Raw genomic sequence first — 72,089 nt, forward strand, 5'->3', positions numbered from 1 at the left:
CCAAATCCATGCTCTCCTATCACCAGAAACTCATCCAAAGAAGTAGAGCCTGTGTAATTGAATAAATGACTGTGTCCATAGAACAGATTCATCTCAGGCCAGGTCTCAAATTTAGAGTAACAGTTCTCCCCTGAGGTAGAGCAACAGCAAAGAAAATTCAGGGCTCCACTGATGAAGCAATTTTCGAAGAGAAGGAGAGCCACTATCACAATGAGTGAAGGCAGACTAGTTGTTAGATGTAATGTATATGGAGAAGGTAGTCTCATGATTTTTCTTTCTGGTTCTTTTCCATTTAACCCAAGGAAAAGTGTAGCAGACAACAGGCTGTTATATTTTTCTAGGTTTGATATGAAAATTGAAAAATTCTATTTTGAAAATAGAAAAATTCAGATTTCAGGAGTGGCAGAGGCATATCTTATTTTGGGACTTTCATGTGGGCTTGCTCCTTCCTATAGGGAACCCTGTTTGGCCCCATTTAGAGTTTCAAAGGCTCACTTTTCTTTTATGAAATTATTCTTCATTACAATGTTAAGGGACTTGCCATCTTCCATGTTTGGGAGGAGAACTGAGGGTAGTACTGCTGTGTGATCCAACCTGGGAAGTACTCTCTGCAACTGATGAAAGAAATAATTTTGTGACTGTGCAGCAGGACTATTGCCTTAGGCTGATCCAGGAATTGTTGGACGTGGGATAAGAGCAGTCACTGATTTCAGCAGGAGCAGTCACATGGTAACTCATATAATGGCTGCAGTGCTCACTGCTTAGTTCTTAACAGTAACAGAGTACATCTTAGTTGTTACTGCAAAGGAGGCCCTGGGTACAATTGCGCTGCTGCAAGCAGTTATTAAAAAAGAAAGTCCGAGAAGCAATGGATATGTTATCTCCTCAAGAAGCAGGGACATCTCCCCTTGCCTCTCCCATCCTGGGGTCTGACCTTCCTTCCTCAGACCTGTCTTTAATGTCACTTATTGAGAGTTACAAAGTGCAGCACTGCAGAGAAGGATCTGGATAGTGAAACCTGCCTCATCAAGGATGGGTCCTGAGAGCCTCCAAAGGACACCAACTTCCTCTCTAATCTTTTGAAAAAGATTACGTGAAGAGGAGACGGTGACTACGTCTATGTGTTCGGAGAGGGGAGAGGAGGAACACTTCCAAGAAAAGAATTCAGTAATTTTCTCTGTTAGTCTGATGCATCCCTGCCACTAGCTGACTGGTGAGCTGGGAAGATCCCTGCACACCCTGAAAGACACAATTTCCATTCTAATTCTCACAACCTCTCTGGGATATTGCAGATAACTTTCTTTCTCTTTTTTATTGTCTTGATATTTAGCAAAACTTGCAGAAAGACAGTTTGCCCCAGATGATGCTAAATTAAAGTTGTGAGAAAAAAAGATTAAAACCACTCTGAATACTTGGAGTTATTCCAGCAACTGTAAGTGTGCAGTCTTTGATCTCCTACATATTTCATGGTTTGCATCACTAACAGAAAATTATCTTTATGTTCAGATTTAAGCAGAGAGAAGTAAATTAAAGAAATACATCATCCTAGTTTTACCCTTAAGATGATCAGAGGTTCTGTCTGTCAGAGACAGCAGGTGGGGACAAATTAGGAGAAGATATGAATTTTTAAGTAAGGGAACAGTAACACGAGGAATTCTCCTGGCTCTTTTTATTGCTAAATCAGCAAGATTCATCTTACAAGCATAATTTGCTTTGAATGTCCCCTGCGCGATGGGAGGCCAGTGTTTTCTAGTGGACAGAGCATTGCTGGGTAGTCTATGAGAGGCAGAAGTTCTTACTGCCAGCATTGCTGTTTGTGACCTTTTACAAGCAGCTCCTTTCCATAGGTTCCTGCAGATGTCCTCCCTAAAATGGGGGAAAATAGCTTTTTATTAATTTTAAAAGCACTTTGAAACTTTAATATGGGGTAAGGGTTTTGCTCATAGACTTTTTTGATTTAGAAAAAAACATAAGGCAGAAGGCTGCTTTGTCCCTCAAATCCTTGCAGTTTTTGCCCTCTTTTCTGAGAATGCCAACAACTGAGACCAACTGTGACAATGCTTTTTGAAGTGAGAAACCTTGTGCCTGCCATATCAGCTGAGAATCCCAAACACTTAATATGCTTTGGACTCCTGAATAACCCAATGAAGCCAAGCACAACGTTGCTGTCATGGTAAGGCCAAGATTTTGCGCATGCTTTTTTCTTTAAATAGGACTGGAAAAACTGCATGAAGAGCCTTTTCTTCTTTTGTCTTCTTTTTCAGTTCCAGACCAAGCCAGAGTCAGACCCTCATGAAAGTCCGGACACTTTTTAAAAAGTAATTGTTTGATTCTCTGTATATCTTTGTGTGGGGGTTACGGTACATACAATTAATGTGACTCAGGCTCAGGGTTAAAAGTCTGAGTTGACTATGACTGGACTTCTAATTTCCTCCACACTAAGTCACCATCCTTTCTCTGAGTCATTCTTCAGCAGACAGCTTCAAGTTTAAAATTAGAAAGTAGAAACATATACCAAGAGAAATGACTGATGAGAATGCTGCAGGCACAGCTTTTTTAAGTTTCACGAGCTGATGTGGCAGCAGCTATCTCATGGAGGCCCTGTTCTAATGTCTACAACTGATGCCCTTTAAGTTAAGATATTCATAAATAATTCAGGCTGTAGAGCATCTGCAAACAACTATGGCACGAATGGATCACAAGCTGGTAAACATATCCATTGTTGGTGTCAAACAATCACTCTGTGCACTCTTGCTACGGATGTCTTTTGTAGAAAGAGTCTTCCACAGTGTACCCTGGCCATGCAAGGCCCTGGGAAGATGAGCAAGGGCTACCAAGCAACAGCAGTGGTATTTGTTATGCACACAGGCCTTTTCAGAGAGTATAGCAGCTCCCTTGCTAGAGGTCTTTGGCACTCACCAGCAGGTAAAGCTTGCAAATGAGACTCTCACCAGATGCATTTGAAACGAAAGCTGGAGACCTGAAGCGTACAGACGTAGTAGAATAAGTTACTCTGCTGACTCTCTCTAGTCCTTATAGTGGTACATTGAATACCTTTCAAAGACAGGTCTGTGAAGATATTTATCAAAAACTAGATCATTTATCAGACTAGCAAGCTACCTACTCCTCTTGGTTATTTAAAATCTATTCAATTAAAATACTGGCACTCAAAAGACAGGGCTGAATAAAGCTGAGATCACTGTGTACATGAATAAAAAGAGCACACGATCTATCATCAATGCATTTGGAAGGAGTTGAGAGAGTCTATTATGATTGCATCGATTTCTCCCTTGTGTAATTCCCTTTGCACTCCAGTCTGAAGTTCATGGTGTCCACACCCTGAACTCTAACTCTCTTAATGGCCAGCAGACTAATAAATGGTTTTTAATACTACTTAAGTTATTGTAGTGTATGAAAGACTAATAATAATAGAAAGGGACAAACAGATTGGATTGTAACATAGAAAGGAATAAGATGATTGTCCATTGAAGTTAATATGGAATCTCAGTCTGTATCTTCCACCTTTTTCGCTGATTAGGTCTTCAGTTTTAGGCAAAATCTTTAACTTAAACTAAGTTAAATATGAGTCTAGCAGTGGCATTCTTGGAATTCACTTTTACCATCCAACAAATACAGGGAAATTATTGTCAGGAGAAGAGGGATTCCTCTATGTGGAAGACATGGAACATAAAGTAATTGAAAAAAAACCAACAAAATAAAAACGCTTGAAGTGTTTATTAAGCTTTTAAGTGCTTAGCATTTAAAATTGAAGCTGTAGCCTCTCTATATCTCAATTTCCATCTCTGTAGAAAGGGATGACATTAGTGCCAATTCATGGAAACACTAATAATTGGTTACGAACCCCAAAGATGCTCATGTGTGATGGTAATAAATGCAAGAGAAGATCCGCAAATGTCCTATTGAAGTCGGCTGGTGTTTTGTGCTTAACTTCATGAAGACAGGATTTCTACTAGAGTGCAAGAGACCAATAGAAAGTGTTCTGTGTATGCTAAATATCACCATAAACGTTCCAGATATTAAGCTGAAGTAGCCAATGTACTCAGTAAGTGAAAAGAAGAATGGGGAATGCTTTCTGACCAGGCCAGGTAACAAACAGCTGCAGTTTCCATTTAAAGATAGCTTTCCCTCAATCAGTGTTATTAATGTGTCTGAAAATAGCTTGAGTTTTCCTGAGGAAGAGCGTATAAAAGCTATGAAGGAACTCCCCCAAAACCACCACTACATGTAGCTGTTTTCTGTAGGTGTCAGCATTGGGGTTTGCTCCTAGTAAGGATCTCAAATTGATGATGCTTTTCTGAACTCTTATATGACCTGTTTAAAATACCAGCATCTGAAAACCTGGTTTAGATAACTTGCGTTAGACCAGGAAAGGAGATAAATCCTAGATTAGGCTGAACCAGATTAAACTGATGAATTGATGCTTTTATGGAGGAATTGAGTTGTCCTGAAACAGATAGTCTGGTTGGTTTGTTTTTTTCCCCTACTCTGAAATGCAAACTAAAGGCGCTTCCATTCAGATTTCCTATTTCAGCAATGCTATTTAAACAGCTAAGTGCTATACAGAGTATTTTCCAATGACGCTAAACATCTTCTAACATACATGATTCCTTAGGAAAAAGTGTACAATTAAGAATGTACCTACCATATTTACTTTGAAAACTTGTATAGTTGTATTATAAAATTTCTGGAAGCATTTGGCAGCATGAGTTGTTTGTGAAAGAAGCAGCGCAATAGAATGTAATATGAAAGAATGAGATTGTACAACTTTCACACTTAAAAACAGTGGTTAGTTTATTCCTCATAAGGAGTATCAATGTTTTATGTTTCACTCAATGTCACTTACAGTTGCTCTTAGGTCAAATAGCCCATACAGCATATGCAATAAGAAAGCCAAAAATACTTTTACGCCTTTGCATCTGATTTTTTGCTGTATTTCTATGACAAACTAGACGGAATACTGGAGCCAAGGAAGAAATTCTCGAGCCCTAATATTTCATTAAAGTAATCATGATTTGGAAAAGCATTAGGGGCTATCCAGAATATCTTTCTGTCTCTTTCTGATAAAGATCTACTATTTATGTTTCATTGAGCAGAAAAAGCTTTTTAGGGAAAAGGAAAGGAAAAGATGACAAAGAAATGGAAGTATGCTTTTAAAACCCACAGCTTCTAAGGCATCTTGGGGACAATCTTAGTATAAAAGCCTGACTGAGCAGCCTTTCCAGTATGGGTAATTTTTTACTCATGGAAGTGTTTTTATAAGGTGCTTCCACTTAAGATTCTTGAAACAATATTTGCTGACTTCGTTGAAATGTCACAGGTTAACTTTCATGATTTTTTATATACAGCATAGTATACAGCAAGTTAAACGTGAATAATGTATGACCCACAACATTGTTTAAATAGCCTTGGGTAATATTTTCATTTTTCTTACAGGATTTTATTTAGTGACAGATGAACTATTAGCTGGATTACACTACGGATCTAGTTTGTCCTATTTCCTTTTGTTAGCCTTCATTTCACTGGGGGGAAGAATTTGTAAGCTAATGTGAAACAAAATTGTAGTGAAAAAAGGATTTATAATTTTATTTTCTTTTAATGCTAGTTGCCTGATAAAAAACTTCTCACTATTTGCACATTACCTGCTAATTTGTATTTTACAATTTCTACTATTCTGCTGCCAGTACTGTCAATGTGGGCCGTTATCAATGGTATTTCACATGCATCAGGTACTCAATCTAAATACTATAGGAACCTGAGGCTGCTACACTGGCGATAGTAAGACTCAAGATAAGTGTGAGGAAGACTTCCTTGCAGGAGTTTTTCTCATTGTTTTCTGAACTCTTGGAAAAATAGGCTTAATGTAAATATATATAAATATATAAATTATATGCGTGTGTTATTTGCTTGATTAGCAAATATTCATTTTGAATTGAAGAGATAGATGTACGTATTTCTTTTGCAAAGGGGAAAAAAAGGAGAACCCTTTCTGTAAAGGATTTTATGCTGCGGTTTCCAGCAGCACATCTAGGGATATTCTGAAGATAATTTTTATGTATGTTCTTTTGAAAAATGAATGAATATTCTGTGTCATATATATCTGTGCAACAAAACAAGAAAAGACAACTTCAGCGCCAAAATTCAGCATCAAAAAAAATGATTAGACGATGTGGCCAGTACAGTTTTGTGGCTTCTAGGCCATAGCGTTTCTTTCGGTTCATGCCATTCCAGTAACTCAATGCAAGTGCTGCCCATGCCCTGGATGGCTTTATTCAATTAAAGCTGCTTCACAAGGTCCCGGGTCCCTGCAGAGGAATCACGCAGTGCAGACGTGCTTCTGCTGAATTCAAGCCGTATTTGCTGCCAGCTCAGCAGCTTAAGGTCACTTCAGTACTTTCTAAGAGGAAGAAATCACTCTAAAGAATTATCTGCTGGCTTAGCTCCTTCAGATAGTAAAACTGCTAACTTTCTCAACGCCCATGCTTCTGCCAGCGCTTTTGTAAGCATTGCTTTCTTTTGTGTTTACAAGTTGCTTCCTACTGGGTACAAGCTACAACTTATATCTGCGTTCTGCCATCAGATCTTAAAATGGCAAGGCTCTAGGTTTGAGTGTCTCACCTCACCCGTATGAGAATGCAGTGAACGATAAACCCATGAAGTGATAGGTGCTTCTCACAAAGCAAGACAGCGTGTAAAAACACTGTTCTTCCCATATACATATTCGGGGAACTGAATATTACATTTCTGGCTTCCTATATAACACCAAAGGACACAAACTAAGATGATCAGGTAAGATTAAATAAAAGATCTGAAGGAGGCTGTGTCGGTAAAACTGATACAGTTACCTTCTTTTACAGAATAAGTAATCACACTTTGCTATAATTTGATTAAATCTTGGCCTAAAGCAACTTCAACCCTAAATGAAATAATCAGGCAGTTTAACATATTTTGAGTTCACACAGTTTTTAAGCTTTTGTTCTCTGGAGTGGTCCTATCTAGACATGAATAAAAACTTACACTCCAGTGCCCAGTAGTTCCTAAATAACTAATTTCGCCATGTGAGAATTCAGAGCAGAGCTAGTTAAGAACAATTGCATGGCCTTAGATCTTAGTAACACAATGAAAACCAGAATGACTGGTTGACCAACTATTTAACTGCATGCTACTCAAGCTTTGTATCTTGCAGACTTGGTGATAGAAAAGCGGATTTTCACTGGATCATCAAAAAACTTTTTTGACCTAGGGTCAAATTTTAACTCTCTTCCACTTCCTGCTGAGATGCTGAGCTGTTCAAAACAAGAAAGGTTGCCAACATTAAAAAAGCAGATTTATACACATGCTCTTTTGTCAACATTCTCAGAAATGGCTTAACTGTTTGTGGTCAAACGTAGCATAAACTGTTGTCTTAAGCAAAAACCAGGTGGAGAAAGCTGAATCCTAAAAAGATGATAAAACTGAGTAACTGGAAAAAGCACCCAACCCTTTGAAATGGAACTGTTCAGATAGTGTGATTTCTGCTTTATCCAAGGTAGCCTGTCTAAAGCCATACTTTTCTCTATTGCTCCAGCTAACAATAGTAATGGTGTCTACTCTGCTCATGGTGGGAGAGAGCTGGCACCACGCAGAGTAGTGGTGAGGCCAGCGGACTTAAAGCTGGGGCAAACAAAAATTAGTAGTCAGAGCTTAGTATCATACAGCAACGGTTAATCCAAACACCAACCCTGAGCAAGGGCTTGGCTGTGGCTTCACATCCAAATTGCTGCAAGGAGAGGAGAGATCTGAGTGTTGGTCTGCTGAAAGACTGTTTTGCTTCTGTCCTGTGGCAGGATGACTCTATTTTTCCAGCCTGTGATGTTTTAGTCTTTCTATTTAAGGTGAAGAACCTCAGAAACTGTATGTTTTCTTTAATGTCTCTTGGTGTCTTCAGTCTGAGAGCATGAAGTTATTATTTATATACACCAGCCCTTTGTTCTTGTTTAGGCTGCTAAAGCTTCTCTGAAATTACTCATTGGGTTCATATCCCTGAAATTGGAGTAAGCTTTGTGGCATGGTATCCATGCTACAACACATCCCCAGCTGGAGTTCACTCTGACGTAGTTACATTTCTGAAAACTTGAGGCTTCCTGAGGGAAAGAAGTTGTGATAGGAAAGATGCTGTAATCTTAATTATCCCTATCATGACCCAGACTCCTAGACAGGCACCCCAAGTATTGAAGTCTGCTTCTCCCCCAAGATCCACAGGGAAATGACTCGATGAAATGTGGGCGATTCTTGTCTTACACAACATGAATTCATCTGAGTAAAGCAAAGTAGTGTTACACAACTTTGTTACAGCACGTGGTGAGTGCTTTAAGAATCTGCTCTTTGGACACCAAGCAGGCATTGGTGGTAGGGTGCTATTACCAAAAGGGCGTTATAGATTTCCTGGTGGGGTTCTGCGAGGCTGGTGAAGCTCCCCGTGCTGTGCGCTAAAGGCAATTGCTTATGATGTCAGTTGCGGGAGCTGCGGGGAATGGCTAAGCCGAGTGGTAAAATATGGTGAGGCAGACTGGTTCATCTGAGTTGCCGGTTGCATGGAGCCTGTTTGAAGAAAACTCCTCCTGAGCGCAGCTGGGTGCATTTGGGACTGCTGGCTATTCTTGCAGGAGGGGAGATCGCCTCTCAGACAGCAGGACTCCAAAAATGTGAGGGGTCACAGTGGCATGAAGCGAGTCAACCTGAGCATTTGCATGGCTGACGGGGGAGGAATGGAGAGGCAGGGGTGATGGTGCCCCTTCCGCCCCCCCCGCCCCGCCACTTGCTGGGCCAGTGCTAGGCTGTTCACATTTGTTTTCACAAAGGATAGGGAAATTGGGAAAAAGGGACACAGACTTTGTGCAAAAGTGCTGGTGAAAATTCTTCAGAGTGAGAGATTAAAAATACTTGATTTCCCTGGCATAATAACAGGACCCTCTGGTTGTAATTGAGTTAAGGCTCATAACTACCTTAGTCAGGAAGGAATGACAAGATTCTTTAACCAACATGTCACAAGCTTTACAGAAACCAATCACTTGATGTTAAACATACCAGATAAACTCACCATTTAGAAATAAAGTTCCGGCTTTTAAAATGATGGTTGTGATTTTTCTCTGGTGTTCGGTACTAAATGGAGACATATCTTCTCCATATCTCTGTATTTTCTGGGGCATCTTTACCAAATGGGTCTGTTTCTACTACGGTTCTGTGGGGACTGTAGCAGCCTTGTCACTTCCAAATTTTTTATTAATGATTTGGAAAGAAGTGCCAATGTCTAGATAAAAACCTGTGTTGACACAATGGTTGTTGGAGTGACTGTTCCTGGAGCAGTCAGACCGAAAAGCTTAAAACCAAACTTTTTTCGAATAACTTTCATTGAACTCACTACAGGACTGAGCAAAACTCCCTGCCTTGTTTTATACAGGATGCAGACTGAATGACCTAACAGGGCTGATTGGCCTTAAAATAGAATTAGTCATATTGCTTGTGTGAGTAAAATAAACAGCAGCAGACACACCCGTGGGTATCTGCATAATTTATTTTAAATCACTTTAGGCAGCCAAAGAACAGGAGATTCAGGAGCACTTAAGTTTAGGGGATAGTTTTCCTTAGATTGTCAGCAGGAAGAAGCACATGCCTCCAGGAGGCACAGTAGAGCACCTAGGTGAGCTGGCTATAAATACAGTATTCTTCATTGTCTCCAGTGGTTACTTGAATCCAAGAAATATGGTTATACTACATATTGTATTTTAAACTACCAAAATAATAGTATTTTAATGTTTCTAGTGTTCTTGGCAGTGTACAAATGTCTCATTGAGAGTGTAATGGAAATCTCTGTTTTGATTTTCTCTTGATACTTTGAGTGAACATTGTAAGAATGGGAAACCTCACACCTGAGCTTTAATTTTGGCATGATTTTAAGGGATGGGGTGCTGTTATAGTCAGCAATAATTTGGTGTAAAATATTATGCTGCCAAGTCTTGGGAGTTACAAAATATTAAATGTCCAAGTCTCATGAAATTACAGATCGGAGTCAACTATAGAGCACAGAAATCCTATTTGTTTTTTTTTTTTAACACAAATACAAAACATCCATCTGAAACAGTATATTCTTCACACATTCTGTGTGTTGGGATGTCAGTATTAGCATAAACTCTCGCCAAAAGAGTAAATCCACAGCTAAAAAGGACAACATGAACATGCGATAGCAAACCAAGCTTGGAGAAATGCGTAAATATCAGACAGTATTGCTTCTTCCTAATCCGTTACTCACGGCCTTTCTGTTAAAAATGAGATATGTAAAGCACCGCCTTGTACTCTAGAACATAAGATTTTTATACCTTTCCTTGCCCAACAACAAGAGTTAGCGGTAATGACTCATGAAGTTATTCAGCCCTTCATAAGACCAACTTTAGTTTGACTGCATGACCTCCCTTACAAGCAAATTCCACAGGATGATTCCAGCATAGGCCCATAAAGTAGTTGTGTCAGAATTTATTGCCTTGTAATTCAGCCATAATCAACTTGTTCTTCTAGTGAGCAAAAAATAATGATGAGGAAGATGGACCAGTTTTTGCTTTTATTCTATAGACCTTATTTAAAGCTTATGAGCCAGGTCTTTTTCATGTAGATCTAATCTCTTGGATAACAAAGTGGTTATAATTCAGCTTAGCTTGCTACCTTAAAGCTTTCAAAGCTCTGAATATGAATTTTGTTCCAAAATGTGAATCAATATCCTTCCATAGAATCTATTTTTGTCTTTTGATCTTTATTTTATACCTTCATGAAAGAAGTGTAATTTCCCAGAGCCTTTCAGGGAGCAGCAGTATACACAGCGTTATAAGCAATAGGTTTGTAGCACATAAACTGCCTGGCTTTGAGCTAGAGCATGAGTTAGTGGCGAGGGCACTCACTTGAAAGCAGGAGGCATGACTCTGTCTCCAGTTTCTTCCACTGACTTGTTGTCTAACTGCTGCCAAGTCCTTCCATCTCTGCCTCTTTGTTTCTCCTCTCTCTGTTTTGTATTTTTGGTTGGATTTCAAATTATTTTCAGCTGGGGGATTAGTGAGAACTATGTTTGTGGAACGTCTAGCACAACTGAGCTTCAATGCTGACTGTAGTCTCTAGGCACTACCTTAACATAAATAAGAGGGAAGGCGAGAGTTTCATTCTTTCCAAGGTACTCTATTTTTGCTGCCTGCAGACCAAACACAAAATGCAAAATCACAGCCTTTGATTGCCAATGACCCACCACTTCCTTGGTGTCTTCACCTATTTGCTACCATGACATCTGTTTTGTATTGGTTGATTTTTTGATCACGTCAGTTTTCCAGATCCTACTGAAAAGATTTGAGTAAGCTGGTCAGGTATTTCAGGCAAAGATACGGTATGAGTAGATGTACAGTGTAGGACATGTCGAGTCTGCGCCGTCCAGTATGGTGTTGAGATCTATACAGCAAAGTCTAGACCCGCACAGGGACAGTGAAGTAATAAACCTCTACAGTTTGTAAGTCAGCACTAGCTCTGCAGCCTTTGCAGGCCGCTGGGTACATGCACCTTTACTGTCCCTGGAATAACATGGGCACTCCAGGGGTGCTAAAACCCCTGTACTTTCATGACGGAGAGTTTATACCATTTAGTTTGTTTTGCCCAGATCTGCTACTCTGTAGCAATTTTAATGCCAGCTGGCTGCCTTTCAAATTCTGCTGTGTCTGTCTAGTTTGCAAAACTCTGTGAGATTTTGTTCTCTATTCTCGGCTAATCCAATAGAAAGTCTCTGGCTTTTTGTTAATTATCTGTTGTACTGATACAAATGGATTTTTTTTTTTACTCTCAACTGGCGACTCACTTGAGCCTCCTGCTGTATTAGAACTGAGATTTTGTGAGAAAAGAATGGATATTATATACTTACTCACTTGTATAAATGCAGTCGTTATGCTATACTGGAAAACTGTCCTCCATACATAGGACTTAAGTATTTCTGGTCTGTCCTACATGGTGCAGTGTTGCTTGGAGTTGCCACAACAGTTGATATTGCTGCCCTATGGTCCCTTCTCCATGACCGTTATTGTGAGCCCTGGAGCTTCACTGCCTTTTGTCTTGCTTGTGCTGTGAGACTGACTTTGGGACAACTTTCTTTATGGCCTTTCACCTGACACAAAGGGTTTGGGGCACTTACCTTTTGTAGATGAATTATATTTACCGTAAATATCTTCTGTTTTCTCAGGACCAATGTCCTTCTGCAGAATTCAACAAAATAAACAGACTTTGTCTAAAAGACAAAGCCCTGGACAGTTCTGGAGGAAGTCGAGCCTGTGGCACAACCCAGTCACAAAACCAAGGGAACAGTCATCCTTTGCCTTTATTTATTTATCCTCTGTTTAGTTACCAGAGTTTAACAAGGGAGTGATTTTGGCTGGAATATGAAAGCATCTGAGCTCCACTGTACTAATTGTGCTGGCTTTGAGGTTGGTGGAAGATTTGGTCCACCCTGAATAGCAGTTTTCCCCAATTTGTACTGTCCTGCTTACTCCACAGGAACACAATGGGGAGCTGCGCACTGTTTATCCTGAGCTCTTTGAAATGCGAATCACTCCAGGACAGCCTCTCCCAGGCTAGACTAGGAAAGCTTATTATCACTGATTTACAAGCCTTTAGAGATCAAAATGGGCCAAACCAACATTTCCTCCCTTCTCCTTTAAAACCACAACAGAGTGTCTGTCTGCTTTTGAAAGTAAAAATTCTTTCCATAGTGATTTTATTCTTTTGCATTTCTACTGACAAATAATTTACTAATTTTTCCCTATTGTTTCAAGACAGCTTGCAATTAATGGGGGTTGGTGTTTAGTTTTAAAATCATTAATTTTTTGTTCTTTGTACAGCAGCATCCATACTGACTTCAACTGAGCTCTGGCAGTAACAGACCTAATTCTCTGGCTGTACTGAAACATGTGTGTGTGCTGAAGACAAATGAGCACTGAGAAGCCACTGAGAACGCCACTGAGAAGCACCAGAGCTTCATAACATGGGCCACTTCAATGGCCTTGCAGTGGTAAGTGTCGTATTCTGTCTAATTTTAGAACATGTTCCCTTCCTTCTTATTAGGTTAGGTGTTCATGTACAGAAAGTAATCTGCTGTTTCATGGCTTAGTTTATTAATAGAAAGATTGTGAAAGTGCACATAAGCAGGTTACTGAGCTGGTAGGATTGCTGGGTTGTGGTAATTGTAAAATAGATTACCTCTCTCAACTGCTAATGGAAATGTGTTATGGTACAGAGCTGGAATCTCACAGGTTTTCTAGGGACATGTGGTGTGACAGATGCCAGCACTGGCCAATGGCAAGGGGGATGTGGGGGCTCAGCACAGACCTCTCTGCTGTACGCTGCTTGGTACTTGCAGCGCAAGTCCCTTCACCTGGGAGCCCTGGATGCAACAGAAGCTCTTGCTCTTTGTGAAACTCCTTGGCCTGAAAATCCTGCACTCTTAAAACATAACCATTACTGATGACACAATCCCAGTGTAAAGAAGGGTTAGTCAGCCAAATACTGACTTTCTGAACTGTGGGTGCCACACTAAAAAAAGTATATAGAAGCATAGAAATCAGTGTAGAAGAAGACAAAATGAGGGAGCTCTTTTGGATTAGGGAAGGAATCCTTCCCTGTTTTGGTGGCAACCTGCATATAAATCCTTAGTCTGCTGTTTCTTTAACTTACTGGAGCTGCCAAACAACTTTCTGAGACCGCAGTGGCACTCCTTCACTATAGGTAAGTCAGGTTGGGATTCATGTTACCGTTACTGTATATGTATTGGGGCAATTTCACAGTTAGAGCTTCCTCTGTGAGCCAGTTCAGGGAACAGCCTCGGTTATTAGCTGACCTAAATGACACACCCACTCTCAGTAGCATATGCAGTGGTTGCAGGTAGTGTAATGCAAGACAGGGATCTTGACTAGACCTGCAAGTAAAAACAAGACCTCAGGGCTGTCAGAAACCATGCGACTATCTGCTCTAAATGAAAGGCATCATTCTTTGTCACCTTGTGCAATGCAACCATAAAGACAGGCATACATGTCTCCTAAGGGGAAGGTGATAGAAGAAGCGTATGGCAAGTGTCAGTTGTGTTGCTTGGTACACTGGTAATGACGAGAAGAAGAACCTGCAGATAATAGGAAACAGTATCTATATCAGAAGGCTAGGATTTGGGCTTCAGGCTGTGGAAAGTGGTTGAACTTAATAATTTAGTTCAACCTGTAACCTGGATCAGAATGGCACCTCTGTGGTTCAGTTATAAACCTGTGTACACAGTACACTGTACTAAGCCGCATATCCACAACACGTGTATGAAAAAACTACATTCTGGCTTGTTGTACAGTTTTTCTGAAGAATCAAAGAGTTCATTCTGGCACACACAGCCTTTTTTTCCCCCTCCTGACCACATCAAGAGCATTCCTAGCATTTTCCCTAGGAGGTTACAATCATTTCAATCATAACTTGAATAAAAAATGTTGGCATTTGTCAACACATTTATAAAATCTTCACCTGGAATCTCTCTTTTCTGGCTAATCAAAACCACCTGACTGCAGAAAAGCATTAATTGCAATAAAAGTGCTGGCAATGCAGCATACAAACAGCAGATTTGATCTTGAAAACTGTGCCCCTACCACAGCTTTACTACTTTGGCCTTTGTATGCTAAATAGCTAAACACAGTTGACTCCATGAGGTTGCCCTTTCTGCTGGAGAGCTGCGAGGAGACAGGGTGTGAAGGGGGCTGCCAACATTCTCCGTCCCTCTGTGGGAGTAAAGGAGAAGGAGCAGGGAATGAAAATGGGAAAAAATGAGCTGGAAGGGAAAAAAGATGATGTGTGGAAGTTGCCCCAACACACAGTGGGAGATAATGGCATTCGTTTGAAGAGTGCCACTCCACACCTGCTAAGAACAGGAAGCTTCTGCTTGTTCTGTATTCCAAGAAATACAAACATATTGAATCAGGCACTGATAACGGTGATGTCGGTGTGTATAATTGTGTTACCCTATTCTATCATCCTAAGAGCAACTGCTGAAAGTTGTCACAGAGTATTTTTTTTTGGAAACAGAATCACCTTTGGAGAGACTTTCATACATTTCCAGTGCCAAATGCCAAAGATACGTTGCCCCTCTTCATGTAAACGCACAGATCACACCTCAGCGAATTCTGAATTAAGCCCTTTTGCTAATTGCTAATTTATCAGCTGTGACACCTTAATTTCTGAAGAAGCAGAATAGGAATCCTTGGGTGGGGGCTTGTTATTGCAGCAACGTTCAGAGGAGATGTTAATGGAGAGGTGCAGAGATGTTTTATTAACTCATAGTAACAGCTGCACCAGGAAGGTTTCACTAACTTCCTTCAACCACAGAAAACCACAAAAACATTTCAAGTTGAGACGGCTAAAGTCAGTGAAGAGATTTAGGCCTATCATCAAAGCTAACAGCTGGAAGCCCTCAGATACAGTCAGTTTCTAATGCGTTGGTGAGATATGATAAGGCAGGAGGAACTCAGGAGGAGTTTTCTGCTGTCATTTAAACTAAAAACACAGGAAAAATCCAGGCAGCAGAATGTGATTTGGGACAATAGTTACTTCCTGAGACGTGTGCTGTGTGGAGCCCCTGCCCATAGTGACCTGACCTGCTCTTCCTGAACTGGTAAGTGCCTGAGAAGGGCTACAGAAGCGAGGCCGTGTTTCAAAAGGATTTGTGGTAGCAAGCACAAGTTTTGTGCCCACCTAATCCCACCCAAAGTGAACTGCACTTCAGAGGTAACTTCCGAGCAGTGGAAAAGTGTCAGATTGTCCAGCACTCATGGTCACGCAGGGAAATATGAAAGGGGCTCTGAATACAGCACTGGGTCTTTTAGGGGGGATTGCAATGCCAGTGGACCATGAGATTTGCAGTGCAGAACATGCCCAGCCCCGTTCCATTCTCTCACCTTCCATCCTGCATGGAAGAAAAAAACAACATCATATCAGTCCACCTGTATCTGGCAACACATAACCCAAACACCTGCATGCCAGGCACAGCTGGATCTTTGCTACTATTGACCCAGCACAGTGCAAACTGTGTACTGATTCTTTGATCAAGGTGGTTTGGGAGAAGGGAGCACTGGAGAATAAATTGCTGCAAAATTCAGAAGCTGTGTTTTCCCTGGCTGCCTTCATTTCCCCCCTCTCTTTAAAATTCTCCTTACTTTTTAACAATGCTTGCTTTGGGCATGTGCTTATGGTGAACCTGGTGAATTTGTTTTGTTTGTTAAAAGAAGACGTGTACCCGCCAGCCAGATTTTCTTCTGATGGAATAAAATCAGATCAATCTCTTCTAGATAAAGAAGAGTCTTTGGAAGTGGAGTGTGATTAAGAGTAACAGGAATATATTCCTGCACTGACAAACAAGTCATACATAGTGAAATCTGAGGGAACTGGAGAAAGGCAACAGAGCAGTGAAAGCGTGCAAAGGAAGAGGGTCCATCAGTGGAGCCTCAGAGGTGAGAATATAGATGAAAAAGTAGCTGGACACAGGAAAAGGCAAAAAAATCAGTGAAATGGGATGTGACTATCAGTGCAGTAAAGATATGGATGAAGAGTGATAGGCCATAATGCAGGGCTTCTGAAGGAAAGAAAATGACAATAACGAAAAGAGAAAAGTACACAGAGGCTTGTAAACTAAAGCCTATCATGACATGGCATGAAAAGGATATTCTGAGGAAGCAGTCAGACTAACGACCTTCCGAGGTCCCTCCGCCTTAAATGGCTCTGTGGAAGCAAGCAAGCCTACAAGCAATTAATACATTAGTGGATTATTACCATAATATTTGTGCTTTGGTAACACTTGGAAGCTTCATGGCATCAAGCACAACTGTTGCAGGGTGCAGCATATGCAGATATGCTTATGCCCTGTGCAGAACATATACCTATGTAATTCTTCTTACCGCTTTTTTTTTTCTTCTACTTTCTCTCACCAAGTTTGAAAGATATTAATATCTTTGGTTGTTTGTGATACTGTAGTGGAAGAAACAGACAATGACCAAAATAGTAGAAAGTGTGTTCCTAAACCAAAGTAATCCTAAAGCAAAGTAATCAACTTTCCCTTAAGTAAGAAATTCAGTGGGCAGTTTTCCAGAGTGTCAGGGACAAAATTGTCCCAGTCAGCGGAAAAAATTTCAAATTTCAGCAAGGTGTCACATAAATAGAGTAGCTAGATGTTTAAGCGTGAACCTACCTAGCCATTTCATTTAGCTATTTAAACAAGAAAACCTGTTTCTGAAAGTCTGTCCCCTTGTGGTTCTTGAGCATTGGCTTATCTGAAAAAAAAGTCCCTTGAAACAAAATTAATGTGTGATCAGATCTGGACAGTACAAAAAAATCCCACAAAACTCCCGACAAACGAACCTTGCTAGGGTTCTATTTCTTCTGCAGTAGAAAAAGGTACAGTAAACTCTTAATTCCCTCAGTCTTACTGAGAGATTGCTTTTGTTGTACAGGAAAAAGTGATTGGCATTGATTTTGTAGTATCGTATTTGCACACATCTCTCTGGCATGTGGAGATGTGCCATGCGGACCTTTTGCCTGTGGAAAACCCAGGCTCCTGGTCCTCTATATCAGGCTCCTCTCTGTAGTTACCCTAAATTGTAGTGGGGTGGCTACTGAACAATCACAGCTCTGTTCAGGGCACTGAACATAGATCTCGCCCTGCAGCCTGAGCTCCTAACTTTCCGTGCATGGAAGATCTTCCTAACAGCTAATAGTTAGCAGTGTGTTTGCGGATTCTGTAGTAACAAAAGCCCTATTCCCAATTCAGACCTATTCAGCTCACAGTTGAACTACATTGCAACTTTATGTCTGCTTTTCTAGTCTTTTTTGAGTGGTGTCTATAACTGTTCTTTCCTAGAAACAAAAATCAGAGAACTCCTATGAGAAAAGGCTCAGGCTTCTTGAAATTCATTTGGGAGCTTTGAGATGCTTAAGACTTCAGCATTCCCAAAGATTAACAGCTATTTCTGTGGTTTTCAGCATACTTTCACGGCAACAGGAACTGAATCATCTAGAAAGTGACCAGCCAAAAAATCGAGAGCATGGTGCAAAGGTCCCTAAAATATCTGATGTTGAGAGTAGTTGCTTGGATTTTCTGGCATCACTTAAATAAGATGGTTGTCATTACGGTCTCCTTCTACTGTGATGTTAGGTGGCTGCCTTTCACATGGGCTGTACCAACTCACCTTGTTTGGAATCCCAAGATACTTGGCAATCTGTTTAGATCCCCTATTGCGATATTAGAGTATATGATAATCTAAAAATTTGTGCAGCTTGTTTTAAAGTAAGTTTCTAGACTCTGTGTGTGTGAAAGAAAAGCTTCAAAACGTGGCGCAGGTATTCCCAAGAGGCTCAGAAACCATCAGGCAAAGGAAAAGAATCACAGGGCTTTGTATGTGGTCACATATTTTCTAAGTTAAACACACATGAAGTTCCCCTCCTTCTCTTTCCTCTTGCTCCTGCTTGCTCTCTCCAGATCACTTCATATTCAGCTGATGTATCTGTTAGTTTATTTGCCTTTCCAGCACACATCACTCACAAGCATTCTGGAGGTTCCTGTCAGAGAAACGAGAACTACCAAACACGTTATTGACGTTGCTTATCACCTGAAAAGGACAACCAGGGAATGTTCTGTGGTCATTTGGACATTATGCACTGGGAGCTGAATTTGTCTTTGTTCCAATTACCAACAGTACTAAAATACTACTTTCTGAGAGCTGAAGAACAAAATACTGCCCTTGGAAACACGCATCTGTCTAAATCTTGAAGCCTTTCTCCTTGCATCCAATTCTGGAGGAATATTTTTAGCTGTTGAATTTAGCCCTTCAGAACGTCTTGTGGTTTCTTCCAGGACGGAGCTCAATAAATTACTCTCTTCACAAAAAAACGCAGTGTGGTTCACTGGTTCGGATCTCCTGCAGGGTTCAGAAGCTCAGAGCATGAAAGACCATCTCAGTGTCCATCTTCCCATACACAAGGAGCAATGGTTTCCACGGGTGGGGTCTAGGCCATGAATGCTCAGAAGGGTCCATGCCAGTACTGTGCTCTGCAGCTGCTTTAGAGCAGAGGAGCTGATGTTTGAGCAGAGGAGCTGATGTTTATGTCCCTCATGTCTCCAACACCCCTGTTTGGACTCTGGCAGAAGCCAGTCCCAAGAAGAGCACGTACGTTTGCACACACACCTGCCGCCCTCCCCGCCCCCGCACACACACGCACCAGGGGCATCCAAGCTTGTGAACATTTTTCTCTGCTGCCTTAATTAAATCAATATTGTTTATTACGTGGGTATGTTTTCTTTCTTTCAACACCTCTGTTTTTAGGTTATAATCCCTTTATATCTTCATTGTTTTTTAGTAATTGGACAAAGTGTTTCCCAACTTAACTTTTTAGCGAATGGCAGGAATCCCAGCAACCATGTAACGGGGCCAGGATTTCAGTATTTCCAGAGCCACACATTTGTCCAGGATATTTATGTCAGATTTAGCTTGGTTAGTAGAAGCAGAATTTTAAGAGTGGAAAAAAAAAGATTTCTTTTTTTTTTTTTTTAAAGCATAGATTTAGTTCTTATAAATCTGGGATTTATACCTCAGCAGTTATGGGGTTGTCTCTGTAGCTAGGAGCTTAGGCTGAGGCTCTGGTACTGGAACCTTGGCTACAGCTGGTGGGTCTGGCCGCGGCAGTGGGATTCCTCTTACACGGTGGTAGCAGTTCAGTGTCAAACCCACCTCCCCAATATTCCCGGTGTTGGAACGATGTCTGAACAAAGTGTAACAAGCCCCCCCAAACCTGTAAGGGCTGTCACCCAGCCTTCACACTGCTGTGGCTTCAGCTACCTCTACAGCATCTGGGTAGGAAAAAGGGGGTTACTTGGATCACCCTTTATATTTGACCCCAAGGAAAAAACGAATCAAACCCATGTAATAATCTTTTTGCATCCTTTTATTTGGGGATGGGCAAACAGTTTGTAGAGATGAGTGGCTTCCAACTAGATTTGAAATGGCGGCTTTACAATCACTTGGTAAGCAGGCCTCCTATGTGTCTTTGCAGGTACCATTGCATGGAGGCTAACGTGTAAATCCTGCAAGTTTCTGACAACCTGTGCTGCTCACGAACACTAACAGGACTTGAAACCGGCTTCATAGGATCAGGCCCAAAAAGTTTCCAGTATGGCCCTCTTAGCAGCATCCGTAAGTATACATGCAGTAAGCGTGCGCACTCAAATCCTTGCTGCCCCTTTGTAGTTTTGCCAAAATTCATCCTTTGTATAAAATGAGGTATATTTTGCTGATATTTCTTACACGCATCTATAATACCCGTGCATTTGGCTGATTCTCAGTGAAACTGTACCTGCAAGACTACATACAATTTTACATTATTGACTTTTGTACTTGTTAGGATCACCTACCATGACAATTAAAAATACTTCTGCCTTGCCAAGAGGGAGCTCTGGGTGCATTCATAGTCAACCTGCAAAACACAGCCTGCGTTAAATGTGGTTTTTGTATGTGAAGTTCTTGCAGGATCAGCCTTTAGGTGTATATCCAGCTTTGCCCATACAATTTTCTAGACAGTAAATGTATTTGCAGAGTTCTTTATATCCTTTTTATCAAGAATAAATATTGCTGAGATGCATGTATTCCTGGTATCAAAATAATGATCAACTGCAAGAAGGTAAGGTTTTCACTCATAAAATGAAATCGCAAAGGAGAAAACGGTGTTCAAATTCAGACTAAGATTGTATCTGAGGAACTGATGGACTTGAGAAGGATTCAGAGCTTCAAGGATGGGTACACGTCCAGGTAGCATCCTGACCCTGTGTTGCACTGAGACAGTGCTGTTTGCCAGCTCCCCTCCCACATCATGCTTTCCAAGAAGAAAATCCTGGGTGTGCAGGCTGTAAAGGAGTTGGGGTAAGCTCTGGTCAGAGACCCAAGCTGGGCAATTTGGGATCAATGACCTATGCACTATTTCTTCTTTGGAGGAAAAGCATACAGAACGGGTACGGAGTGCAGTCCCTGCTCAATCGGGTCATAGGTTTTGAAATGAGAGACTTGACATCATCTGGGTGCTTAAATCCTCCTGATACATAGGTCTGTCTCTCCCTGACTTTCTGACTTTTTGGCTTTACGTTTCCCCTGGCATCTTGAGGTGCTTCTCTGCTCCTGTTCACAACTTTTCCAGTCTCAAGAGGGTGGCACAGCTTTGCACTATGCTTATGCCTTCACCTGAAGAGGATCCTCAAAACAGACACTTTAGCTAAGGTCTTTGGGAAGCTTGCGCTGCTCACAAAATGCTTATGGAAAGTACTATTTTTAATGCGGCAACAGGAAAACTCCCCTCCCTTGCTTTCATATTTGCTTTCTTATTTCATTTTTCAATAATGTGATAGGGATAACATTAATGCAAGAAGTTCAGTTTTAATTCTCTCAGTCTCCCCTCATCACACTGCTTCTGAGGGCATCTTACTGACCAGGCCAAGCTGGACACAAGTCCTTCATCTTGTCCCGAAGCAGTGTTAATGTGACAATATTTCACTAGACCAGCATGACAGCGTGATTTTGTGACTTGAGGTGATCAGAAAGGAGGATGGAGCCATGGATTTTTTTCTGGGTTCCAGGGACTTTTAATGTATTTTACATCAAACAAGTATTAAATAAAAGGCAGAAATCATCCAAGAGAGATTGATGAGTAGTTTTAGGCGGCTGTTAACTCAGTGTATTGACATTGAACAGATCACTACCTAAAGTACTTCAGTTTCTGATCCCGTTTTGTTTAGCTTGCCCTGTGTTGAAAGCTGCCATGTATTGCCCATCACATGGGAATTCTGTTATGGAGGCCATAAACATAAAACATATCACATCTCCTAGATTTTAAATACTTACTCCTTTTATTAGATGTATCCCTTAATCCCTTCTGCCCAGCTTTGACAAAATCTGTATTATTGGCATATCTTTTGGTAGGGACATTATTTCTAGTAGCGATATCTAAAACATTCAAAGCCTTAGCTGTTGTAAACTTGCGGAGTAGCAGTGGCATGAGAAGCAGGCCATGGAGATAAAGGGAGAAGTAAGTAGATTAAGCAAGAGGCTTTGAGCTTAGCCCTACTTCTAGCTGTCCTCCTACCTTGCTTAATTTCCTTGAGGAAGACTATTTCTTTCTGGACTTTGCTTTACTCATCTGTTAAAGACGATAAGACTTGCTTTACAGGGGTGTTGTGAGGCTGAATGAGCATTTACTGGAAGCCTTCCACTCCAAAAATGTTGAAAGGGGACATGAACTGTTTGCCATAGAGATTAAGACAAAACTGTCATATTCCATTTCCATCTCTCTCCCCTTCATGTTCTTGCTCATCTTTTATTCTGATTCAGGCTCCACAGGAAGTTAGTATACTTGTTTAGACAGAAGAAAACTAACATAAATAATATTTATTATAATATAATATATAAATATATATATAATATATAATATTAACATAAATAATGCAAATAACACCTGCTGGATTTCTGAGTTGAACTGGCTTACTGGGCAGTTAAAGTGTGGCAGCAAAGGCAATAGGTGGGACTCCACAGCTAGAAGCCAGAGTGGGGAGAGGAATGAGTTGGGGGCCTTCCCTATGTTATTTAACCTCATCCTGGCTAAAAGATATTAGACCCAGTCCAAATATAGCAAAAAGATAATTTCAGACTTGCCTCCTGTGTATTTCTTCCAACTTTGTCTGCCGTGTCTTGCTATTTGACAACTCTCGTAGAGAGACACCACATTAGAAAAATCAAGTGTTGTGCTGGAAAATAAGAATAGATGTGTAGACTACCAGACAAATGAAATAATCTTTTCTCACTACTCAATACTGGTAAAAGCCCAATGCCATGTTTCAAGACAGACGAACCAGACAAAGTGGAAAGAAAGACAAGGAAAATATTTTAGAGGTCTAGAACTATGAATTAAGAGGAAACTTTGGAAGAATTGGGTTGGATAACCTAAAGACCTTATAACAATCTCCAAAGATGCAAAAGGCAAAAAGAAAAGGAACAATCTGTCCCCATGTCTACTGTGGATAGGACAGAAAATTGACTAAATTTGCAGGAAAAATATTTAGGTTAGAGATTAAGGAGAAGACTTTAATGGTGAAGACAGTTGAGTCTGTGGGCATGTTACTCAAGGACACCATGGATTTTCTTCATTTAAATGTGTTAAAGAACAGGTTAGACTACCACTTCTCATTTGCAATGCATCACAAATAGAACATGCAGAAACGGCAGACAATGTTGTATTGATGCTTAGAACTGATACCTCCTTGCTTTGTATTTCATCTTCCACTCTCTTGTTCTTTTATTCTAGTGGACCCAGAGATCAGTTAAACATTCATTTTTTTTGGCATTATTCTTTTTAGATGGGTTGAAAGAAATTATTCTCCCAGCGAATAATTTACAGAATTGCAGAATCATACAACACATCAAGCTGGAAGAGCCCTCAGGAGATTTGTAGTCCAACCTCCTGCTCACAGAAAGTCAGGGTCAGGTATTAGGTCAGACCAGGGCTTCATCCAGCTGAAAACCTTCAAGGATGAAGACTGCACAACCTCTCTGGGCAATCTGTTCTGCATGTTGAATGTCCTCATGGACGGTTTATTGAAGTCTTTCTTCTGGTGGCCCTAACACTGGATGCACTGTTCTATATGGTGCCTTAGAAGGGCTGAGTAGAAGGAAATAACCCCTTCCCACAGTAACTGGCTGCGATACTGTTGATAAAGCCCAGGATGCTGGCCTGTCTTTGCTGCCAGGGCACCCTGCTTGTGCTCTGCCAAGACTCCCATCCCCCTTTCAGCACAGCTGCTTCACATCTAGTCCCTAGCCTGTACTTCCGCAAGGGTCTCATTCTTCTGTGGTGTGGGACCCTGCATATGCTCTCCTTGAATTTCATAAAGCTCACATTGGCCCGTTCCTCCAGCCCATTTCTGTCCTTCTGTATGGTAGCCCTGCCCTCAAGCGTATCAACTATTCTCCCCACTTTAGTATCATCTGCAGGCTTCATGAGGGTGCTCTCCATCACCCGCTCCGGGTCATTGTCAGAGATATTAAACACAATACAGCTTCCAAACAATATATTCCTTCTAATCTCCTATAATCAGGACCACTTTGTAGTCAGTACATTTATTTTCAGTAAGAATAGATGCCAGTTAAGAAGTGTCTATGGTACTCCATGCAGGTGGCAGCTGTGGAAAAGTAAGAACCTTTTACTACTTAACCAGCTGTACTGAAACTATAGAAAAATGGCTGACCAAAGTAATCAACCTCCATGGTGGCCTGGTAAATAGAATACATACTCTGAATTGCCTCTACACTGTGCATTATTCTTTCTTGTCATATTACTTACTTACCATTGCCAATTAGGAGGTAGTTTTCTTATATTACATCACTAAAAAATGCACTGCTTGGTCAATTATCCCTGGGTGAACTAAAATACGATAGCTGATAGCCCACATTTTTATGTTGTGACATTTATTCAATCTTGTGTGCATGTGTCTGTAAGCACACTGTGGTGGAAAGCCTTTAATGAGAACAGTTTGTTGATCCTCTGAATCCTGCATGTACTTGCTTGTTCTTATTAAGTAGGCATTCTGGTCTACAGAAACAATCGAAACCACCTGTATTTCCTTTGAACCAGAGCCTTGCTTTCGACTGAGCATCCTAATGTTGTAATACCTCATCATACGCACAGTAGGAAAAAGCTCTTACACATTTCACTCCCTCTGTGTTGTATCCAGTGAAAATCTGCCAGGCACGTAATCATGCATGTGTCATTATGAGAAAGCAAAACCGATTTAGTCAGTCTTTATTTATTTTTAAATGAGGTGCTCGAAATGTGAGGCAGGGCCTGGACAAGGGGCAAAGAGCAGTGTGGCCCTGTGAGTGACCTGTGGAACTCCACGCTGGCCTGTATGTCCCCTCAGCACGGGCCAGCCCTGGTCAGAAGTATATGAGGCTCTGGAAAGCCATACTGAGCTGGGGCAGCATTCATACTGGTTAGCCCTGGTGAAAGGCTAAACCTTGTCAGACTTGGGTTGAGTTTCTCAGCATCAAGGCTGCTCTGAAGCAAAAATGTGCCCTGACAAGTCTGAGTTTCCAGTGACTGTTGTTGAGCCTCAAGGCGTTTCCAGGATCTTGGGACACTCAGTGCCAAACAGGGGATTACCGACTGTCCCATGGGAGCTCTAAGGTACCAGGGAAGGAAGGTGTAATGCTTCAGCCATGGACTCTGCCTACTGAATAGATCCCACAGGTTTTCTGTCTTGGTCCTCCCTGCCCTAAAAAATGTATTTAAAAGGACATTTTCAATCTCATTTCAAAGGCATAAAGAAAGCATTTTACTTCTCCCTGTCAGAGCAGTCCAAAAGGAATATATGTAATGTGTTGGGACTAGAGATAATAAATATTTGTATCCTTAGAAGTTATAAGCCATGCTTATTGGCAGTGATGAGTTTTAGAAGACAATGCAAGTAAGTAATGACTAAAATACAGATGGATCAATTCAGAGATTGTATAAAAAAATTGGGCTTGATTCTGGCCTCATTCTCAGTTTACGCTAGCATGCCATGACAGCCTGAAGTAAAAACAGCAGTGTTTTAATAGTGCTAATGAGGTGCCCTTGCCCTTGTTACTCACACAGTGGGTTGTGGAAGTGCAAGACAGTTTAGATACCAGTTTCGTTCTTCTGCACATTCATTACGGAGTTTTTTCCAAATTAGTTTTCATCTTTTAACTCTCAGGCACCAGCAGAGTTCTGTGTTGTCTTGTTTTCTAGTACACAAGGGAATGACTTAGTTTCGTGGAAAAAGCTCTCTGCGGAGTCAGTCAGATAAGATGTAAAAAAATAATTAGGTTCTTAAATACAACTGAAAAACATGTTCTGAACTATTCTGTGCTTGATTCTCTCTCAACTATTTAAAACATCTCTTTATGCGCAGCTTCTGGCAAAAATGATAATGACAGCAGATTCAAAATCTCTCTCCTGCTTCTTACTGATACGTGTGTGCACGTAAGAATAGCTCTACTACTGTGTTACACCTTGAATAATCATTTACGCTGAAGCACAAATGACTAGATGTGCTAGAAGTTTTCACCTGTTCAAGTTGTTGGAGTTTTCTGATACAGCTGTACATTGTTCTCCCTTTCAACAGGTGTGACTACAAGACCCAGAGACAGAATCCTCAGTAGTAGGATTGTTGTTTTATTCCAGTTCACTGGCATGGTTGAGGGTAAAAAGAGGTAATGAGCTTCATGTACTTTTAATTTGCATAATACAGAGTTTTTCTGTTTCTCGTTACTCAGCCTCCTTAATTATGACTAGATTGACCTCTACTTAGTCTTTGACCTGTGATTCCTAACGTCTCTAACCTTTTTTGTTCTCAGTGTTTAGCTCTGTTATCATGACTCTGAATTCATCTGGGCTGCACTGGCAGCTCTGGGTGATGATGGTGGTAGTGGTGTCATTGATTAGCTGCAGGCTTCTCTACCCTGAACTCAGCTAATAAGAATTTCTCATTTTTAGCAGATGTCTCTGCTCCTTTGCCAGATGGGGAGTTTTCAGACTAGTGTGAAAGTCTAGAAACTTGCCACTTAGTCCACCACCTGGGGAGCTTCTCTGATCATGTGAAAGCAGTTCACCAGAGCGAAATTTTATGAAATCCTATTTTCAGTGTTCTTTTTCTTTATAGAAGCGGTCCCGTTACTACATAGTACCTAGATGATGTACTGACCCCTGTGCAGTCCAGGCTTCTGATCCTGATTAGTTTAGACAAGGGGACCCAATGCAGCCATTTGCCTTCCTTGGGGACTTGTTCAGTTCCTTGCCCTCGAGACAGATTTACCTATAACCTGGAATTTCAGTCCTTCAGTTCTCACTGCTGAAAAAATGAGGGTCATGACACCTAACAGAGGAACTGGATGTAGAAACCCATTAAAGTTACCCTCAGACAATGCAGTAAGAGCAACTGGGGAGATGCCCAAGAAAAGAATCTCTGGGAAAATACAGGCCAGAGAGGCAGAAAAGCCACGCCAACCCTCCATTTCAACTTGATGTTTCCTCCAGCGGTCTTTGCTCATTCTTATTCAGAGAGGATTGGATTTAAGCACAAACTTTGAATGAAATAAAAAAAAAAAAGGAATATATCAAATCCATAACAAATCCTGAACTTATACAGATAAACAGCTCTATTGTCAGCTCGGTCAAAGCCAGAGCCCGCAGAAATAAAAGAGAGGCTACTATTGCCGTGAGGCAAATAAAGCTGCAGGGAAGTGGTGGTATTGCCACAAATACAGAAATCAGGCACAGAGAGGAGGTCTGGATTTAGGTATTGCTGAACACCTTCTATGGTTGAGACTATTTAACCCTTTATGCTGTCAAGTCTCCAGGTGAATTGTTAGAGGCTTGTCTTCTCTCCTTTCCGAGAAAAAGAAATCCAGCTTGGAGGTCTTCTACATGCTGTATCAAATTTAGTTCAAAGGATGAGACAAAATGAGTACGTAATTTAGAGGGCCACATGACCAAACTAAGATATGCATAATGTAGACATTTAAAGTTAAGGGAGACTCATCCTGCCTTAGAATTCGAGATAACATGTTGCTTTCCAGAATGTTTGTGAGAAGATCAGACATAGGGATTCCTAAATCAGCATAAGCAAATAAAGAAAGAACATGTGGTACATACATCAAAGTACAATACGGTGGGCTTTTACTTAATTTTTAAATAGTCTTCTAGGCAAAAACAGGCAGTGTGCTGAAAAAATGACCTGACATAAGGATTCTTCCATTTTACAAGCCCACTTAAAGTTTCCATCTTTATAGTGTACTTTAAAAGAAGTAATCCTAATCCCTACAATCTTGACCTCAAATTACATTTTAGTGTTTTCTCCATAGCAAAAGAGATGTGATGCAGATGACTTTACTTCATGTAAACCCTGATGTCAAATTATGTTCCATTGCTACACGCATGGCATTATTGCACACTAACTTTGGAAAATGTACAATACTTCTTTTAGTGAAAATCTCTCTTCTTGAAAAAACATCTGAAATCTGAGATAGGAAACCAGATAGGCCAAGAACCCCTTTATTTTCCGGAAATCTCACAGTGCGTATATATTGGGCTAGATCTTCAGACAACGTAAGAGTGGCAAAACTGAGATACAGCCTCCTCAATCAGAATATCTAGACCATTATATTTTCTTTTTTTTTGTGATTAAGAGCACTGGATTACTACTCAGTAAATGTGAGTTCATCTGTGAATTCTGCTGCAAGCACTGTGCAGCCATGGACAAAGCAGAGTTGCCTTTGCTTCCATACACAAAATGTAGCCAGCGTACTTCCCTGGCTCACCTGGGCACCCCTGGGTGTGTTGCTACAGCGGCAGGATCAGTATGGGCATCCAGAAAGATTACACATATCTGGTTAAGGGTTGATATTTTTATTTTCTGGCATCTTAAAGATCTTTGTTTTGTAGATTTCAATTTCGTCTAGGAGTGCTTTAATACAAAAACCCAGGAACTCCTGGGTATCTGGATGGAAAGAAACATCTTGAAAATTAATGTCTTTTTTTTTTTTTTTTTTGAGGCAAAAAGTTCTAATGATGGAAAACACCAAACTTCGGTCAAATAAGAAAAATAACCTCTTTGAGGCAAGCCTCTTTCCCATAAATTGAAACCTCTGAATGAAGTGCCTGCCAAAGAATGCTCTCTTCCTGGAACACAGGGAGCAGAAAGCCAGCAACTTGCTTTGAATGTGTTGAACCAAATTTTACAGCTATATCTGACTTCTAGACTGACCCTGAGCCTGCTTTTTTTCTTTTGCTCACAAATACTACTACTGCTTCTTCCAATTCATTGATATATTCCTTAAGGATTGCACATAAACTTGTAGATTTCTGGAAGAAAATATCTTGAATATGAAGCGGATCATAAAGCTACCAAAACCCTAATAATACTCCCTGCCCATTCTTGTGGTATGAAAATATAACTAATGTTAGTCCAGTGAACAGCAAGTAAGACTCTGGAGGGCTCTCTGGGAGTCTGTTTTGGCTACAGTATTACTTTTCCCTGTTTAACTTTGTAAACCTGTAATTGGCAATAAAAGAGACCACACTTTTGCTTTTTTAACTAATATTTATTTAAACCTTACCATAAGGTGCACATAGTGGTTTCTTTTGTTTCCAGCAGGATAGAATTCATAAGCAGAGACCAATTTATCATTTAAAAATTTATTTTGTATTTTTAACCTAAGATGTCCATCTTCACAATGTATTTTTAACAGACCTGGCCGGCTTTTTTTCAGAGTCTTTGAGTGTTCTCTTGTACATGCAGGCTACTGTGTGGAACCTCATACTAGAAATAGAGACCCCTTTGGATAAAGACAGAGGACCCGTTCTCATGGTGTGTATCCGTGTTAGAGTCACCTAGGCAAAGCTGCCTGATCCTGATTATGCTGCCACAAATCTGGAGTTACTTAATATGATTGTTTCAAATGCGCAGCTACTTCCACACAAATATAGACCGAGTAGGGCATAGACCAATAGTTTGGATCAATGTATCTGTATATTCTGATCATGCATGTTTTTAGGGTGGGTGTTTTCCCTTTGAGGTTAACAGGGATTTTGCCTTTAATTTTTAGAGAAGTGGCAAGAAGATAGATCTTTTAAGGTAAATTTAATAGAAAAGCAGATACTGAATTGAAAAGACAAACGGTAAATATTTTTGTACAGAAGTACACAAAATTTGTAGTGAAAGCGAAAGCTTTTAACATTTCAAGTAATCTGTTTTTTGTTGGACAATGATCTTGTCTGCCTGCTTCAGTTTTAGTAAAAATGTATTTTAGGTTTGCAGGTGTCTTAAGTGTTCATGGAAAATAATTTTCACTTAATCCACCCATCCAAGATGCCTGATCTTATTATTATTATGAATCTTACCTAGCGTGCAAGGCTGATGTGTAAGCAGAAAATGGACCAGAAACCAGGAGGCTAGCCCAGGCAGAGTACCATGGTGTACTCACTATGTTCTCTACACACTTTCTGAAACACCCTCTACTGTTTGCTTTCCAAGTCAGGACACTAGGCTAGATGCAATTTTATCTTGACCCCGTTACAAGTGTTCTTATGTTTCATGTTACGAAGTGAAGAACATCTGGAAATAAAAGCTTTGTCTTGAGGCCGGGCTGAGATTCTTGGTTGCCTTTTAAAAAGAATATCGTGTTGATTGTTTTCATCATATAAATATGAACAACAGGAAAAATCTGTCAGGTTTGATGAGATGTTCTTTCATAACAGATATAAAGTTTTTCTCAGCTCTGATTTCAGACTTTAATAGTGAAATCAGCTGTTGAGTTCATTTGTTTTGTTTTATTTATCACAGCAGATTATCTCTTCAGATAATATTTCACAAGACCCAAGGGAAAAGCAGTGATGGATTTGTCTGTCGAATTCATCAACTAAAACTTAAGCACAGGCTCATTTGATGTGTTACAAGTGTCATTTAGGAGACTTGGACCATCAATGTAGCAGAAACCCAAGGGAGCATAATAACTGCCGCCTTAGCTGGCAATGACACTTGGGGACACAACTAAGCACTTCCAGAGGCGAAATATGAGGTTAGCATGTGAAGAAGAGCCAAGGCACCCTGGCTGAGCAGGCTCGCACTAGCTGTGGGTAGCACACTGCGAAAGGCGTGTAACATATGTGCCATTGCATTACATAATGGCAAGTGCTTTGGTTTACACGCAGAATATTACTGCACTCTGTAATCATCCCCTTCTTGTCTGAGTTCAGTAACAGCTTTGAACTTGCTGATTGCTTTGCCAGGATTAAGTAAGAGAGAAAAGAAGGCATTAAAGAGTGACTCTGTCATTAATGGTGTTAAGCAGCTTTCCCAGTTGTGGGAGGCTGACATTCCCCCAACATCTGGAGATTGCCCCTCATATCTGCTGTTTGCTGACTTTCCTCCACTGTAGCAGCATTTCCACAGCTCCTTGGCACAGCAGGTGCCCAAAGTGGGAGACTACCTCTCTTCTTGTTGTGTCCCACTGGTTTTCTGCCTGATGCCCCCAGCCCAGCACAGGAGGGATGGGGCAGAGAGAAAGGGTCTACTGGCACAAATCCTGTGGCTGCGAGCCCTGAGGCAGTGAGCATGCAAGGGCTGGTGGTGCTCAGGCCAGTGCTGGCTCAGAGGTCTGTCCTCCAAGACACTGCATGTGCAACAGGCAGTGCATCACCTCTGCCATCAAGAGACAGCATAGGAGTGTGCCCCTTGGCTCTTTGGAGTGGATTCAGGAGGCAATTTTCTGTCATTTTTGAAGCAAGTGCATGTGCAACATAGATAAAGGTATTTAGGATTTATTTGATACCTTATGATACAAACAAAGTGATACAAGCAGGCTGTAGTTGTGTAAGGGACTCATCCCTTGTCCCACTACATGTGTGACCAACAAAATCTTCATGTGATCTAGCACAACAAGGGAAAAACCTATGTGCCTGGAAATGCTGAGAGGGGCAGGACCCCCGAGGGGCAACAGGCAAGGTGGTCCCACTGCTCTGCCAGAGAAGGAGCAGAGGTGGATCCCAAAGTAACCTAGGAAGAGCCAACATCTCCTGCTAGCTCAGCTTGCTGCAGCCCTTGCTCCTGTCCACGTGAGCATAGACTCAGCTGGGGGGCTGCACCAGGATGGCAAACCCTTGTGTCAGACAAAGCAAAGAGAGGTGGAAGAAGCTAGAAGGGCACAGACTTGTGCCTTCTGGGAGCATGTGTGGGTAGAGGACTTCCCACCCTGGCAGGCTCTTTCTGTTGAAATTTTCACCAGTTTCATGAAGTGCAGGACCAGGTTTCTGAGAAGCAGCTGCCTGGTAGCTGAAGCACTTTTTTGTGTCCCCCAGCATTTTTGTGTCTCTGCTATGATTCTCCTTATCTTCTGACTTCAATGTACAAATATAACTTCTCTTTCTCTTGGGGTTTCCCAACTTGCAGTTTTTAATTAATGTCTGCCTCTTCAACTAACATAGTCCTCTTTCCAACTCTTTAAATGATATCTTAGGGAATTTCAGTGTTTTGGACAAGATCTTTTTCATACTGTTTATCTGTCTTTTCTATTTCTTCGCTTGCGTGCCATTCTCTTCTATTTATTTTAGCTTTCCTCAGGCACCATAATTTTGGTATAACTGATATTCAGTAGTTTTCTGATCCAAGGCTTTAAGTCATCTTTTACTCCATGGGATTAGCCCTGCATGAAACCACACAGTCCTGGATTAGACATTAAGAATATGGATCATGTTTTAAAAATTCATTTATGCAACTATTGGATAAAATTAGACTCATACAAGCTGTTTTTGTCACAAACCTGTGAAACTTCTTTAGACCTTCCTCCCTCAACCAAAGATGTTGGTGTGCAGGGCGTGAAGTACCCGCAATACTACAATGGGAAAAACTGCGTTTTGTGGTTGGTTAGTAACATGTAGTTTTGCAAGTGGATTATGAGGTTGGTTATCAGCACGTTATATTATTAACAGCACTGAGAAGTATCAGAGTAATTTGAATTAAGTTTTATTGGTGTCATACTTCTGCACAGACAATAAATTTCTGGGCTCAAGTGTTGGGTATCATCTGTCCCATGAGGACCCCAGACCATAAGTCACAGACATCTAGACAGCATCCTCATGGAAGAGGTAGACTCTGCTGGCATGTAGTGGAGCCTGTGTAGGACATGAAAGTGGTTCCAGATTAAAGGATGAGAAATGCATTTTCCTGAGAAATGATAATTCATGGCCAAGGAACATGGAGACAGCAATTAGAAAGGGCCATAATTTTACAATCTGTGCTGTCAATTATAATTCACAGCATGTTTCACAATGTCACACCCATAAATGAACTCAGGGGTTCTTGCTAAATTGTAATCTCTGTTTGGAGCTACTGTCATGTGGGCTTCCTTGGACAAAGAGAGGTTGTGAAAGAGGTTCAGCTACAAGAGAAATTGTGCAGTCAAGTGGTCTAAGCTCAGAACTGTGTCAAAAGCCCCTCTCTCAATGGCTTCTTCAGTTGCGAGTTGATGTTCGCTGGGATCCGTGGCCATGTCAGCTGCACAACCTCCACAGTGTTGCTTCTTTCTGATCCAGGGCTGTTCTAGAATGGGCCTATTCAGGACGTTTTTTACTTTAAATTAAATGTGTATGTTGAATTCAGTGGTTATAAAATGTGTCTGAATCACAGTCCTGGAGACTAAAATCCTCTGCCTTTCCACAGAACTGCTCCAGTTCTCCCACAGTGCCCTACAGAGGTGCAATACTCCAAACCCAGAAGGAAAAACACTAGGGAAGTTGAATGGTGCGGTGTGTATGTCTGGTTAATCATCATTTACATCCTTTATGAGATTGCCAGCAGAGAAGCACTTTAATACCACTCCTGGTATCTTGCTTATTTCATTTATGTACTTATTCACTGCACAGGAAATGAGATCACTGAACTTATACTTAAGTCATCAAGAGCATTCGGTGATAGCCATTGTCAGCCCCATTTCAACATCTTTCAAAGCTCATCTTGGAATATGACAAGAAACAGTTATGGAAAGAAGCACTGACTTTGGTTCCACTCAAGTGCAATCTGTTTGCGTAGCTGTTGCTTAAACAGGGTGTCTCCTAAGGGTCTCCCACTTTCAAACCAGTAGAGAGAATAAACTTTAAATGGTTTTAATTTTTAAGATACTATTTAGAAGAAGCGGTCAAGGACACTTAGGTCCCATTTTCTTCTTTGCACTGTGAAAATTGGTCACAAAATCGCCCCCACCTTTTCTGCTCAGCTTTCAATGCTTTATATCTTTATCCATACAGAAATGGTGTGAAAATGGACTGCTGTTGAAGGAAAGATGGTGTACAGTTGCACAACGGTACTGCCCCTCTTCCTATTCTATTCTGAATCTTATATTTTCCATATCTGTGAATTACAATCCTTGGCTTATAGGGGTAGTAATTTATTGATGTGGAAAGCAGAAAGAATGGTATAAATCTGACAGGCTGTCTTAATTTTTAAGGAAATACAAGCTACACAGAACCAAGAAATAAGTAATACATGCTAATAGGATGATTAGAAAAGCCAGTAAGAATAGAAGTAAGGAATATCTGAAAAATGACTGGAATTTAGCGTTCACTTGGCAAAGTTTATTTCATACAAAATTCCCTCATTAAGAGTCTCAGCTTCAAAACTGAAAGGTAAACAACTTTTCTGTCCCTATAATGCCTCCTGTGACATGAATTACATGTTTAACTGATTACAATTTAATAAGAAGGAGTGGAGATACTAATTAATGTTTACTTAATATTTGACTATTAATTTTATATAATGGTAATTTGTGGAGTATGGCCTTGTGATGTATCTTTTTCAGTGAATATTAAAATCTATAGACCTTACTCTCTTATTTGCACCACTGTAAGTAGGATTACTTCCTGATTTGTGTCACTGACAGAGAAATGTAATGCTAGTGGTTCTTGCCATGCCATGAGGCACGGTTTCCCTAAGTTAGGGTGAGCAGTGTTGGATTCACTGTCTCTCTTCAATGGAAAGTGAAATAACTCTGCCATGCAATATAGCATGAAGCAAGCCAATCTCCATGGAAATCAAAGTGAATCATTGGAATGGCAAGGGGATAGATGCATTTCAGTGTGTTAAAAAATCACCTAACGACACTTGGCTGGCAAAGAATAACGTTAGATCAGCTGCCTGAAAGACTGCACTGAAAGACTTCAGTGGGCGATCTTTAATAAAGAAAGGGTAGAAGCTTGGATAGAATTTACTGGTTTTTATTCTACAAAGCCACTCAGAAGTCTCTTTAAACTCAACACAGATAAACAATACTGAAGTCCATGTATTTTACTAAGAACTCAGTGGACTTGTTTGATTTGGTACATATGTGCATTAGAAATTTGTTTTCCTTAGTATAGTTTAAAAACATCTAGTGGCATTAAACTTAAGTAGCAGTGTCTCTTCCTGGTACACACATACATAGGAACGGGAAATGGCTGTTCATGTCTATACCAATGAACCAAAGAGGTTTGTGACTTTCTTCTGATTTTTTTGTCCCAAAAGTCTGATTCCCAAAACTTGTTATCATGGGCCACCGTCAGACTTGGCAAATTTCACTCTGATTTTTTCTTTCATGAATTCTTTCAAGTTTAGAAAATTTCTGAGGGGAATCAGCAGCTATAGCTGAGTGTGATCCCCCTTTGTCCATGTCAAAAGATAGCTAAACCAAATTATAGACCACAAAACCCATAAATTTCCCTGAACATTCATATTTTCCTTGGTGCCTTCATTTCCTATCTTCTCTGTTGAAGTTACAAGACCTTTGGGGCACCAATGGCTTGATTTTCTGCTTGCAAAACATGGAGCACACCTGCAGTGCTAAAAGAAAAGACATGCAGGAGAGGAAAGTGATATGTGGAAGTCTTTCCAATATGTAAGCACTCCAATTCATACTGCAGCATTCAAAAATGATCCCACTGTATGGATGAATAATTTATCACATCTGAGTTTCAGTCATTTACAAGACTTACAAGAATATCCAGATTTATAATCATCCCAGTGTTCTGGAGGAATTCCAGTTTAAATAATTATATTGTACCGATACCCTCCAGTTTTCTGATTTCAGCTGACGTACTCATTTTGACTTCCTTTGTCAATATGCTGTTAAGCCTTTTTCAAGGACCATCCAAGAAGTAGCAGACTTTCCGTGGTATATAGAAGAATTCCTTTGTTTACAATGTATAGCTAGCTAGTTCTTTAAGATCTGATGAGAAGAATAGGCCTTTAAAAAAAAAAAAATTAATAAAACATTTGGTCATGGGTGCAAACAGTTATTGACCTCTGATGAGAGCAGGACTGTTTTTTAACCATATTCCAAACTGAAACAGTAAAAGCATTGCAGTGAAGTCCCAAATTACACTTTTCTGAAATGTTAAAATTAGAATCTGACAATAAGACAATATTTTTTCTTATATTTCCATTATGTTTTAGCTACAGTGTATCATCTTCGGTGTAAACACAAAGATCAAAAATGAGACGACACTTGGGACTCTCTACAAAAGCAACAGAGGTGCCAGAACAATACAGGAGTGGAGCCTTGCCAGACCAGGGAAAAGGTTTGGGTTTGTTTTTTTTCTGCTTTTTCGTTCAGTAACTATTGTGGCTTGCTAGAAAAAAGCAGTTTATGCAGGATTTGGAGTTTCTCAAGAGCTTCCTGCTTTCCCTAGTCACCAGGACTTTGCATCAGTGAATGCAGAAGGCTTCTGTAAACCATGCTCTGCTGCAGAGCTGCTGAGGGTCTGTTAGTACTCTATGGCTAAATGAACTGGAGAACAAAGTGGGAGCAAAAAAGGACAATCCAACCCTTCGATACTTTAGCTCCTCAGCATAATTCATAAACAGTATACGCACCAAATATTTCTGTGAATATATACTGACGAATGAGCAATTCAACGAGCTGATCCATTTCTCGTCGTCTTTTTCCATACTGCAGTGGGGAGTTTCTCTCCTCTCCTGCCTTCTGGGATGGATTTGCCATTATACGCTTGAATGCATGTATGTAACGTTGCGGCATTGACACCTTTTTGCCCTTTTCCTCCTTCACTAATGGGTAAATGATTTTTCTGCTGCTCTCATTAGAATAGGAACAGTGTTTGCACTTCAGAACAAATGTTACAAGTGAAATAAACAGTGCCATTCTCATGCCAAAGTGTATGTTTAAGATTAAGCTTCTATTTAATTACATTGGTGAATTGCATTCCTTTTGAGTTATGAGGCAGTGTTACAGGAAGCGGTTTTGTAAACCTGATTTTATGATTCCCATGCTCTCCTACTTTAAGACTATGTATACAGATGAGCGTACAAAGTGTCTACAGAGCCTTCATTTAGATATTTAGGATCACAGGAATATCTACTGCCTCAAAACATTTGTAGATAGACTAGCTAGTGGATAGATAAATATGGATATGCGTACATGAACTGTCTTAAATTGTACTCCTTGCCTAGAATATGGATCCCAAGAATGCAGTAGCAGAGTTTGTGGAGATTACTACCTTAAACTTTATGTTGCCCATTGAAGACATCTATGCTGGCACTGAGAGTGTTTTAGGAGCTGTCTTGCCTGCTTTCCCCATTATTGCATATTAGTACTTCAGGAGAGGTGGAGCTGGGAGGAAACAGATTTCTCCAAGGCAGATTTTTGCTGTGTGATCTGTGAGGTGAGAATAGGGCCAGGCAGATTAGTCTTCATCACCCTGCCTTGTTAGCAGGCATGAAACACCACATTATCTGTATAAACATGTTCAATGCTCTATGCCCATATTATGCTGCAAATTTCTGAACCTTCATGATAGCATCTAGCAGTAAGGGGAGGTCTAAGTCAAGCTGCCCCGGTTGAGAGCCTGGTAAGGAAGCTAAAAGAAGCGGCCACACAATGTGAGAGAGACGTGGCTGGGAAAGCTTAAGCAAGTTTCTTAAAGAAAAAAAAAGAAAAAGAAAGTGAGTAGATGCAAAGAGAGAGGCTGGGTAGCCAAAAACCAAAAGCAGCCAGAAAGCTAAATACATGCAGCTGAAGAACTTAAAAAATTCAAGAGGAAGACATGAGAGGTGGCCAGAACAGCATTAACAAAACAGACTCTCCCTTTCCCTTCCCTGATCATCTTTCATTCCACTACATGCTTCTCCTCAGCTCTTGGCTACCCGTCCTTTCCTCCTCCCTCCTCCTCGCCATTGTGGAGAATGGCAGCTTCAAAGACTATCAACTCAGCTTTCACAGGGATAAGAATCTGATACAATAGCCAGACTAATTAGTGAATTTAGGAAAAAAGCTAACACAATAAACCAACAATTAAGACACTCAATATATCAATATATAAATATTATTCTCTTCTTAAGGAAGGGGTACTTGCAAATACTTGTGACAGAGTGTTGTGATTGTCTTGGCTTGTGAATGTGTTGTTTTATGTCCTATTCTTTCTTAGTCACTTTATGTAGCTAGGACAACCTTCCTGAACAAAGACAATTTGAAATGTGATGCCTTGTAATCGTACAGTGAGCAATGTGTCCTGATAGTCTTTCTGTCTGTATGGTGGCAAAAAAACCAAGGAAAGCATTTTTGTTCCTCTGCAACATTCAGAATTTTGTTTGTTTGCTCTTTTTGTTTGTTCAGAAGAGCAAGATTTTTGATGTTGTATTAAGTAGGTGAATAGTAAAAAGACATTTCCACAGTCAATTCAGTTCTAAAGAAACCCTTTCCAAATTCAGTGGAAGAGATTCTGGCAGGTAAGAGGAATTACTGGCAATGGATAAATGTTCCTGGAGGCATTGCTAGTGAAGACATTCATTTAAGTTGAAAATGCATAATTTTAGTAATTTCTGTTATGTTATTGTTTCTGTTACACTAGTGTGGAACAGGTTCTGTTGTGCCCTGCACTGCACAAGCACAAAAGAAGGTACTCTTTTTGTCCCTGGACATCACAGTCCAGGTGGTAGACTTGTGTAAAAAGCAGAGAAAGCACTACAGGGTAAAAAGAGAAATTTTATTCCTTGACAAAATGAATGTGGTATTGGTTTGCCCAAACACACTGAATATTAGTGGTAGACTTGAGACATGAATGCAGATCTCCAATATCAGGAGCCAGGCTCATTCTATTAACCAAAAAGTTTCATTCTTGTTGGGTTGTTCTTAGGTACTGGAAACTGCTACTGGCCAAGGAATACAATAAGGGCAGACTAAACTCTAATATTGCATTTTTTTTATTCCTAAGGCCACTAGGAAAATGAGAGACACCTCATGCTGGTGAGCGGGTGAGTGGGTCACACTCAGCCACACCAGGGCTTTGTATGTTTTGGGAACTGTAAAAGTCCAATGGCTGTACTCTGGGCATGTGTAATTCTGACTCAGGTCTTTTTATCTGGAGTGATTAGGACTCAGGTTTATGGCTATATTTTAGAGTCAACACAAATGTCAGTCTGGATCACCTGACTTCCAGGCTAACTTTGCTCGGCATAGTCCAGCTGTGCTGGCATGGGTCCATCTGAGGTCTTTTGGGTACCCTGATGAGTGTTTTGCTCCAGGCTGCAAGTTCACCTCTTCTCACCTGTCTCAAGCTCTTCCCAGCATTGCCATACTGGTTCATCCACTCTATGTCATCTGGGAATTCTTCCATGTTTCTTCTTTTTCTTTGAAACAACACAGAACTTGCATGTATCAGTTTCAGGAGTAGCTTCCCTGATAATTGTTACACTGCAGTATCAGGTATAGCCCTTAGACCTAAACGAGTTTGGAAGTGCTCAGAAGTTGCAGTTAGTGAGAAAATAAGGATATTCTCTGTCTTCCTTCCATGTTCATTACTTGCAGACATAGAGCAGACTACTGATTAATTCACCTTCATTTCTGTTCCTCAGTTCTGCAAAGCTCTAGTTCTGCAAGGACTTTTTATTTTTTCATTCTTTCACTCAGTGTATTTTGTAAGCTTATTTTTTTATTGTATTTTATTTTATTATTTTATTTTATTTTATTTTATTTTATTTTATTTTATTTTATTTTATTTTATTTTTTTTATTATTTTTCCTATGACCATTTGTTGTTTGGAAATGTCTTCTTTGGACAGGACAGGTTCAGTCAATGCCTGTATTCTTCTGAATCAGCCCTGTGTGATCAGAGCTACCGCATCATGTAAAAGCTGATGTCAGATCTTCTCTCATGTACCATTCTCCTGTAATAGTCCAGTAACAAGCTCCTGTAATAGTCCAGTGACAGCCCTGTGGCCTGTTTGGACTTTCTGAAGCGATCACCAATGACAAGTGAGGTGGCTGGTGGATAGACTGGAGATAAGCAAGTGAAAAGCACAGCCCTGAAGCTAGAAGAAACAGTCAGAATAGGCAAGTGTCTAACTAAAGTCCTTGTGGCAGAGCAGTGCTGTGCAAGGCGAATGCCTCTGTCAGGATGCAGACATTACTATCTCCTGAATGAGATGTAAAACCAGATACAGGCCATTTATGGTTGTAGAGGTCACATGGGACCTTTTGCAAGAGTAAAGATTAAGGTCTCAGAATGCCAGCCAAGTCCAACTCTGGTAGTTGAATTTTGCCTATCCAAATTTTACAAGAGTTTAATTTGGAAGACTTTACTTCCCCCTCTGCAAACACAGCTGTGTATCGCTGTGTAGTGGTGCATAATGTCTGCAGCTTTCCACCTGAGAGGGGGTTTCAGCACTGCTTGTACTGATCCATGAACATATAGCCTGTGAAGCACTCGGAGTGTATTCATGACTACATTTGATATAAAGGCATTATGGGCATTGTGTATGCATACATACACAAAAGTATGTGCACAGACATATTCTTCTATGTAGTTTTCTGCAGGCTCATCTAAACAGATAGTTCGTGTCCAGGTGCCTGGAAGATATCCTCATTGGGCCAAAATATAATTTCAGCCAGAAGGTTTTTTTTTAAAGTATATAAAGTCTGTAAGAATATTTACCAACAGAATTCATTACGTAATAACACAAAAATTCGCGGGGAAAATCCCAACTGTGTTTTTAATCTTTTCTCTTTCAACTAACAGTTGATATTGCCAGGAATAGCAGGGTATTAATCAGTGTTAAATCATGATAGTAGGCAATATCACCACAGGGCTTGAGCGTTAAATGCATGAGGTACTAAACAATCCCCAAGCACTGCAGAGTGAGCTGAGAACAGGATTATAAATTGTAAGTTCATTGATTAGTCTTTAGCGGATCTAACTGTGGTCTGGACAGAATGCATTTAAAGCGGCTCACCTATGTGGTAACGATAATTAGGATTTACTTCAGTGTAGCAGTTTTCATCACAAAGGCTCCCACAGCCCCTTACTTTTCCCAGTATGGTTTCCCAGATGACACACAGCATCCCTGCAGTAGATGACAGTAAATGAATAGCATAGTGGCTCAATGGAAAACTTTGGCCCATGACACTAGGGCAGGCCTGTTGGCTCATGGAAAGCAGCATGGGAGTTTTGACTTTCACATGAGCTCTGGGTTTTTAAGGGCACAGCTTAAATACCTCTGTTCAATAAACTGCCTAGTAGTAAAACACAGCTACCACAGAAGATGAAGAACTTGCTCTGCTCTGCCAATATTCAAACCTTATGGTTCCAGGATGTCTGTTCAGACCTCAGGTTTATACCACTAAAGTTAGTCCCTCTGGCAGTAACTACCCTGAACTGTAACAGGCAGCTTAAGGGCTGAATAATTAAACAGTGGCATTGTGATCTTACCTTGTTTCGTGCAAGAAAATCTCAGTTCAAGAAATCATACTTATTCCAGGAAGCATTTTTATTCCAGTGGCCCATCATTCAACAGGTGATTGGTGTAAGAGAGAGAAAACTCTGTAAAATCAGAGCTCAAAACACTTTTGTGAATGAATTAAACTTCATTTTGCTAGTGTACTCTAACAGTGAAATTAATTCATTCCTATACTCACCTAGGAAGTATTTCAAGATGGTCCATTATGATGTTACTGATTTTTTTCCAAGAAATACCATATAAGACAAACATACACATTTTTATGAAATTATATATAAAAACCAGCAAAAAATCCTTTGAATTCCATTCGCTGTTTAGTATGTGTTCATGTCTTGTGCAGAATACTCTTTGTTTTGCTTTTCTGTACTATGCCTTTTTATTTTTTCCTCACAGCAATTCAGTATTCGAGCAATAGCATATTTTCTGGGTCCCCCTGTAACTTCCCTTTCCGAATTTCTGCCTGCTGGTACTTTGCTTTATTACATATCTTTTTAGGATGAATTTTAAAGAACAGGTATTCTAAACTTTGCTGATGGCAGCAATCTTCCCTCATCTAAGTGCCCTCAAAATGTTGTTACTTATTTGAGGGAAGATTATAAAATAATGTTTCAGTGATTATGTTGGAAAGTGCCTGAAGAGACTTTATCTGACTTCATTATAAAATGCTGTAAAGCTTTTATCTGCATTTTTGGCACGAAATAAAGAACATTCATGGTGATAGTAAGCAAACCCAACAATAATAAATAGCAATGAGATAATATCTAACAATCAACAGCTTAGGGGCGAGTAAATCACATCGTGACAGCCATTTAGTAGTAGGCAGATTTGCTAGCTTCTTTCTAAGATATTATACTGAAGCCTAAGACAGAAACAATTATATTACAGAAATTATATATTGTGTGATATATTATAGCACAGAAATTATTATATTTTTATACATATGACAGTATTTCATAATGTATGCTTTAAATAAAGTGTTATTGCTGTTTTTCCTTTGTGAATGAATATCTGGAACTGCTACTAATTGGGACTTAGCTCTGGGTTTCAACAACTGTTTGGTTTTGAGACTGCAGAGACAGATTTGCTCTTTTATGTCAAATTTATCTGTAATAACTTGTTTATGAAGTGTTACCAGTGGTACAGAACAGTAACTATTTGTCACTATTCTCAGGCCCATTGCTGTGTGCCTTTCATTTTGAATCTCACACTTCTAATTGCATTTAAGTTGATAAAACTTGTAATTATCATGGTACTTCTAAGGACAAACACAAAATAAATACAGTAAAGGGACCATCCCTGAATTAAGTTTCCTTCCCATGCTTTTTCTGTGAACTGACTTCCTATCTCCTATCTTGGATAATATGAAGTTATAGGGAAAAGTTTCCCATTACAGAAAACTTCCCCATAAACTTTTAGCATGTTTCCTAAAACAACAGGGGACCCTTTGCTATACAGAGAACAATGACTTTTATTTCTTACAGGTACTTAAACAGGTACTTTAACAACTATGACAACATCACTTTCTAGTACTGTAGAAATTCATAGTTTTCTAATGTGCTTCCTAAGTTCTTAACTGAATTGCATAACATTTTTAGGCTATTATCCACTTTTCTTTCTTACGATGTATTGAAACTTGTTGAAGAAGCTGGTTTGATGTATAAATTATTCACATTTGATTAGCTTCCTTGTGTGCGTTAGTTGTGGGGAGGCCCACAATATTTGTTTTCTGCAAATATGCCAAAGTTCACTATGTATTCATGAAAACACCTATGCATTTTGGAATTTTCATGAACTTTGCGCAATGGAGTCTGTGAAATGGCATCTGCTATGCCACTGCTTAAAAAGTTCCAGGCATCCAGTCAACAAGCAGAAATAATAACTCAGGACCTGTCATACGCCACAAATCACAAATAAAGTTTGGGAGCTGACTGAGAATAAGGTTGAGTAATTACAAACCATAAATCCACTTGCAAAAATTACAGACAGATCACTCCCAACCCTTCCCAAAATGGCCGAAATGCATAAGATTTACCAGTTATGAAGCTGATGTCTAATTTCAGCTCCCCAGTAGAAAATAATTGTATAGTTAGTTACCTGTGCAGGATCAAGCTGAATTCTGAATTTTATTCTTTCTTGCAGTGCTTTATTCTCCAATAAATACTACAGAGCCAGGTTCGTGTATGAGCAAAAGGAAAACCATATGTGCTTAACAGTCCATGATGGCATTGGCTCAGCAAAGAAATCCATGCACCTTGAGCCTTTCAGCCAAATGAGCGGAGACTTCCTTTGTTGTTGCAAATGCTGGCAAGCCCAGCAGACGTGCATGGTTGTAAAGAAAAAGAATAATACCCATATCGCTGCCTTTCCAAATATACCTGAGCATCATCTTTAAATTCCCACATAATCTTTTAGTATTAAAAATGGCTTTGCCCCGACACTTGATGGTTCTTAACGAGTGTGAGCCACTCACACCCGGGACCTACTAAGTGAAAATGTATTCCACGTAAAATCTCCTAGCCTCCCGACCTCACGCACTGCTGTCTTTTATCTCTTTGAAGCTAGTCTGTTCCGATTTTATATTCCTTGCCCAGGACTTTGCCTATCATTGCCTCCAAGTCTACATTCTAAACATATCAATGACTTCATCTCTCCTCACATCTACTTTTCCTCATTCACAGTCTGTTTTTCAATCTACATCTTTTAATAGCCAATCCCATTTATCCCATTGCAACTCTCTCTGGGATTGATTCTGTGCAGTGGCTTTTTATTGTCCTCTGTCCTCAGAACCATAGAAATCTGAGAAGGAAAGGGATGGTGATGTCATCTTGTCCATTCCCCTTGCCAATGCTGAATTGTTTCCTCCAGTCTAATTTTAAAATTACTCATTCAGCTGGGCTTCCGCCTCTTCTCTTAGAAGATTATTCCACAATATTAGTCTGTATATCACGCCATTAGGAAGTTTTTCCTAACAGTTATCTTGAATTTTCCTTCCTGTGCTTTTGTTCCATGGTTCATAGCTGTGTCCCATTGGGCCACTCCAAACAATACGTTTCACTCTTTTAGAACAGACATCCTTCAAAACCCTTCTATTACTCAATTTTTAAAAATTTAATTAAATACTATCAGTCACCTTCCCCACCCACAACACTGTACAGTGACGTATCTGATTATTTCTTTTTCCTTTTGTTCTGCAAGGAAGGGGACAGTCTCCCTCTGTTCCAATTTGTAACATGGCAAGTAACATATGAGGACAAGAATTCAGGTCTCTTCTCCCCTGCATGGTCAGAGTCACGCTTTTTTTTCATAGTCTGGAGACGGGCATGCTATCTCTCATATTTATGTGGTTTTGCAGCATGTAAGCCTTTTGCTGCACCTACTCCTGCTTTGGGTAGATACATTTATCTGTGTAGCTCAAACTCAAGTATGGCACAGGCTCCTGTAGCTGTTTCAGTTGGAGTGGGATAAAGACTTTCTGCTCTAACCCTCCTTCATTAAAATTTATGCTGCTGTCAAAACTTTGACTTGCTTATACCTTTCACACATCCAGGTGAAATTGTAGGTGTTCTTCACTAAAAATGAACTTTTGGGAAAAGCTTGAATACAGACTACTGAACACTGCTTTAAATCAGAGAGGCTTAGAATTACTTTGGTGATCTCCTTTGAAAATGTTATATTTGAAGGACCTGAGTCTCTTTCACCTTTTCATCCATGATTATCAAGTGTCCTGAACCAGCACATTTTAGTTGTGACTTTTCAGAAGGATCTTGCACCTCTTTGGATATTTACATGAGTGGCCACACTGTCAAGTGAGTTCAGCTGCTTGGGTTGAGGTTGTATAAAAGTACAGCCCATTATTTAGAGACCTAGAAAATGTTTTGAAATCTGGCTTCTGCAGTGGAAACAGAGGTCTTGGAAATTTGGCCATGAGCAACTTTGACGATTTGTTCCCCCACTGTGTGTGCCGAGTACTTCTGGTCATGAATGAACTTGTACATGACTTTTAAGACATCTGGAATTCGCCTTTGTTTCTGCTTGTCAGCTTTTGTCAGCCTGGTATGGACTGAACCTAGCATGGCCTCAGAGAGGTTAATGCGCCTGGTGCCTACAGCTATATAAGAAGATGTCATAAGAAGTGAGGGCACACGTTGGCAAAAACAATCACCTGCTGTTCACAGGAATTGGAGAATCTCTTGGATTCTTTTAACCAAAAAAATAGTTTTGGGAAGAGCTTTTCTTAACCGGTTCTAAATCTGACAATTATCTCGGTGGGGTTGGCTCCACAAAGTCCTGTGGAGCATCAGTGATCTGGTCAGAATAGAAATAGACTGGCCATGAATAGTTTCTGTAGGAGGGAAATGAGAGGGATGATTTAGATGAGCTCACCACTTAAGAAGCATATGGGCAGGCTGGGAAGTACATATGCAGTACGGGCATGTCTCACTGGGATGCAATTATAGCAGGATATAAGATGTGGCAAGTGGAAGTATAGTTATACTAGAACTAAGAGGAAGTGGGGTTTCTCCCCCTCCACAAAAAGCTCTGCAGACTGAAGTCAACACTCACCACTCTGAGATTCATACATGTGGCCATCTGTGTAGTGCCCTGACTCTGTTTTCTCAATCACTGCTTCTGCAGCTTACGGAGGGTTATTTTTGGCAGTCCCTCTCTTGCCCCTTTCCCTGCACTCTCGCTCTCACTACAGCTGTAACTGTTCCTGCTCTCTCAAAGTACCTGGGGAGACCCTGGAGGAATTAGATCCCTGAACCACGCACCCAGGTTGCTAGCAATTCCTCTCTGTTCAAGTGCGATTATCTGAGCTCTGTGGTTTCCTCTGCTTTACTTTCTGTGCTGTCAGGAGTGGTGTATTTATTCCATGCAGAGCAAGGCCCGCTCCCAGACTCTGATCCCAGCCAAACTGAAATGGCTGACATAATGGTAAACTGTTCCATTCCTAGCTGCTTGATGTTGTCTGTCTTCATGTTGTCTCTTTCTATTGTATCACAAGCTGCTATACTGGGAGACCTCATCTTTTAAAAATACTATCATACTGTACATTGTTCACAGTTATCTGTCCATGGACTTTATTATCAGAGAACAATGAAACATTGTCCATGGGTGTAAGGGGACCATTTTTAGCTAGAGTGCTACTTCTGGAAAAAAGAATGATGTTTCAGATCCGAGTGTCTTCAGCTAACCTATGTGATACAAAATTTCTGAGACAAGGATCGTCTCTTAAAAACATCATGAAAATCTTCCCTTTCCCTAAAGGGAAAGAAATAAATTCCGAGCAAGGCTCATGACAGAGTTCCTCCTAAAAAAAAAATAAATCCAAACATCTTTGCTTCAGACCCCCCAGTATTTCTGGACACTTGCCTTTGATAGCTTAATGTTGAGTGATAAGCATTGTAGGACATCCCACAAGTATTTCCAGAATTCATTCATGCTGTTGGTTGATGGCACTAATTTTGCTTCATGTTCTGTCTCAGCTTGCTGTTTTCAGCAGAGCTGTGTTTTCAGCTACTTTTAATGTCTTCTCTGTACATCGAGTGATATATTTAAGTTAGTATTTCTTAAATATGTAGATTCTTTTCTTTCCTTTCTTGTTCCCTTTTTCCATGCCCACCTCCCAGAATAAAACTATTCCCCATTTTTTTCTTTCCCCCATCCTCTTTCACAATTACTGGCCCACATTATAAGAGTGTGTTCCTGAAATAAGAAGGGAAATGCATCAACAAACGTGCTCTTTCATATATTTGCTATGCACACTTTGTTTTTCTAGCTTGACTGCAGTAATTTTGGTTTGGGAAGAGGTAGCTTGAAAGCATAAAGTGGAGTAAAGTAGATAAATGGAAAGAAGGTGAGAGGTGAGGACCTATATTCTAATTTGATTGCCTCCATCACACTAGTCAAAATCAGATAAGTTCTTTTTCTCTTAATTTTTCAGCTTTTAAATAGGTATTTCTATGAGCCACGAGTTAGACAGGAAGCACTGCAGGTGCTGGGATTCACTGACTAGAGCACAAATGTTGGAAACTGGATGCATTACACTGAGACAGAATTTTTAATGCTCTTCACAGCTGTGGAGATGGAGACGAGCTTTACTCCTGAGGAGGCATCTGCTGAATGACCCACTGGCTTATACACTTGTGTAAGGACATTTAAGGCTGTGAATTACTCCATAGACTCATTTTGGCAACAGGTCTCCTCAGGCTCCCTGCCTTGGCTCTCTGCTTAGTGGTGGACAGAGCTCAGTTGCACTTGGAGAAGGCTATTTCATAAGGGATGGCTACAAGGGCTTTTGCAAAGACGTGAGCTGGTCCTTGCTATTCTGAGCACTAGAAAAGCTCATCAGTACAATCTCAGCCTACCTCCATGCCCATAGCCTATTTGCAGGGCTTGCAGGCTCCATACCAATGGGAATTACAGGATCTGGGTCTCCTTCAAATGCAGGCAGAGAGGAAGAGCTCACATCTGCTTGAAGCATTTGCAGAGCCTGCCTGCACTGATTTGCAAAACACTGTGTAGCTTCAGATGTTAAGGCTGATCCTGCTCATGCACACTCTATCCTATCCAGAGTGTTTCACAAGTGCTTAACCCCTGCCAGTGTCTTTGCTTTTTGGATGACCAAGGTGAAGCCCTTGAAAAGGGCTGGGTTTTCGGAAAGGGCTGAACATCTGCACTGAGGCTCACGCCCTATCCTGGCTGTTCAAAGCAGGAACCTGTAATTCCTGAGGAAAAGCCATCCTGATGGGGGTGGGTCAAAGCTGCACAAGTGCACGTACTTCAGAAACAAAAACAAAGGAAAAGGCAGTGTATCAGATTTGACCCAGGCACCATAACAGCATCTTGTAAATGAGCATGGGTCAAGTTCACCCTCATGGGGACACACGAACACAGGAGCTGGTCCATACCTTACTGCTCCCAGGAGTCTTGCTGTACAAAATACTCTTCAGGTGCAGAGCACAGGGGCTCTTCAGCTCTGGATTATTGCTTCTGCAGACACAAACACTTTTCTTCTTGAAATATATGCTGATTTAGTGCCCAATGCCCACCTACCAAATTCCCAGGCTTTGGTTTCCAGGTTTCCTCACCCTGTCAGGAATCCAGTAGTAATTTATGTAGCAAGCCCAAGGCCTGGCTCATAAGCTGGCCTGTCTGTGCCAATGCAGTTGCAACATTTTTTCACAGTAAAATATTTAATGGGTCCGAGTGTAGATGTGAAAACTTATGGAGCGCTATTCTGGAACATATTTGCTGTATTTTCATTCACATTAGTTCTTTCTCATGTTTCTTTTGCATGTCTAATGTTGCAGAATACAGTTAAATTTAGTTATGTTTGCTCCCTGAACAAACATTGCAGTAGAAGGCTACACTGAGATTAATGCAAGGTACTGGAGTGACGTTTAAATACTGATTTTAAAGACACATGAGCAATCTGGCTTGTTGCCAATCACAAGGGTAATGAAGTTGCTACAACTTCTGACAAAGCCAGAGGTTTAGGAAGGAACTGGGGACACGGTAGCATATGCGTAGCGTGGATTTTTAAGAACATGGTGGGGAATTCGAGTGGTTGTTTCGGGGAATGGCAAGGGCAGCCATAGAGGATATGAGAATGGAGCTAAGGTTATCACAGCAGTGGATATAGGACAAAAACCCACAGGAAACAACGCTTCATTAGCTCTGCTGCTTGCAGAACAACTTGTTTTAATTAAGCTTCCCTTCCATTTCTAAAGGGAAAATGGAGAAAGAATAAAAAAAGGAAAGGGAAAAGCCTGAAAAAATAAAATAAAACCCACGAAGCAACATTTTCAAATATTTGGGGTTTTTTTCTTGTTCTGTTTTGGTTGGGGTTTTGTTTTTTTTTTTTTTTTTTGTGGCCAGTCCACACCAAAACTGACCAGGCCCCTTGGAAACTAAGGAGGTATCAAAGCCTGGGGACACGATGCCTTTGAGGAGCTGAACCTTTACCCTACCTCGCAGAGTTCCATTGCCTTGCAATGATATTGTCCCACAAAGAAAAGGATTTTCTTGTCTTGCATGATTTCAGCTGCTCCGCTTGCACTTGCGATATCCCAGGGCTTGATTGACTGTGCTGCAGTGGAGCTGCAGCCCCATGGTTGGGCTGAGAAGGTGGGAGCTCTGGCCCTGCAGGAGCTTGGGAAAGGCAATTTCCTTGGTTATAAAGTGGGTGTACGAACACCTCACTCCCAGTGGTTAGACAAGGTTAACATAATAATACTTGTCCATGACTTGGAGTTACTTGGATCAGAGGCACAGCTGAGAAAAGTGAGCAGCAGAAAACTGCAAAGTCTGTTCCTGTTTTTCAAATAACATTCACCTTGTTCAAGAAAAGTGGAGGAAAAAGCAAGCAAGCAAGCAAGCAAGCAAGCAAGAAAGAAAAAGCGAGCAAAGCAGCAAATAAGCAACAAAGCAAGAAAGAAGGAAAGAGAAGGAAGGAAAAATGGAAAAAAAAAAGAGCTTTGTAGTGTAAGAAGCAACAAAACCATAAAATATATAATAAAGTCACATGGAAAAAGAATATAGTCGATTTCCTGCATCTCTCTGAGTTATGATTCAGTAAATGTACAGCACACATACTGTGTTTAAAGCAGATTTGACAACATATAAAACATTAAAAATATTATGACATTGGCCAATATTTATGATGTATATTTCCACACATAAAATATATTGTGTCATGTTATTGATTTTAAAAAGCATGGAAATTGGCCATGTCATAACATTTTAGAGCTTTTTTTTATACTGTCAGAGCTATTTTAAATATATGTGCTCAGCATTTTATGAAACTTCCAACACATGGTCATACGGAAAATATATTCTGGGTCCACAGGAGACCAGCATTTCAAATGCTAATACAAATTTTCTAACACAAGAAACCTTTTCTTTTTGGTACATTTCTTGAGCTTCAATGTATCCAATTTATTGGATTCTGTATGTATTTACATCAGTGGTGCTCAGCCTTCAACAAATGTGTGTTGCATTTGACCTGATCATGCGGTTTTAATGTAGGTGAAATTGTCACTGAAGTGTTGCAGAATGGGACCATCAGACACCACACGCAGCTACAGAAAGCCTCACAAAAAGAAAGGATGTTAAGCTGACAAAAACCCTCCAGTATTACTATTTGCATTTCCCACTGGAACATTTCAGTTCTTGCCCTCAAAGCACACTACCGGCACAGCTCGGACATTCAGAAGTCCCTCTTGGAAGATGTTGAGGACAGGCTGGGCTAAAATGGGTTAGGTATTTTATCTGTGTGAAAACGGAAAAGTTAGGGGAGCTGAAAGGTTAAAGCACTTGCTGAGGATCAGAGGGAAGTTTTCGCATTTTCTGGAAACAAGAACTTGATTCCCAGCCCTGTAATTTAGAAACAAGACCACCCCTGCCTTTCCAAATTTTTTGGGGAACGATGGCAACAGTTCTGCTAGCAGATTAACTCTAAGCTGTGTTATTAAAGTCTGTATTTTCAAGTACTGATGCAACCTGAATATGAATATAACAATTTTTTTCTTATCTTTTAACTTCTTCCTTTTATTTTTCCTCCAGGTGCAAACTCTGCTGCTAGAGACTTTGCATGACATGCAGTACAACCTTCACACGGCATCATGGAGTGTTATCATGTCTTAATGAGCACATTTATTTTTCTTGCACTTGCCAGCCAGCATCTGTATGGGATCACCACACACGGTACTGGGCATTTTTGGTTTGGGGTTTGGGTTTTTACATTTCTTACTTTATACATTATCAGAAAGTGACTGGAGACAGGTAATTGCTTCCAAGGGTGCTACATAACTTATCTCTCAAGGTCTTTAGAGGAATCTGAGAAGAAGCAGATGTGCCTCTTGTGGGGGGTAACGTATATGGCATCACCAAGCACTACAGGATAGTTATAGGTATCACTGTGAGTAAGGATGGGTGTAGGTGGGGGCAGCAATGCAGACCTACCTCTGCTGCTGTGGGGCTGTGTTAATGTTACTTCTCTTTTAGGCTCCTGAATGTTGGTATGGCAACTCCTTCAGCTAAATACGTGTCTATTTGAAACAGCAGCAGTGCGTTAAAAATAAAAATCAGTTTGGAGAGTATTTAAAAAGCAGCTATGTTCTGTAAATAAGGTTGTCCCGCTGCCCCAATTATATTTGGCTTTTTTATTTTCTTTTGCTGGCTGATAGGGAAAGTTATTTGAGCACTTCCAGGAACACTGGGCTTCTAGGCTCTGTCCAACTGTTTTAATTTAGATTTCCATTATTTGTTTGACTAATTTGTCTGAAATATTTTAAAGGGTAGCATAAAGACATTGATTCTCCAGAACAAGTTATTGCTTTCACATATGCTTCATGTTGAGCTTTGGGTTTTAGTAGAGGGTTTGCTTTTGAGGGGGCTGGAGGAGGCGAGGGGAAGTTTGGGTGGCATATGTATCGTAGTCTTTCCTTCTTGCTTATGTGTTTCTTTGTTGTTCACTCCATGTCTTTTTCAAGAATACCCTTGAAATACAGACTTATTATATGGGACAAGAGCAACTGCCACAAGTCCTAGATATCACAGTTCTGTGATTATATATTCAAAATCAACACAAAAGATCTTTAGTTTCTTAGGGGCTAAGAGGACTATATTGTCTCCTGCTGACGAAAGGGGAAGCAAGGAAACAACCTAAACAGTGAAACCTATTGCCAAGTAAAGAAAACAATTTGAAAGCATGGAATGTATTTGCAATTAAAAACAAAGACTCCAATTCTTTCCCTCTCTGGACAAAACCTTGGTTAGAGACAGGAATTTGGAGCAAGCACTTTCCTGATTTCTAAGGAAAACATGCCCAACATAGTGACAATGAAAAGTAGGAGTATTACATGTCTTGATAACCATAAGATGTCAGTCTCATGCTTCGTTTGTTGCAGTAGTAACATTAAAGGTAAATTTAAAACTTAAGCCTCTATAGTCAAAGGAGGTACACACAAGAGAGCAATCCCTGGAAGAAAGTTAAAGCAGCAGAGTAAAGATGGCTCATCAGGAAACAGTAAGCAATTTGTATGGAGAGAGGTTATTCATTGAACTGTGTCCAGCTGTTTCAGGGAAGCAACAAGACCATCACCACATATTTTGAAATGTATATAGCAGAAGTGGGTCTGGGACCAGTTCTGGAATTGTCCTGTTTAACTCTTCCTTATGAGAGAACAGCATTTGCCTTTGCCCTGCAGAGTGACTGATGTATGCATTCCCCATGTTAAAAAAAAATCAAGAGAGATAGTTTATGGTAAGTGAACAGAAACCCAAGGACTTCAACCAGAAACCCTAGGACTTCAAACACAAAATGATATTTAAGAGGCACTCTAACTCCAGGTCAACGCCTAGTTTTGTAACTATATAGAGTATGTTTTTCCATTTGACTTTCAAGGAGAGGAAGATTTCAAGTACATGATGCCAAGGCTGAGAGGTAAAGCACCCCAAACAAATAGTGATAGTGTTCCTCACTGTCCATATGGACCCCACGTAAGAAAGAAAAAGGATGCTGAGGATGTATGTGCTGTACAGCAGGACTTGACCTCGCAATCTTCCCCATCCAAATGACCCCACTTGTTCTCCAGATGGTGTTCCTTTGGGTGCAGAAGCCCTGAGTTCTTGACGAGATTAAAACCAGACTGTTGCATTTGAGGAACAGGCCACTCAACTTCCACAGGGACCAGAAGCTTTGACTGCTTCAGCACTGAGCAGAGAGAAACCTTTCTGCTCAGATGCTGTGTTTCAGTGCTTCTGCTCAGCCCACATCATTAACACCTTCTCGAATGTAATTTCTTACCTGGAAGAGTCAACAGGTTTAGTTCTGAGAGGATCTGGCCACTAGCAGGAATGTTCAGCAGCGCCATGGAAAAGACATGAAACACCTGGCACAATCCCAGATACACACAGCCTGGAACATTTAATGGCACTCAAGGGATAAAATGACCAAAGTCTAAACCCCTCTCCTTACACCCTCCTTCCTTTTTATTTTTTATAAACGCACTTTTGTACATGCAGTGCATAGATGTGTTCTACCTTCCTTTGTCTCTCTGTTTCTTACTTGTGACTCCTTGGGGCCCAATTGAAAAAAAAATTGTTCTGCACCATTTACTAAGGTTTTTGGCAGGATTTTTTCTAGGAAAGAGTGAGGAATGTGCTGTTTCTACATCAATTCGCCCACAGGTCACTCCTTGTGCACTGCAGACAATTCAGGGACTAAAAATGCCAGGATTCCCAGTTTGTTTGCTCTGAAAAGACTGCATGCACATTTTGTGTCTCTGTCTCACATTTGCTCACACACACACATCCCCATACATTCACATATACAAACTCTTCAGTGGCAGTTGCCGGTGGCATGTCTGTCAATGCTGTATCAGTGACATCATGCAAAGTTTAGATTAATAAAGTAAACGAGTTTTTGATGTCAAAGGCAAACAGACATTTTGTTATTTCCCAGGTGTAGCTGGTAAATTAACATGCAAGAAATTTCAGAATCTGAAGGTTGCTGATTAAATAACTGTTTACATATATATATAACTGGCTTCTTGTCTTCATGCCTGTCTGGGCCTGGTGAACATTAGGAAATATATAAGTTGTTAGCAAAGTGATGAAGAACACCAAATCATGAAGGGTGTTGTTGCTTATTGTAAATATGTCAGGGCTCAGCTGTATGTTCATCTGATGGCCCTAAGAAATTGTTTCTGAAGGAGCAGAATGTATGGCACTGATGTGATTTAGTTAATCTAGCAATTTATGCATTTACCGTATCTACAGATTTTTTTGGTTAACTTTAAAATTCGTCATAAGAGGAATACTTTATAGTCTTAGCCCCAGTAACACTTCTGTATGTTGTCGTTTGCATTTTTGTTGGCTTGCTGACATCAGCACTTTAATACTCAATATCCTGTGAACATTTCTGTGTTTTATAGTTCTGTATGTACTGAAATAAAGAAGGAGGAGAGGACCTAGGCTCTCTGATAAGGAAACACACATTATTCTGTAGTGATATGTTTTTGTTCTCTGCTGATCATTTTTTTCCTTTTCACATAAGCCTAAGAACTGCTGTCGGAACAGAAAAAGGCAGATGGTAATGCGTATGTGAAGTGTGGTTGTAATTACTTTATTACCTAGGCTCCACAAAAGGCTTGTTTATGTGAAAGGAGGAGATTGACTCCTTTGGGTTACTAGAGAAAAATCCCAGGCCTGTAACTGATTTCTCCATAGAGCTACTGAATTCTTCGTCTCTAACCCTTTGCCAGGTTGTGCCTTTTATATGCCACCTCTAAATACAATAAATAAAGTAAAATAAAAAAAATCTTGGAAAGAAAATCTGTTTCAAAGATGAGGCCTCACCTCCTTGTTAAACCAGGGCAAGGGAGGAAGGAACATGCGAGCGGGTGGTCTAAAAACCAGCAGCTCTCAGAGGAAGCCTGGCAGAGCTGCACCGATCACCAGCGGCGGGACCCCACGGTGGCTGGCCAGGTCCTTCCCTCTGGACACGCTCCCCGCAGCTCATAACCTTCATAAATGTGTTTTGACTGTATGGATGATGCGTTGTGGCAGGCAATGGTGATACTGCAGAACTGGGACCAAGGGAACACAGTCAGTCCCAAAGGGACTTGATTCCTCCTACCTCACTGCATGCTGGAGCACCTACCCTGAGTGTATATTGTATGCCTTTCCAGATGGTTTGATGAAAACTTACTGTCCTTGATGGAAAGGCTCCTGCTGGCTTCAGTGGCCTTTGGATCACTTACATAGGAGGTAGCCACAAGGACAATGGAGATATGCCCACCCACGTCGCCTTCTGTGCCAGCGTGCTCCCAGCCCTGACAAAGAAGAAGCAGTGCTGAGCATTCAGCTTGATGCTTGCAGAGGAAGTCCCTGCAAGAAATCTCCTTTGAGAACAAAAGCAAACAAAGCCCTTGCTACAGCTTTTGCTAGGTGCTGATTATAATGTGAACAATTTGGGAAGGGCTTGTTCCGTATTTATGGCATTTTTAAAAATAGGTCATACGTCTTAAATATGATGCTCTTGCCCACTTTGGGGAAAGCAAAATCTTTCCTCTGTAGTATAAAATATTTCCCAAATGGACAACTGTTAAAATTCAGAAAAAAAACCCCAAACAGTTTATAAAAAGCATGCTGACATTGTAAAAAATTAATAGTGTGCTTGGAGCCCTTTGAGTTTCCAAAATGGTCAGTTCAATAGAAAAAAATGTCACTTTCTTATTATAAAATTGAGCTGCCGGTCTTAGGTTTTCCCTAATGAAAGAATTTTTGGAGAGAATAAAGCTCACATTGAGTGTTCACAGCCCATCTCCCCCTCAGTGTGTAATTTAATCACCCAACCCTGTGGCCTGGAACACTTTAGATTACAATTTTAATAGTTATTTTGGAAAAATTTGGTAGCCAAATATTCAACCTTTAGAATGTTATGTATGAGAGTTTTTCTTCTCTTAAATGTCATAGGAAATTATGACGACCATTTGTGTGAGTGTGTGTGTGCGCGCCTAAGAAAAATAAATTTACTATTTCATGCTACTGGATTCCATTACTCGAAACCTTGACAGCTATAGCTCTGGGAGGGGTAAGAAAGTTGGGCCAAATTCTCAGTCATTCTAAAATGGGTCATATTAATGCTGCTTTAAAGATCATGTCTATAAATAGCTCAGAAAATCAAGTGTTGGGTAGTACTGGACTCACCCCAGCCTGGGTTCCATTACGCCAAGTAAAGGGGACATATTTATGTAGTGGTGTTGCCTTTAAGGACCTGTGTAAAAAAAAAAAATAAATGTGTGGGGGGAACAGCTAGTGGTATTATACAGAAGTCATTTAATTCTGTTGCACTACAGTTAGGTGGAGCAGAAATCACTGGTAAAATAAGAGCTGTATATTATTAGCTTTCAAGAGCTGAGATTGCTCATAACTGTTTAGTGTTTTATTATTTTCTCAAATTAGCAACAAATACTTCAGCAGTAGAACTCATTGCATTCCTGATTAACTTGGACCCAGATTAGGTCTTTAAAAGAAGTGAGCTAGAGTTCACCATCAGTTTACGCAGAGATGGGTTTGAAAATAACATCTGTTTGCTACATTTTTTCTTTAAAGAAAAAGATCAGAGCTTTTAGTGGCTGCTTTTTATTTCCCCAGCTTATATATCTAGCCTTGCAGAACTTAAATGGTTCATGTATCTATCTTACCTCAAATCCTAGGTAAAATGAAATGCCTATTTTAATGTTTTAAGTGCATTTTGATGGTTGTAAAAGGAATCCGATGTTAGTCATTGGAGACGTGAATGTCTTCTGTAACCAATTGAATTGGACTTCCTTTGGTAAGCATCTTGTTGGGTTTAGCTGTTGATAAATGGGAAATAAAAGGCCATTTTGTGATAATGTAGGCATTTGATGTTGCTGTCAGGTTGGATTATGTTCCACAGGTCTTGACATTTAGAGTACTATAGGGGGAATAAAGAATTAATTAATGACAACTGTACTAGGCTGTGAAAAGTCACAGTCTGGGAATAAAATCCCTGAAGAATAGAGTAAAAAAATGTTTGTAAAAATTAGAAAAGAGGAACTGTGAAATGTATTAAGAACTCTTCCTAATTTCACAGATTTGCGTCCAAACTGGCAACAAAAATATATCCTAGAAGACTATCTTCTCTCTTTCTTTTAATTACCTCTGCAATTCAGAGGAATGAGAACAATTCAAGCACCACAGATAAGTCTGTTTTGGTGAATATTGAATATGAACATATAAAGAATAATAAAACTAGAATATGAAATGGTTGAAAAAATAAAGGCAAATGATGGAAGTTCTCCTATCGCCTTTCTTTGTGAGTTTTTCACTTTTTCATGCTCCCTTTTCCTTATTTGTAATGTGAAGTTCCTGGGTGTCCCTACTGCAAAGAACACTTCGCTGTGTAGATGAACTGCAGAACATAACTACTAGGTATACTTATTAATACTATTAAACTTCCGTGTTTTGGAGTATCTAATATGTTGCCAAAGAACCATATTTATAATTACGGGTTACAATGCCACAGCAAATCATTTGCAACTAGAAAACTGCCTTGAAAAGTCCATGTAGAATAAGCAAGCAATAAACCACTTTCTCTCATCCTCATTTGTGAAAAGAAAGCCTCACTGTGTTGGAGGGTAATAAATTCCACTAGGACCCTGCGGAAGGAATAACATATACTAACCGGATAAGCTTTCTGAGAGCAATTCCCATTCATTCAACAAGTAGATCATTCTGTGTAGCTTTTATAGAGCACGAAGTTTTGGGGAAAGAAAAAAAAGTGATATCTGGCTACTATCAACCAAACCAAAGTCCCCAGTTTCTTTTCAAATGCCTAATTATTTTAGCCTATCCTTCATATTTATGGAAAACCAACTGGTGTTCACCTGATCCTGTGCTATGGATGCATTTAACTTAAATAGGAGGAAGTCAGATGAGCGGAGGATTTTAATGTAGTCCTGTGTGTATTACGCATATTCTAGGGTACTGAGAGCACTGTCCCAGATATCACTCTCATACTCTTGTATACACTTGTATTTCTGTTTTCATTTCTGGACTCTGTCTTTTTATAGCACTTCAAATTAAAGTTTTTTTAAAAGATAGGAAGCAGCATCCTGTACTCAGTAGGTTTGGCAAGTTGTTTGTCAAGACTTGTTTGTTTCCTGTGTAGGTTTGCCCTTCCAAAAGAGTGGGCTAAAACCATCTAATTAGCAGAACAAGAACTTGTATAACCAGCTGAATCTCTTCCAAGTGATCTTACATATCTTCTTTTGCTAGCTAGACAAATCTTATAATACCAGAATGCTTGTAGTATATAATGTGTCCTTGTTTTTGTTAGAAATACTTCCAGAATCTCTTTCCGAGATTTTATTAGAATTGCATGTTATATGCTATAAGCAGTAAAGTGTTGCCTATAAGCTTAGATTTTTGTCATTGTTTCCCTATGATGTTGCTCCTATGAAGAGGTGACAGTGTATTATTTTGTCCTAGCATCACTTTTAGCAAAGGGCTGATGTGGTTATAGGATATGCATAGGAATGTATATATATCCTCTACTTCTACCTTCTCCAGGGTCTTTGTGAAACATGAGTTTCATTTCATAGGAAAATAATCTCTAATATTTAGAAGCAAAGATTTATTTTAAGAAGAGATATTAATTCTTGGAAATTTTCTTTTTTCTGTCTATGTCGGATTGGAACATACCAGGAAACTAATGTAAGAGCATGTTCAGTTGGGATGAAGAGACCTCTTTCACAAACCTCTGAAGTTTATTGAGGTTTTACTGATCATTACAATTTATATACCCACATTAACATAAAGCGAGAATACTAAGCTAAAATAATATGAGCAAACACCATTACTTAAGAAAAATTATTTGTCCAAAGTATTTATGAACTTTGTGCTGCAGTAGATCTGAAAACTGGCATTTAGGAACTTTCTGCTGAAGAATATGACCATCACTGTTTAGAGTTTTAGGGAGAAAATTAACAAGAATTGCAAACATAAGTAATACAAGCTTACATGAAAAAAGATTGCTAACGGACTGCTAATAATTGTTAACGGTTAGCATTGACTGACTGAAATATGTAGAGGATGCAAAAGAAGTACCTATGAAAGATTTATTATATTTATAACAATATTCAGTAACACTTAAAACACTACATTTTCCTGTACTTTTTTATTGCAGAGTTTAAATTTAGGGAAAGAGAGTTCATGATTGTTCTCCACCTATATTGTTAATATCTGTGACTTCTGAAAACGGGATAGTAAAACAACTGGCATGAACAGCTTGCTTACAAATATATAGTGCTCTTTCAGAAACAAATGGGAGATTTGGAAACACAAGCTATGACAAACATTGATGGACAATCACAGTTCATATCACTGAAGAGAAATGACCTTCTTATATCTGTAACAGGAGTCCTGGGTCCATGGTACCCACAGGGAATAAAGGAAACTCACCCAAGAGGCCTGGCATGATTCTGAATTGGAGAGGGTTGGCAAATGGCAGAAAACTTGAAGGCAGGGACATTTTTTTGAGGTCTAAAGTTGGTGACAAATGTACACTTTTTTCTTCAGGTTGTCTTGGCTAAGTTTGATCAACTCTGTTCAGAGGTAAAAATAGCAACTATTAACCCTCAATAGCCAATTTGTCATCATGCTGTAATTTATGAACATATGACTAAAAGAAGAATTAAATGTGCAGACTGATATATAGAAAAGGCTAAAACCCAAACTTGTCATCTAACACATTTTATGATGAGAGATGAGAAAATAAAGTATATAATATGTCCATGGCTTCTTTTCTTGGGGTGGGAGTTAAGCTCTCTAGTTTTATTCCTATTTTAAAAGTACATTCAACTCAACACAAACATTTTTGACTCCTTTTTTCTGAAAGCTTAATGCCACAATGTTCTAATTTAGTGACTTTCAGTGCAGAGCAGAAATATTGCTGAGACAAAAATGCTGACAGCTAGACTTCAAAAATAGCTTTGGATGAACTCAGATTACGAGTAGTTCATACACACTTTCCAAAAATGTACATAACAACTGGAGACTTTTTTTCCCCCATCTAAGGGGTTACTGTGGTCTGTGGGTTTCTTTGTGTGGGTGCATCTTCATACACAGAAGTATAAGAAAACAGCCTACGATAAGAAACAAAAATAAACCAAAATGTAATGTAGAAGTCTTCTGAGGTCTTGGGAATTCTATGCAAAGTTAGTCAATAACATTACAGAAAAGGATCGTATAAACTGTTCCTAAGGAGCTTTTAGGCTCCAGAGAAGCAAGCAATTTGAAGATGAGGCATGACAAACTCAGACTAAAACCAGTTTTTTTACATATACCTTTACAATGAGCTTCGTTAAAATTAATAGCTCAATGAGGAATGAGGCTGAAATCCAAACAAGAGATTTTAAAGAAATCCTGTGGTTTACATTCTACAGGGTGGTAGATTAAGTGAGCACAATTATCACTTTTTTTGTTGAAATTATGAAGCTGTGAACCTATATGTCTTTGCTGGCACCTCTTTGGCAATCAGATGAGATGCATAGCTGCTTATGCCATGTAAAGCGTTACAAGCTTGGGGAAGAGTGGCTACAGAGCTGCCTGGCAGAAAAGGACCTGGGGCTGTTGGTCGACTGCTGGCTGAATATGAGCCAGCAGTGTGCCCAGGTGGCCAAGAAGGCCAACAGCATCCTGGCCTGTGTCAGGAACAGAGTGGTGAGTAGGACTAGGGAAGTGATCGCCCGCTTGTACTTGGCATTGGTGAGGCCCCACCTCGAGTACCGTGTGCAGTTGTGGGCCGTCACCACAAGAAAGACATTGAGGTGCTGGAGTGGGTCCAGAGAAGGGCAACGAAACTGGTGAGGGGCCTGGACAACAAGTCTTATAAGGAGTGGCTGATGGAGCTGGGATTGTTTAGCCGTGAGAAAAGGAGGTTATCGCTCTCTACAACTACCTGAAAGGAGGTTGTAAAGAGGTGGGGGTTGGTCTCTTCTCTCAAGTAACAGGCCATAGGACAAGAGGAAATGGCCTCAAGTTGCGTTAGGGGAGGTCTAGACTGGATATTAGGAAAAATTTTTACACTGAAAGGGTTATCAAGCATTGGAACAGGCTGCCCAGGGAAGTGGTTGAGGCACCATCCCTGGAGGTATTTAAAAGATGGGTAGAGATAGTGCTTAGAGATATGGTTTAGTGATGGTTTTTGTCAGAGTTAGGTTGATGGTTGGACTAGATGACCTGAAAGGTCCCTTCCAACCTAGGCAATTCTACGATTCTATGATTCTAAATTTCCAGGAGCTGCTCCAGCACTGTTGAAGTCAACAAGGAGTATTTCCATTGCTTTTGGTGCACATTAGTTCAGGTGGTGACTGGGAACAAACCCCATCAGCACATGCACACGCAGCTTACACGTAGAATACTGCTTCTAGGGACACAGTGTGTGTGGACCAGCTGATTTTGGTAGAGCACAAGGTAACCTATTCTGACTTAACCTCCTGTGCTAACACCCAGCATCAGGTGCTGTGTCTTGAAAAGCCACAGGAGCTTGTCACAATGCTTGCTTTGTCACAAAGCACAACCAGCGTTGTGACTAATTTCACCCCCTACCACTTCAGGGGTTCCATTTCTTCCAGTTTTGCTACTTGGTATAGTAAAGCTGTGCCCCAGGTCTCGCCTCATTCAAAGCAACACGTGAAGCACCTCACCAGAGTACAGTTTGCATTTCAGATGAACGAATGTGTCGGTGTTGTGGCAGGTTTTTCAGTTGCACGCGTAGCCACCTGAGGAAATCAGAGAAGATATTTAAGCTTGATGCTACACACTCTCGCTGTGCAAGACATGAAAGACCAAGACAATGTGCCCCTTCCAAATCCATCTTGAACTGATTAAGAAATTGTATCGCGGTGTGCCAACTTGCACTTTCAATCTCAAAACCGGAGCAGAAATTTATCATCCTGTCAACTCTGCTTCCTGTAAATACTTGTCAGAGAGAAATTCAAAGGGGGCCAAAATACTTTTTCCATTGGAGCCTTCTCTTGCAACATTTTAACATTTTCTGGTGTAGCATTTCTATCCAGTGCAATGCAACACCTCCCTGGTAAATGAGTGAAGTGATGGACCAGCAGGGATCTCCCCTCTGCAGGTATCAAAGTACAAATGTGCCTTTTCCCTCTTCTTCTTTTTTTTTTTTTTGTCAGTATTTTCTGCTACAAAGATTTTCTAACAAAAAAAAAAAAACAACCCGAAAGCTATGGTGTGAGAGTGGTATTGATAACCCATTTTACAGGGAGCAAGAAAAAGGAGGTACACACACACGGACTGCTTTAGGGCTTTATCTTTTATTCTTGCTCGCTCTGAGAAGAGAGAAAGGGCGCTGAGCTGCCACTGTTGGATTTTGACTCAGCCCAGGAGCAGGAGATCGAGATCTGGTAGAAATCCCAGAGCTGACCCAGAGCTACAGCATACTGCTCTGGACTCCGAACCCCTCTGATCGGTGAGAGCCGTTTGGCCCCAGAATTTTGACTCTGGTTGTTCAGGCTTTTGTCCAGCACAGTGCATATTCTCTTTCACCACAAATGCTTCGGTAGGTTTCTGCTAGACGACTCATGTGCTGACTGACAAGCATTGTGCAAGTGCTCTGCAATTTTAGCATATAAATAAAAAAATAGTAAGTGCAGCCAGAATCAATGTGTTTTGGAGTGGAGCAGCTGGCAGGCATACATTGCTCTGCCAGCATTAGCTAACAGGAGAAGCAAAGTACGAAAATAAAAGACTATTCACCTCTTCTTAACAAATATGATTTTTTTTTTTGCTAGCAATTTGTCTTCTTTTCTCATCGTTATACATATAGAATGTATCCACTCATGATTCATCTAATGAGGAAGATTTATTTTTTTCCTCGATTATTTTTTCCTAGATTTAATGAGATTTACCCTTCCTAACCATCTAAAAAAAGCTAATTGATGTTTACATGCAGAGAGATATTGGAGGGACAGGCTGCTTTTGAAAACATGTTTTCTAGAGAATCCTTCTATATCTTCAGCTTTCATCTTTTGATGAATTACTTGAGCTAGTTACTGCAAGCAGACAGGGCATAACAGATACATCAGCCTATTTTTTCCCTTTTCACAACCTATTTTTTCCCTTTTCAGCACTACTGTCTTCCCTGATGTGTTTTGTTGTTTGTTTTTTTTGGTTCATCCCTCCCCTCCCCTCCACCCCTCCCATCCCCTGCTTTCTGCTGGGAAAGCAGAAACCCTCCCTTCTTTTGTGTTTCCCTTCTTTTTGCCACCCATCCAGAAATATACTAGAAAAAATGGATTTGTGTTTTCCAACTTGACTGTTGCACATCTCAACTCTCACGTGCTTCTCACATGTTGTGAAAATTAATCCCTCTGTGAGAAACAGTGAGAGGAGATCAAATGGGAGCATTCAAATTTTGACAGGTCCATAGGTTTGCATTGGTCCATAGTTTTCAAGGCATTATATACAGAGAAGAGTTCCTGCATGTGTCCTTAAAGGGAAATTCAGTTTAGATATGAAAAGCTAAAGCTAATTGGGATTTTGGCACTGCAGTGATAGGTGGTGTGGTGCCTGTTCTTCAGGTGCATGATCAGCTACATCCTTGAGCTGGACTTAAAGGAAGTGTTGGTCTTAAGCAAGGTTCACAAAGACAAACTGAGCTGTAAGATGTCTAAAACCATAGCCAACAGAGCATGCCACAAAGGGATAGGACTTGCACCCTAATCAGCTTCTGACCTATCCTCCTACCTCTGGTTGCAGGAAGCATCTTCTGTCACTTAGCATTTATAACCCTGATTCTGCTCTGGTATTAGGTGACCAAATAATTTGTTCTAAAAAAGTGAATGGGACTTGAGCAGTTCTTTTCCTTTTTTGAAAAGGAGTTGGACCTGATTTTTCCCTCCTCTTTTTATCCAAGAGCATCCAGTGGGAGTTGACAGAAGTGGGTTCAACCCTTTGGCCTGATGTGCGTCAGTCCTCTCAAGATCAAAAAATGTCAGGAGTGTCACTTCTGTTTCTGCAGCAACAGGGATGCTGATGACACCATACAGCAGCTTCATCAGAGTGAGCATCTTCTTGTTCAGGCTGTGGTCAAAGTAGGTTTCAGAGCAATTCTCAGGGTCTTCCCTCAAATGCAAATGTCTTTCTAATCACACCAGGAGGAATGCCCAAGAAAATGGGATGATTTTGCTTATTTCCATTAACAGATATGGAATAAAATTTGCTTCTACTCCGGGAGTACTCTGGTTGCTCTTCATCCAGTACGCAAACAAGAGGGGGAGAAAAAAATAATGTGATTTTTCTCTGCTGTTCCCTTGTCATCAGCACAACATGAAAAAAATATTCTAAACCTCAGACCTTTCACTGTCAATTTCTGTCTTCCTTACTAACTGTGATTATTTCGGAGGTACAAAGGTATTTCTTTTTCTGTTGAGTGCGTATTGGAGCATATTGGTATTCAGGCTAACACTATTAGGCAACTGCAGATGCATGCCTTAGTCACACACATGTCAAGAGCACTGAAAGAGCATTACACCATTAGGAAGAGAGAAAGGTCTGGTTTTGATTACTGATAATTATAGATAAGCTGTAGCTGACAATCATTTTCTGACCGCAGACTCAAATCAGTCAATTAAAGACTGCATGCAGCAGCACCCGTGTTTAATCATTTCCAGGCTCTTTAAAATGATCCGTTACTCTGATAGCATGTCAGAGCTGCTGTGTACCATTTGTTGTTGCTGCTGAGGGTCAAATATACAGCTACTTTCAGACTAATTTCAAGAACACAGTTCACAATCTTAAAAAAAAAAAAAAAAAGAAAACTGTATATAAAGATCAGCCATAACTATTAAATCACTCCCTCAGTTTAATTAAACAAACATCATAGCTGATGATTTAAATATCTTTTGATCTCATGACACAGATAAGTGCATTTTTTAATAGAATGTATCAGTGTTGCATCAGGGAGAAAAAGAGGATGGAACAATACAAGTTCAACTCTGTTCCTCCCTAGCTCCTATTTTCATAGGTTTTTCACATTAAACTTCAAATATGGGAAAGAAGTTTGTAATGAGACCTGGACAAAGAACTGCTGTCAGGTTGTCCAGACTCTCCACTGAACTACTTTGACAAACTGGGCTGGCTTTTGCTGAAATTTGTTTTCTCCCCAAGCTTTGAAAAGAGGAAAAAAGTTCTGATGGTTTAGAAATTATCAGCTAATATTTTCAGAATAATATCTTTTCATTTTTGCTTTGGAACAATTTTTAAATTAGATGTTTTAAAATACCAAGATATTTCGTATCACAAACAAAAAAGCGAAGTGAAACAAGTTTTATCAAAATGTTTGGATTACATAAAATTCCTATTTACAGGATTTTCATTCCGGGAGAATTTTTTCATTTTTATTCATGATCCAGTTAAAACTTTATGTAAAAATGCTGGTTTGAATAAATCAATATGTTTAATAGAAATAATTCCACCAGTAATTTTTCAGTCAGATCCCAAATAATGGTAGATAATAGTCTATCCCTTCCAGCTGATGTGAGCCAGCGTAGCACCAGTTAGTGGCTTGAGTAGATTTATCACAAAGGCTCAGTCCAGCCCATAGAACAATAATGATGACTGTCATATAAGGAGACAGTCTGGTTACACATAGCAATTAAAAGAAATTAAATCTCAGAGAAAACAATTAGCTAATACAGCTTGATACTCAGATGTGGGACTTTGGGTTTCTATCATCAGCTTTGTCATTCTAGTAAATTTTGAATGTGTTGCTTAAACTATATGCAGTCCACATATTTTTAATGTTTGGGAGAATCTGAGTGACTTTATTTCAATTTAACAATTTCATTTCTAAAGTAAGTTGAATGAACTGGATAAAGCTACTTCTTTGACTAAGAAAGGGTATTTTCAGTAAGCAAGGGTATCTGTACCAGGGTTCAACACATTTTAATAAATCCATTTTAAAATAAATATGACTGATGCTCCTGATTGTCTTTGTACCCCAATATTTCACTTAAAAAACTGAAAAGGATATCCATGTCACTGACACTGTTACACAGTACGATGCATGAGTAGGAAACAAAGAACATCTCTGACATTATAAAATAAAGGTTGATTTCTGCCAAGCACTGCAGGTGGATCTTATCTCAGTTACTTTTTGACATCTCCAGCACAGACACACAAATATACCTTATACAATTGTCACAGTCACTGGAGATAAGTAGTGTCTTCTAGGACACAGTTCATCTCGTCCAGAAGGATGAGACCCTGAAAGTGCCTACTTCTCACTGCAGTCAACAAGAGGAGCTGAGGGTGACCAGCTTAGCTGTAGATGTGTGCATGTGAGTTACATCTCCCTAAAGAGCTGGGATATCTCACTTGAGAGCCGCGGGAGCTTGCACAAAGGTCCCTGAAGAGAACCTTGACACCAGCTGCCCGAGCAAGCCTGAGGGTTATTACACTGTGAAGGAGCAGCAGAGGCAAAAGTGTGCTTTTGCACCGATATCTGCACTTCAGGCTTGATGTGTTACCATTGTGGTGAGAACTAGTGCCCAGCAGTTGAGCCATGAACCCTTCCTCGGCTTCTTCACAGGAATACTCTGACATCCTGCCCACAGACCTACATGTCCTTACTTCCGAAGACAAAAGGTTTGGTATGAAAACAGACTGATGCTTTTCTTCTGTTCCAGGGGGCTTTAGGTAATCTGTTGTTAGGAATTCACTGCCATCATACCAAGCAAATCCTACCACGTGCTAGTCTGAAGCATTTTTGGGCAGAGGTTGCTGTGAGTAGTAGCTTCCCACTGTCCTGGGAAGAGAAAAATGTCTTCTGTGCACAAACTGTTCCCTCACTGACATAGTTTATCCTGCCAGCATGTACAAGCACCTGTGTAGGCATAATTTATCAGAGACCCTTTTATTTAAAAAAAAAAAAAAGGCTTTTAGTAGTAGAGATGCCTTTAACAGACTCTTTACTGCTGCTTGTTTATGTGAACTTCCTGTTGATGTCTTTGAGAATTTTGCCTGTCTAAGGAGTTTCAGCGGGACCCAGTGCTGGGGTGCACATCAGAAACTCTTTGTCCCTTTGCTGGAATATTATCAGCTGATCTGAATACCCTCTTGTGAAATTGTTTATTTATAATATTCATCTCAGAGCATTTACACTCCACTGATGACTTGAAATCTAAGCAGTTATTTATAATCATGTTAAATAAGACCACATTTCTATTCCACTCACAAGTTAAGTTAGTTATCAGATTACATGTCTGTTTCATTCCTTTTATCTCTGGTACATCGCGCTGCTCTCCACAGTGGCATCAAACGAACCTAGATGTCCGACTATAAATCATGCACATGTCGAAACAATAATGCTGAAAGGATTATCATCACCCTCTGTAATTACAATAATGGAAAACAGATACTGAAAAGACATTTTTCTGATCCTTGGAAAATCCCTGAAGAGGTCAATTTACTTTTCTTTGGGGAATATTTAACACAAGGAAAGTTATTGTTTTATACGTCTGTTGAAAGAAGTGAACTTATAATAAGCACAATGTCACAATATGAATTTAAAGTGTATTTTATTGCACTGTTATGGTGGGGGTCTCCAGATGGTCCCAATATACATAGATTTATAAGGAAGTGCTTTTTTGACTGAGAACACTGATCACTGTCTGATGAAATGCTGTGTCAAAGCTGAGACGCACTACTGTTTGTGGGAACCTGTTGCAAGTAACAGAAAATCATCCACCAAGACCTAACTGGCATCTGGTTTTGGTGCCAGGTTGTAGTGGAACTGGGTGTGGTACTTTGCTGGAGGTGTTGGAAGAGGAGAATTTCTTGTATGGTCTTTGACCAACTCTGTTCAAGAATGGATCTATGTCGTACAATAAAAGAAAACAAATGCTAAGAAAAAGAAACACCTACATACCACTAACTTATTTTATTGTAAGAAGCATGCATCCAACTCATGTCCTAAATTTGCAGCTCTCAAGTCTAAATTGAATCATGTATTTTAGGACTTGAATAAGTCTCAGTGGGGGCATCGGGTCTTCTGGTCTTCACAGTAGCTAAGTCTGTCCAATAGAATTAGATTTCTTAGTCCTATTTTTCAGTGCAAAAGTTTACTACCGTAACAGATAAATTCAATATCTCTTGCTCCTTGCCTATACAGTTGCTTCCCTGTCATCCAACAAACCATGTGTAAGCCAATGCAAGTCTGAAAACTTGTGTGTCAGCACAAGCGAAGGTGCAATAACCTTCAGCTTGTGTCCTGTTGTGACAGAACAGGAACTCAGATCCATATTTAAATAACCAGACTTTGCCCATGCTGCACATTTTGCCTTTAATAGGGTAGGGTGTACTCATGTGGGCAATGGTCAGCTGAGGGAACAGCAACCTCCAGCAGGCAGAAGCAGTAATCTCTTCCACTGGCATGGCCAGAGCTAGAAGTCCACAGCCTAAGCCACAAGGTTTTGGTTGCAGAAGTAGCTCACTTGCTGCTTAAAGAAAACGTTCAAATGAAAGTTGTTATCCACCTACATGGCTGTTTGCAACAAAACCCTCTTCTCTGGTAGCTCTTGCCAGTGGTCCTCTCTAGCACATTCTGGCAACTCTGTCCACTGGCACCTACAGTGGAGGGCACAGTTCTGGTGACTGCATTTCCAGATGCACACAGAGGGTTGAGCAAGGACAATAAAAGTAATACATGGGATAAAACAGATGCCTTGTAAAGAGGTACTCTCAGTGCAGCTTACCAGGCCACATCGTGTCTTGTTCAGTAAGGCATGGCTGGTGTTTACACTCTTAGAATAACAGCTCACAGTAACAACTGAGATAGTGGATGTCCTCAAAACACATGCTCTATTGTAGAGTTGACCAGCAGGGCTGCTTTGTAATGAATTCCACCTGAATTTGTCCCATGGCAAGCCCATTCCACCCTCCAGCATGTCACTGCCACATGCTTGTGGAAGCAGCACGCACCACTGCTTGTGGTTAGCAAGTGGCTCCCTCCATTTGAAGAGAGGGCTTGCTTTCTCTCGTTGCTAGTTGGCTACTTGTTTGTCTCCTGGTAAAGCCTGTGAAAGCTGTTGCGAAATGTGTGGGTTACCAGAAGAAAACATTGCTCTGTCTTGTTTGCAGAACCTGAGCTCCCTTAAAACAAACCCATAATGGTTACAGTGGGTACCTTGTGTCCTTCTTCAAAGGACAGTTGGCACATAGATGTTCTACACAGGGCACAGGCTGCACAATGCTTTTGAGAGACATAATTCAGTCTTTGGTTCTCAGTTGCTTATGGGGAGAATAAATTGTATGGGCCTTTTTCCTAGATGTGTTGGAGGAGTTAATGGTGAAACAGTCCTGCAAAGCCAAGGTACTGACCATGCCTTGTCCATGCACAGTCATCTGTATGAAAAGGAAATATGGGCCCAGTGAATTTACATCTACAAATATGGTTAAATATGGTAGTAAAGTGGCCTGAATATAAGCTGGAGAAGATAATATCTGTAAATCCATCTCTGAATGCAGGTCCTGATTCCTTTCTCCTGTCTGACCATAACGACCTGATATGACTATCCGTTTTAAAAATTTGAATGTATGGTCGGAGATTGGGATTCATCTTCTCTAATTTTAGGGATCTAGAAAGTTTGTGTATCTGAGCTCATCACTGAGACTTTTTTCACAGTCAATAGAGGTCACTTCAGCACAGTCAGTAGAGTTTGGGGCTTAAATCAAGATAGGCTTCTATAGGGATCAGATGAATCATGCCTCAGACTGCCATTGATATACTAGCTGGGTCTCAGATGACTATAAGGGGAGATAACCTGACTAGCTCAGGTGTAGACTCCTCCACTGTAGCCCACTAAAATTAGGAAAGATGAATCCTACCGAGGGAAATGAGTATGAGCAGATCTTGAAAGACTACACTTTTACTATAGATACTGAACACCAGATTTTCCTTCCCTTACTGGACTATTGCAAAGGGACCTTACTCTAGATAAGAATTTCTCTGATGTAGGACTTCCTGGCACGAGCTCCCTCTAGCTATATAACAAAAGTTCCTGTTGGGGAGCCAGGGGCACACGGGAGCTGGTAAGTATGGGGTGGTGGAACACTATGCCCTCAGCACTAGGAGAGAATCACCACATAATTAGTCCTAGGTCTAGGATAGTCATAAATGACCTTGACAGCCACTTCTCTGAGTGAGAAAGTGGATCAGCTGGATCTGGTTGTGCTAGAAGATCTTCATGGGGACTGTATAAATGCCCTTCAAGTTAATAGTATTTTGCTTAAATCCTGTGAATGCCTATATAGACATAACATCCTTGGGCACTTTCCCTGTACTTGTTCATGCCCACACAAATACAAACAGGACCTTAGCAAAGAGCTTCTTACCAGCTCTCAGATCTCCCAGGCACCTCCCACACCTCCACCTACTCACTTCCTTAATGACACCTTTCACGTAGTTCCTACCACACCACTGAAGGAGCAGGTGCTAATTCTAGTTCTAAATAAATATTTCCTGTGTCCTTTACTGTCAACCTAAACCATAGTAGCCTTCTTCAAATTTCCTGCCATCCCATCAGGGGAAAGAGTGAGAGTTCATGTTGTTTTTTTACAGTCTCCCTACTAGATAAGATCACTGTTACTACAATATGCACCTATGTCCCATACTGCTCTTTACCTAATTAGATTGAAGGCTGACTAAGAGCAGAGCTGGTCTCTGTGTTCAGGAGGCAGCATCATGGACTCAGACTCCAGTTCTCATACTATATGTAAAGGTAATAATAATCCGATTTACATCTAGCCCCCATGAATCTTGTTTTTGAGATAGACCTTAAGTCTGTTGTTGAGACAAGATTGAATATTAGCTGCCCCTCATCTCAGAGCATTATTACATTAGGCACAGTAGTCAGCTTGCAGCCATTCAAATGCGTGTAACTATATATATACCCCCCCAAAATGTTTACTTCCCCCTGCACCAGTCTTAACAGAGAAAGCTAACGTCCAGCATGCTATTTTCTGAAAGCCTTTGCTTCAGTAATACTCTGATGGGATACAGAGAGAGGAACATTATTCAATGCACACTGATATATCACCCTGACCCTAAACATTAGAGTGCATCAGACAATATTCCTCAGTCAAATTATACTCAGCTCAACACAAACATTTAAAATAGATGAACCTCAAAGAAGAAATGCTTCCCTTAGACATTTCAAAGGCATTTGCAATAAAATACGACTCAGGATTTTAGAGTTGTTCTTGTTTTCATTACTCTGTGCTCAAGTATTGGCCAAGTATCAAAGACCCTCAAAGCAGCAAGACAACTGAGACATTAAAAAAATGGAAAAGAGCCCTCAAGCTGTCCCTTGAAAGAAAGACTTTTTTTCTCTGACGTTTTAGTCTCTCCTGCAAGGTTTCATTTTTACTGTATTTTTAAATCAATCTACGGTGATTCTTTAATTACACTGTTATCAATACAGCAACAGTATATCCTTAAAGCTTTATAAATTCATACGGAAATTAATCTGCCTAGCACCCAGGGTTCAGACTACCATCTGTAGTCTCAACATACAACGCTCCTTTGTTTTGCCCTTCTAATTTAGCCTTTGGAAAGTCCTCTGTGACAGCCAAATCAAGTAGTTTCAGAGAGTGGCAATTCTTGCAGCTACTTTTTATCAATCATTTCCACTTTGTTCCTTTTTAAAACAAATGCATTCAATTTCCACTTTAATTAAGAAGTTGAAAACACAAGATGAGGCATAAATAACACAAAGACTGTAGAAAATTTGTCACTGACAGGGTCATCGTACAGTTCCTAGCTTCTCCAGAACTGAAATTGACTTTTCCAGGTGATTGAAACACCATTTTTAATAGCATCAAATGTTAACTACTGTATATTACAGTGATCCAAAGTAATTCATATAAAATTTTGTTCTTATCATCAGTAAAATAAATAAATACAATAATCCTACATCCTACAATAATCCAAATACAATAAAAATGCTACACCGTACTGTAAAGATGTGTCAGTCTGATACTTATAGCTTTATGTAATTCTTTTTCCTCTCGTGGATACTTCAAAAGGAGGAAAAGTAGGATTTTATCAG

At 40.2% G+C, this 72,089-nt stretch overlaps 1 long non-coding RNA gene across 1 annotated transcript; it reads left to right on the forward strand.

Moving 5' to 3' along the window:
- The first annotated feature begins 12,918 nt into the window (after positions 1–12,918).
- Positions 12,919–36,217, forward strand: LOC128907563 (uncharacterized). Its single transcript, XR_008465655.1, has 4 exons — positions 12,919–13,084; positions 20,140–20,279; positions 26,270–26,357; positions 36,125–36,217. It is a non-coding gene; the product is annotated as an uncharacterized LOC128907563 (long non-coding RNA).
- Positions 36,218–72,089: the final 35,872 nt, after the last annotated feature.

Source organism: Rissa tridactyla, chromosome 3 (genome assembly GCF_028500815.1).
Source record: "Rissa tridactyla isolate bRisTri1 chromosome 3, bRisTri1.patW.cur.20221130, whole genome shotgun sequence".
In the NCBI taxonomy this organism is placed as follows: domain Eukaryota; kingdom Metazoa; phylum Chordata; class Aves; order Charadriiformes; family Laridae; genus Rissa; species Rissa tridactyla.